Source organism: Scyliorhinus torazame, chromosome 24, assembly GCF_047496885.1.
Source record: "Scyliorhinus torazame isolate Kashiwa2021f chromosome 24, sScyTor2.1, whole genome shotgun sequence".
Classification (NCBI taxonomy): domain Eukaryota; kingdom Metazoa; phylum Chordata; class Chondrichthyes; order Carcharhiniformes; family Scyliorhinidae; genus Scyliorhinus; species Scyliorhinus torazame.
The window spans coordinates 35,361,550-35,428,645 of record NC_092730.1 but is presented as its reverse complement, the minus strand read 5'-3'; the positions used below and the strand labels follow the sequence as shown (position 1 = coordinate 35,428,645).

The window sequence follows — 67,096 nt, the reverse complement described above, 5'->3', positions numbered from 1 at the left end:
ACGCACGGAGAGCCCAATGGATTATCAACCCGTCCCCTTAACCACTCGGCCACCTCATCCCGCAAGCGCGTTTGTCAAATCAAAGGTTTATCAGGTACAAATAACCATTGTATTCAGCCAGCTGCGCGGATGCACAAGCTTGCGTCTGTTTTTACTTGAGGATCAATTCAGAATCCCACACCATGATCAAACGACCTTTAAATACCCTGTCCGTTTCTTCACGTGTTCTGCACTGATATATTCGCTGCAATAACTTCCCGGGAGCTCAAACCTCCTCCCGATTTCAGTCAATGACACCATAAGGCTCGTCCGGATTTTTGAACCCGGGACCTCTGGCATTTTATCGCAGCTGAGAATCAATGGCAATGTCAGGAGTGGGATTGAACCCTCGTCTCCAGAGGAGACTGACACCTGACGTATCCAAACGGTTCGGAGACGATTGGGCCGTGTTGGGGTGCTCTTTCCGAGGGTCAGTGCAGACTGGATGGGCCGAATGGTCTCCTTCTGCACTGGAGGGATTCTATGATTACTTAACCAGGGTGCAAACGGCAGCACCAGGACACAAGGACAAGGTGAGGTCTCAGGCCAGAGCAAGAGTCCCATGTAATGGCACACAGAACATCAGAAATAAATACTTTTATTGTGGACTGGTGCCATCTCTTGGCTGACCGGGAGCCGTGCGACACGGACACTTTCATTCAGGAGCATTTTAAATTGGAGTGAAATAACACAAACATAGTGAGACGTTGTTTACGAAACAATTTATCAAACTAATGCAAAGCATCAAAATGACTCAACATTCGGCAGTAAGTGATGGGGGGATACTGGGGAGCATCGCTGCCTTCCAAGCAGTTGATCCGGGTACGATTCCCGGCCATCGCAATAATAATTTGATTGGAGGCGTTTGCGTCATTCCGTGTGTTTCGAGCTGAGGAAGAGAGCTGGAGAAAGTGAGGTGGCTGGAGGCAGGAATCTCCGCTTGTTCTAAATAGTCTGGCTGGATTGTTCACATCCGTCCGAGTGGCGAAACTGTGATCTCGGTTTCTATAGTGGTTTATTATTGGATATTGTTATATATGCTTATTGCCCCTCTGTGGGGTATTCCTGGAAGTTATTATATAAACTTTTCACGTTCTCGCTGTTATAGGGTTTGAAAACACTGAAAAACTCCCGGTTCGATCTTTACCAAATGACATGACTGTGTTAACAAAACATAATTCATTCCAGTCAGTGGAGATGTGATATTGGCACCAATAATACTCACACAACACAGCAGATGTTGTCTGTTTTCCTCAGTGAGAGTGAATTGAAGAGCTTCCCTATTTTGTTACTTTGGGCTTCACAGTGATGTAATGCTGTCTGCTTCATTCCTGGCGCAAATGTCCGGATCATACTGGATGCAACACTTTGATACTAATCTACTGAAAAGAAAAGGCGGATGTGCCGCAGGGTGATAGCGTCATGTTTAATTTTGGGGTGACTGAGAATATCAATAGCAGATGATGGTTTCGATCCATTGACCTCTGGGTTATGGGACCAGCACGCTTCCGCTGCGCCACTCTGCTTTTTAGATCCGCCGTGTTCGCAATTGCTGTTCTGCGGCAGCCACGTAACTATTTTTTTCTTAAACGAGAACCACGTGTTGTGAAGCTCACCTTGGCTGGACAATAACACAGAACATCAGCACGGCTGTGACAGACAGAGAAAGGCACACAGTAAAGCAGGAAGAGACTATCAGGACACACACACACAATGACACACAGAAAAGGTGCCGAGCAAACCAGCAAGATACTGAGATGGAAAAACTGGTTATTTAGCAAAAAGGGATTTTCGGTTCCACAAAGATAGGCAATTAAATGTTTTCCTGCTGTGTAACTGAGCTCTCTGCTGTGTAACTGAGCTCTCTGCTGTGTAACTGAGCTCTCTGCTGTGTAACTGTTCTCTCTGTTGGAACTGTGACTCTGCCGGTGACAGAACTTCACTGTGGTTGTGCTAATCATTCCCTGTTGTGGAAATGTGTTCCCAGTTGTGGAAATATGATCCGTCTGCAGCAGAACCTTCCTGCGCCATTACTGAGATGAAATTTCAATTCCAGATTAATTAAATCTTGTCACGAAAGATTAGTTCAGGCCTCTGGATTCCCAGTCCAGGAACATAACCTTGTGTTCCTGTTATCAAATCAGTTCGTTCAGCTCAACACTCTCAGATTACAATATGGAAGCGCCCAACGTGGGTCTGGAACACACGACCCTGGGATTAAGAGTCCCAAGCATGAGGGCAGCACGGTACCATTGTGGCTAGCACAATTGCTTCACAGCTCCAGGGTCCCAGGTTCGATTCCGGCTTGGGTCACTGTCTGTGCGGAGTCTGCACATCCTCCCCGTGTGTGCGTGGGTTACCTCCGGGTGCTCCGGTTTCCTCCCACAGTCCAAAGATGTGCAGGTTAGGTGGATTGGCCATGGTAAATTGCCCTTAGTCTCCAAAATTGCCCTTAGTGTTGGGTGGGGTTACTGGGTCATGGGAATAGGACGGAGGTGTTGACCTTGGGTAGGGTGCTCTTTCCAAGAGCCGGTACAGACTCGATGCAATTCTATGATGCTCTACCGACTAAACTAGCCGGGCTGATGTCCAAAATACTATTAACCCTCTTCCTGAGGATATTAGAATTTGCTAAGTAGCGAACGTTGTGTCAAACCGTTGACTAAAAATCGATTAATTCTTCAGTCACAGTCGTTGGGAGCAGGGCTCGAACCTCCTGGGGAAATTCAAACACCTTAACCACTCGACCATCGCAGCTGTGTTCAATAAGTCATTCATTAAACATTATAAAACCGGCCTGGAATCACTCCAGGAAGTTCTTGCATTCCTGCGATGAACGGTGCCCCGGTGTTTATGTGAGGAGCGGTTGAATCTACCTTAAAATGACCAATGGATTTGGAGAAAAGCCTTGAGAGACTCGAAAATCCCAGCTCCCGAAACGCACAATTTCACTGATTCAATTGTTTGCGGAAGAAAAACAGTTACATTGGAAATATCCTCGAAGTTCATTTTTGCTTTACATAGAACAGCACCGAACGTCCCAGTCTAGATCCAAATTAAAGCATGAGTGGGGTGCAGGATTGGAGGGTCGGTGCAGAGTCGATGGGCCGAATGGCCTCCTTCTGCATTGTACTGGTTTCTAGGGAAACAGAGAGAATCACAGTATTTATTCACATGCGATAAACATCGGCTCGTATGTCCCATGCAGTGGTCGCGTGGCCTAATGGCTAAGGCGTCTGATTTCGGTGAACATAATGAAGATATCAGAAGATTGGAAGCTCGAGTCCCACCGCGATCGTTTGATATAGAAATCCGGTGGAGCTTGCTGTAAGCTGTGTTTTCCTTCCTCCGCTCAAAGTTTCACCTTTCCATCCAAACGTTGCAGGGCTCTTTTTGGAATATAATTTTTGGGAACATTGTTCATTCAATTCGCTCTCATCCTAGTATTTTCTTTATCCCCTGATGAATCCACAGTACCTGTTTGACTTGGATAAAACATAGAATAAAATATTATGTATCAATCGGTTCAATACAATTCTGTGGAGGAAATTCTAATATCATCAGGAAGACAGACAGAGTCAAAGAGTCGTGGATGTTGGCAGCATGGAAACAGCCATTCGTCCCAGCTTGTCAATGCCGCCCAGTTTCTATCACTAAGCTCGTCCCACTTGCCCGCATTTGACCCATATCCATCTCCACCCACCCTGCGCATGTAACTGTCTAACTGATTATTAAAAGACAAAATGATAACTGCCTCTACCACTGCCTCTGGCAGCCCGTTCCAGATGCTCCTCATTACCTTATTTATGCTCATCATTATTTCATAGACCTCTATGACATCACCCATAAGCCTCCTACGCTCCAGGAAAAAAAAGTCCCAGCCTATCCAGCCTCGAATTTTCACTCACACCATCAAGTCCTGGTAGCATCCTTGTAAATCACTTATGCACCCTTTCTAGTTTAACAATATCCTTCCGAAAATAGGGTGACCAGAATTGAACACAGTATTTCCCGTGTGGTCTTACCAGCATGTCTTGTACAACTTGAACAAGACATCACAACTCTTGGATTCAATATTTTGACCTTAAAACCGAGCATGCTGAATACCTTCTTCACCACCCTGTCCACCTGCGACATCACCTTCAAGGATGTGTGAACCTGTTCTCCTCGATCTGTTTGTTCTGTAATTCTCCCCAACTCCCTACCATTAACTGAGTAGGTCAATCACTGATTTGAGCTACCAAAATGCCTCACCTCACATTTATCCAAATTAAACTCCATCTGCCATTCATCGGCCCACTGGCCCAAGATATTTAATAATGAGCCGAATCAACTGTTGTTCAGAGGGATGAAAGATTATGTCACTAGATTGGGAATCCAGAGGCCTGAACTAATCTTTGGGACAGGGTATAATTCTCACCATTCAAATTCACTGATTTAATAGATTTTCAGGGGGGTTGACAGGGTGGATGCTGAGAGGTTGTTTCTCCATGTGGGAGAGTCTGGGACCTGAGGGATTAATCTCAGGGTAAGGGACCGCCCAGTTAAGCCAGAAATATCGGTATAGAGATTGGTGCAAGAAGATTCACTCCTCAGGCCTGTTGAACTCCGAATCTAAACTCCATCCTAGTTCCGGACACACTGAATGAATCATCAGGTCACCCTCAATAAGTGGCCCAACGCGGAGACGCAGGAAATGGATCATCGACGAAGATGGATTCAGACCCGCAGATGCAAAGCACAATGGATTAGCAGGGCATCGCCATCACCCCTCGGCCAACTCGCCATATGACCTGACTTCACCAAACCCCCTCATGGATGTTTAATATCCACAATAACTAACGGAAGAAGGTCGTCTTTGTGCATTGGTCCAGATGTGCAGCCAGATGTGAAGTGATGGGAATGTTGTTTCTGTCAGCAAATTACATTTCCATCATATCAGCTGAAGGATTGTTCTGAATGAACTGATGGGAAACATTCAACACCATGTTAAACATGTTTCTACACATTGTAAATAAAACACCGCGGAAAGACTGAAAGATACAAACATTTGATCGCATCATGATGAAGATCAGTCAGACGCCTTAAACATCCCGTCAATGTCGGAGTTCTGACGATTCTAATTTGTTATCCAGAGAATCCCTGCAGGACATTCGGCCTCTTGAGTCTGCACCGAACGTCCGAAAGAAACCGGAGGCACCCGGAGGAAACCCACGCAGACACCGGGTGAACGCGCAGACTCCGCACACGCAGCTCCCTGGAGCTGTGAAACAACTGTGCTAACCACTGTGCTACCGTGCTGCCTACAGTGCGAGTAGGTTTCGAAACTGTGCGGGGGAACCCCATTTGACTGCAAGTACCAAGCCACAGCCACTCCGCTAACTGAACTACGTTTAACAAGACATTCATTGACAATTTATGCGATATAAACCCGACCTGGAATCACTCCAGGAAGTTATTGCTTTCATGCGATGGCGGGTCTCCCAGTCTGTCTGTGAGAAGGGATAGAATATCCGTGGAAAAAGACCATTGGATTTGGAGTCTGTCATAATATCCACTCATGTATATAATGAGATGCAGACAGTCAGTGATGGACACACAGGATGACCAGTAAAGACAACACAGTGCAGCCAATCACCAAACAGGACACTACCACTATCAAGCCAGAGGGCACTAGGTTTCCCGCTCTCTCTGGACCCAGCCACTGAGACAGTCAGAGTCCACGAGCTAGCAAGTGCAAACATCATGCGGTAGCTAGTAAGTCTGATCAGGCTACTACAAGGTCTCCTGTCAGTTCAGTATAAAGTCGACCCACAGCTGCATATGTGTATCAGTTCTATCGTTGAATAAAACAGTGTTGGATTTTCTCCAGTGTTCGACGTCTGTTTTTAGCTTCCCTGCATCGAGTGCAGTCCACATTGAGCCTACCTGCCTAACACATCATGGTACCAGAGTGATACTGATCTTGACGGACCTATCTCGAGTGAATCAGCATTGACCAGGAAGCAGCCATCCGGTGAAATGGAAAACACCAGCCTCCTCCGCAGCTCCGCATCTCCGGCAACCTTGGCACCAATTGGAAAATCTTCAAGCAAAAGTTCCTCCTGTACATCGAGGCCTCCGACATCGAAGCAGCATCGGATGCCAGGAAGATCACATTATTTCTCTCCACCGCGGGGGACCATGTCATCCACATCTACAACTCCCTTACGTTCGCTGCCGGCGAAGACAAAACAAAATTCAAAACAGTCCTGCTGAAGTTTGACAGCCACTGCGACACTGAGGTGAATGAGAGCTTTGAATGGTACTTTTTCCAGCAGAGGCATCAGGGTAAGAATGAACCTTTTCAGTCCTTCGTGACCCATCTCCGCATCCTAGCGCAGTCATGTAACTATGACTCGACGGTTGATTCCATGATCCGGGATCAGATCGTTTTCGGGGTCCACTCCGACTCCCTTCAGCAGCAGCTCCTGAAATTCAAACAGTTGATCCTCTCAGTTGCTATCGAGACATGCGTTATCCATGAGCATGCTAAGAATCGTTACTCCCACATCAGGGCGGCAGAAACTGCAAAACTGGCCTCCCACGAGAGGAACGGGTGCAGGCCATTGTTCAAATGCAGGGCCTGAGCATCGAGGAGACATGTCGCTTTGTGCGCTTTTCCCAGGTCCCTGCGCATGTGCGCCATGTTCGAGTGGACGACGAGGCCGAAAACACGACTGCACAGGTGCGTACGTCGACCGACTGTACTGCGCATGCACGATGGCGCACGGAATGCCCTGTCGTCGGCGTCATGACATCTCCGAATTGTGGCTCCACCCACTTAAAGCAGAAATGTCCGGCAAAAGGACGCCGGTGTCTGCAGTGTGGCAAGCTTGGCCACTATGCAGCCCTTTGCAGATCTGCTCCACCGCTCAGCAGCCAGCGATCCCAGTTGCGGCGCAGAAGTGTCCGCTCAATACAACAAGGCATGCCAGATTCCGATCCCGACAGCCCAACAGACCCTGATGCTGAGTGCGTCAGGTCCCCATACCGGGTGGGCATCATAACTACACATGCGCTGCCTTCCACCACAACGGCGAAAGGCCTTTCGATCCTCGGTGTGGATCGACGAGTGCTGTGCTGTCCGCACAATTAATGAAATGAAAACGAAATGAAATGAAATGAGACAAGGCTTGTATCCGATTTAAACTTCACACCGGCACATCAGCGAACCTCATCTCAAAATCCGGCCTCGACACCATCCGCAGCATTCTTCCACCGGCCTGCCAGTTCCTTGACTACAATGGCAATGCCATAGCTGCCAGTGGTTCCTGTCAACTAGGGGTATCCAACAAGGCGATCAAGGCAACACTGTGGTTTGAAATCGTCGGGCCTGACAGAGCGTCCCTGCTCGGTGCTCGAGCCTGCAAGCTCCTGAACCTGGTTCAGCGAGTCCACACCACGTCATCATCACCGGCGGCGGCCTCGCCTGATGGAAACTTGCAAGCCTATTTCTATTCTCACTCACACCAAACGGAAACAAGTCGCTATTTGTGAGCAGCACACCTGCCTTCTTCTTTATTCGTAGCAAAGTTTTGCTTTCTGTCTGATCCGCTCCTTGTTTTTCAGCTAACCACAGTACAGTCTGTGAACTTGTCTGTGAGAGCAGCACGGGAAGCAACTGTGGAGAAAGATGGCAGTCGCCAGAATGCAACTCTCCAAATGGATACATCACGTCGTTCAGATCTTAGACTTTCAAAACTTTCGTGTGAGGAACAGGTCGAGCGGGAATTCGGAACTTGTTGGTTAGAGCAAACTGCTCAATGCAGCAATGAGAAGCTCCTTAACCACCAGCGGTTTGGACAAGGATGGCACTCAGACACAGGGCTCTGGGGTTCAAAAGTAGGAAAAGCATATCTTGTTTGAAATGAAATAAAGATGAAGACAGACTTTAAGTCGATTTGTGCACGGATATTAGCTTTGGTGTCAACGCATCAGGATGGCCGAGTCGTCAAAGGCGCTGCGTTCAGGTCGCAGTCTCTTCTGGAGGCGTGAGTTCGAATCACACTCCTGATATTGCCTTTTACTCCACGAGGTTAAATTTCTCCAGCAAGATTTTCAACCTCAGGAAGATCCAATACCTCCCTTTCAGTGGAAAAGCGCTGGTCCCAGGACCTGAGATTCCTGCTTAAATATGCACAGCAAGACACCACCGGCAGAAGCTCAGTTCATGACTCGATAATCTGCTTCAGTGACTCTGGTTGAGGAATTAATATTGATCCCAAGAGAAGGGTAAAATTCGTCTTCTCTTGTAAATAGTCTGGCAGGTTGGATTGTTCACATCCGTCCAAGAGGGGAAGTTGGGAACTCGGTTTCTATTGTGATTCATTGCTCGATAAAGCTTTATTTCCTTATTGTCCCCCTGTGAGTTATTACTGGATATCGTTATATATCTATATTGCCCCTCAGTGGGGTACTGCTGGATAACGTTTCCCGAGCAGCTTTGACTAAGGGTCACCTGGACACGAAACGTCAGCTCATTTCTCTCCCTCCAGATGCTGTCAGATCTGCTGAGACCTTAAAGCATTTTATCTGTGGTTCCTATGTGTGAGCTTTACAATGTTGTAATGTGTCATGCTGTCTCTTTCATTCTTGGGACTAATGTCGGGATGAGACTGCAAGGAAGTTTCTGATAGGTATTTGCTGCAAAGCAAACAGGAACGTGTGTTATGTTTACTTTTGGCGTGAGGGAGAATGTAAATAGCAGAGAATACCCTCGATTCCTCGACCTCGGGCTAATAGCCCTGCACGCTTCCGCTGCGCACTCTGCTCCTTAAACCAGGAGCTACAACATTACTGCTCTGCGGTAACCACACAATTATTCACTTCTTCATTTTTTTCTTTCAACCAGAACAGACGTTTGAGCACACTGATACTGGTCAGCATAGTTTAGATACTTTACTTTCGTGCTGAATGGTTGTTCTGTGAAGGTGATGTGATTTCTTCTCTGACGTTGTTCTGATGGGAAAGTGTGGAGTGTCTGGAATCATCTTTATAAAATGAAGTTCGGGGCGGCAGTTTCATCTCTCTGGGAACATTGATCACGCTGTTACAGACTTCCTCAAACTTTGCCTCAAGTCCGACCACAAAAATAATGAGCTACGAGTAGAGTGGCGCAGCGGAAGCGTGCTGGGCCCATAACCCAGAGGTCGATGGATCGAAACCATCCTCTGCTATCCATATTCTCAATCACACCAAACGAAAACGAGTTCGCTATTTGTCAGCATCACATCTGCCTTTCTCTTTATTAGGATCAAAGTTTTGCTTTCAGTCTGATCCGCTCTTTGACACCTGTTATTCAGGTTATTCAGGTTATTCACCGTACAGTCGAAGTGACTCAGTTGACTTCTCCCAGAACACTCTTCTGCCGCCTCTACTGGATGAACGTTCACCTGATTGGACAGTGCAGGGGTTCTTCGGCTACTTGTCTGTGAAAGCATCACCGGAAGCAGCTGTGGAAAGAGATTGCAGTTTCCAGAATGCAACTCTCCAATTGGATACTTCACGTCGCTCAGTTCGTAGACTTTCAATACCTTCGTCTGATGAACATGGAGAGCGGGAAATCGGACCTTGTTGATTAGAGCATACTGTTCAATGCAGCAATGAAAAGCTCATTAACCACCAGCGGTTTGGCCAAGAATGGCACTCAGATACAGGACTCATGCTGGGGTTCTAAAGGAGGAAAAGCATATCTTGTTTGAAATGAAATAAAGATGAAGACAGACTCTAAGTCGATTTGTGCACGGATCTTGGCTTCGCCGTCAACGCATCAGAATGGCCGAGTGGTCTGAGGCGCTGCGTTCAGGTTGCAGACTCTTCTGGAGGCATGTATTCGAATCCCACTCCTGATATTGCCTTTTCCTCCATGAGGTTAAATTTCTCCAGGAAGATTTTCAACTTCAGGAAGATCCAATACCTCCCTTTCAATGGAAAAGCGTTGGTCTCAGGACATGGGATTCCCGCTTAAATACGCACAGGAAGAGCCCACCGGCAAAAGCCCAGCTCATGACTCGACAATCTGCTTCGGTGAGTCTGGTTGAGGAATTAATATTGATCCCAAGAGAAGGGTAAAATTCGTCTTCTCTTGTAAATAGTCTGGCAGGTTGGATTGTTCACATCCGTCCAAGAGGGGAAGTTGGGACTCGGTTTCTATTGTGATTCATTGCTCGATAAAGCTTTATTTCCTTATTGCAACCTGTGAGTTATTACTGGATATCGTTCTATATCTATATTGCCCCTCTGTGGAGTACTGCTGGATAACGTTTCCCGAGCAGTTTTGACTAAGGGTCATCTGGACACGAAACGTCAGCTCATTTCTCTCCCTCCAGATGCTGTCAGGTCTGCTGAGACTTTAAAGCATTTTCTCTGTGGTTCCCTATGTGTGAGCTTTACAATGTTGTAATGTGTCATGCTGTCTCTTTCATTCTTGGGACTAATGTCGGGATGAGACTGCAAGAAGGTTTCTGATAGCTATTTGCTGCAAAGCAAACAGGAACGTGCGTTATGTTTACTTTTGGTGTGAGGGAGAATGTAATTAGCAGAGAATACCCTCGATTCCTCGACCCCGGGCTAATAGCCCAGCACGCTTCCGCTGCGGCACTCTGCTCCTTAAACCAGGAGCTACAACATTACTGCCCTGCGGTAGCCACACAACTATTCACTTCCTCATTTTTTTCATTCAACAAGAACACACGTTTGAGCACACTGATTCTGGTCAGCATAGTTCAGATACTTTACTTTCCTGCGGAATGGTTGTTCTGTGAAGGTGATGTGATTTCTTCTGTGACGTTGTTCTGATGGGAAAGTGGGGAGTGACTGGAATAATCTTCATAGAATGAAGTTCGGGGCGGCAGTTTCACCTCTCTGGGAACATTGATCACGCTGTTAGAGATTTCTTCAAACTTTGCCTCGAGTCCGACCACGGAAAGAATGAGCCACGATCCGTGTGGAGAAGCGGGAGTGTTCTGTGACCATAACCCAGAGATCGATGGATCGAAACTTATCCTCTGCTATTCATATTCTCAATCACACCAAACGGAAACAAGTTGCTATTTGTCAGCAGCACATCTGCCTTTTTCTTTATTAGTATCAAAGTTTTGCTTTCAGTCTGATCCGCTCTTTCACACCTGTTCTTCAGCGACCCACAGTGCAGTCGAGGTGACTAAGTTGATTTCTTCCAGAACACTCTTCTGCCGCCTCTACTGGATGAACGTTCACCTGATTGGACACTGGAGGGGTTCTTCGGCTACTTGTCTGTGAAAGCAGCACCGGAAGCAGCTGTGGAGAGAGATTGCAGTTGCCAGAATGCAACTCTCCAATTGGATAATTCACGTCCTCAGATCTTAGACTTTCAATACCTTCGTCTGAGGAACAGGTAGAGCGGTATATCGGACCTTGCTGATTAGAGCAAACTGATCAATGCAGCAATGAGAAGCTCCTTAACCACCAGTGTTTTGGACAAGGATGTCACTCAGATACAGGACTCTGGCTGGGGTTCAAAAGTAGGGAAAGCATGTCTTGTTTTAAATGTAATAAAGATGAAGACAGACTTTAAGTCGATTTGTGCACGGATCTTAGTTTTTGAGTCAACGCGTCAGGATGGCCGAGCGGACTAAGGCGCTGCGTTCAGGTCGCAGTCTCTTCTGGAGGCGTGGGTTCGAATCCCACTCCTGATATTGTCTTTCCCTCCACGAGGTTAAATTTCTCCAGCAAGATTTTCAACCTCAGGAAGTCCAATACCTCCCATTCAATGGAAAAGTGTTGGTCTCAGGACATGCGATTCCTGCTTAAGTCCGCTCAGCAATACCCTTCAGGCAGAAGCCCATGTAACGACTCGATAATCTGCTTCATGACTCTGGTTGAGGAATTCAAATGGATCACAGGACTCCGGCTAAAATTAATCTTCTTTTGTTGTACATCGGTCTGGCTGGTTGGGTTGTTCACATCCGTCCGAGACGGGAAGTTGGGAACAAGGTTTCTATTGTGATTTATTTCTAGTTAATGCTTTCTTAACGTTTTGCCCCAGCTGTGAGGTATTACTGGATATCGTTATATCTCTATATTGCCCCTCTGTGTGGTACTACTGGATGACGTTCGCAGTCCAGCTTTGACAAAGGGTCTCCTGGACTCGAAACATTAGCTCTTTTCTCTCCCTACAGATGCTGGGAGACTTGCTGAGATTTTAAAGCATTTTCTCTGTGGTTCCCTATTTGTGACATTTACAATGTTGTAATTTGTCATGCTGTCTCCTTCATTCCTGGGACTAATGTCGGGATGAGACTACAATAGAGATTCTGACTACAATAGAAATTTGCTGCAAAGCAAACAGGATCGTGCGTTATGTTTACCTTTGGCGTGAGGAAGAATGTATATTTTGCTTTCGTGCTGCATGGTTGTTCTGTGAAGGTAATGTGATTTCTTCTGTGACGTTGTTCTGATGGGAAAGTGGGGAGTGACTGGCATCACTTTTACAGAAAGAAGTTCGGGGCGGAAGTTTCACCTCCCTGGGAACGTTGATCAAGCTGTTACCGAATACTTCAAACTTTGCTTTAAGTCCGACCGCGAATAGCTCAACCACGAGCGGACTGGCGCAGCGGGAGCGTGGTGGGCCCATAGCCCAGCAGTCGATGGACCAAAACCATCGTCTGCTATTTGTATTCTCACTCACACCAAAAGCAAACTAGTCGTTATCACCCAGCAGCACATCTGCCTTTTTCTTTATTAGTATCAACATTTTCCTTTCAGTATGATCTGCTCCTTGACACCTGTTCTTCAGCTACCCACAGTATAGTCGAGGTGACTAAGTTGACTTCTCCCAGAATTCCCTTCTGCCGCCTCTACTGGATTATCTTTCACCTGTTTGGACACTGGAGGGGTTCTTCGGCTGTGAAAGCAGCACCGGAAGCAGCTGTGGAGAGAGATTCCAGTCGCCAGGATGCATCTCTCCGATTGGATACTTCACGTCGCTCAGATCTTCGTCTCTCAATACCTTCGTGTGAGGAACAGTTTATAATGAAAAAATATATCATTTGAACCATGAATGTGAACCTGGAAAAGACTGAGATTTGAAATGAAAGGGAAAGGTCCCACAAAGGGTTAACAGTCGCAGCTTGTTTAAAACACAGATAGCTTCGCAGGCGTTAAAGAAAACAGATATGGACAAATCAACCTGGTTTTAAAGTTAAAAGACATTCAATCAATTTAAAATCTTAAGTTATATAAACGGGAACAGTATTTCACACTTCCTGAGAGGTGCATTATTTTACTGAGCAATTAAAAAAGGAACAACCAGGATCTTCGGTTTAAATTGGGGGAGAAGGTTAAGCGGGAAACCTTGCTGACGCCACTTAAATATGAGACAACTGTTTTCCAGCTAAGAAACACATGAGGTGCACGTTAATCCCATAATTTACACATTTTTGACGTTAAAAATCTTTTAGCAAATAATCAGGTCATAGGGTATAGGTCCAAGCCAGATAAGCTTAGAAATATAGGGGGCGACCTGCCGTTGACACCAGCTGACCAGTGGAAGTGCAGAGGCGAACTGCTTCGTTGGACACGAGTTCATATCCAGTATTTAGACTGAGAAAAAACATCACGAAAGACAGATATCAGGAAAGTTGCTGTCGAAGCAACAAATAAATGTATTACCTGCCAAACAAAAGTATTACATGTCAAGCAGAATAAGCTAGTTCAACGACAGGGAGCTTGCATTAGCTACAGTCGGCAAGCAACAGTTACATTTCAATAAATGCCATGTAGAAACTAAGGCTGCGCAAAGGGCTATATAATACCTAATAATTCAGCAGCCAGCTCTCATAGCTGCCCTCGGTCATGGGAAGGACTGAACACGGAAGCCGAGCAGAACAGCGAATCCATCAGGAAAAAACCAAAAGTTACAGGAGAAAATTGTCAAGGCAGACTTGAAGGTCTAACAACTGACCAAGAAGATGCAAAGAAAAGATCTTATTACTTTTCTGTAAAAACAGTGATTACATCTTTTAATTTGAAATTAAAACTAACTTAAATTGATAACCTGAAAGAGTGTTTATTAGAAAGTTTTCTTCATCTACTTAGAAAAGCCGGACCCGTGAGTGAAGCACCTGAGTGGAAAGTAAACAGAATCTTCTCTGAAGACATGGGTTATGCCGTGGGATAACATGAAACACTGGTTTGACCCGAATAGCGCCCACCTAAGTCTGCATAGGAGTCAGGGAGTGAGAATCCCTGTTCATCATTTAGAATATCTTGACCCTTTTCTGGTACAGGGGGAATTCTAAGAATAGTGGTGAGGTTTTAACTTCATGGCGCGCAAATTGGAGGCCTAGAATATTAGAAGTTTCTGGGTAAAGCGAGGCTAGAATATTAGAAGTTTCTAGTTAAGCAGGTGGAGTTTTGAATATTAGAAGTTTCTAACCTAAAAGGGAATGGAATATTAGACGTTTCTAGTTCCCAAATAATTGTTAGAATATTAAAAGTTTCTAACCGACACAAAGGCTAGAATATTAGAAGTTTCTAGTCTATGTGTGAGGCGAACTTTACCTGCCGAGTTTAATGCGGAAAGTCATGTGTGATTGACTTTTGGAAGGATATTCTGTGCATGGGGGGGGGGCGGGGGGGGGGGGGGGGGCGGACGACGACACATAAAACTCAGTTGGGTGCGAGCGTCAGAAGACTAGAAGATACTGACCCTGAGTAAAAGTCTGCAAGACATCTTAGTAAAGGTACTGGGATTCTTGCATCCATTACTGGTAGAAGGAGGACAAACATAAATCTTCCTTGGAGTCAAGCAGATTGTGAGGGAAAGCCGAGAGAAATAGGGACGCCGAGAAAACTTTAGAGACCAAGATCAATCGACCTTTAACTAAAACAAGAAGATAGTGCCTCAGTACCCCTGGCTAGGTCCCAGATAGGGTGCATATCCTGAATGTCGGAGTGCACCTGAAAGGGACAACCAGGAACAGAAATTTAGAAGTCGAGCAAATGGCAATTAGGGTAATCCTCTTGCTCTGAAACACGGTCAAGAGAGATGAAGCAACGGGGCGAGAGTACGGGGCGAGAGTGGAAGAGATTAAAATACGCAAAAAAAAACTCCTGGATAAGAGAGGCTTATCAGAACGGAGGGTTCTCAATTTTTGTTAGAGTACCTAAAACCCGATTGAATAGACATCCAAGGTCTCGGTGGATAAATGAGTGTGTGTGTGTGTTTAATAAGGATTTGTGAATTTCCCTTTGGTGTTTCAAGTTTTTTAAATGTTGTATTTTGCAAAACCGAGTTTCACATCAATTAGAAGTTATAAACGGCAGGTAGAAATGTGACCAATATTATGAGGTAGTAAATCAGTATGTTCAGAACTAAATTGGTCACAGCATAAACACAAAATAAGTTTTACTCGGGAGCAGACAGAGCTCTGTGCAGGAAAGTACTTTGAAACTAACCCGTTGAAATTGACACGGCACAGCTCCAGCAGGTTCCTAGTGCCCGAAGACTCAAAAGATAGTCAGGAGCAGGAAAAATGATATTTAGAATGTTAAATACATGGTAGAAGGAGCTTTAGGGAATAAAGATATTAGACCAGAAGTTAGATTAGGAGAAGTACTTTCAGTATCAGGAAATGAGAATCTGATGGCAGGGAAATATTTAATAAAATTCGATGCAGGAAAAATTGCGATATTATATACCAATCGATAGCACAGAGGCAGTTTGGGTGAAGCTACCAACTAAAACCAGGTAAAAGGTAAAGAAAAGATCGTTCAGAATTTGGGTGAACATATAGTTGAATTAGAGAAGCATGGCGTCTGGAGCAAAAAGAATTGTATCAGAACTAAAACATCTGACCCAGCTAAATAATAACCAAGGGATTATGATAATCCTTAGGCAACATTTCGGCAGTTACGAAGAAACGTAATCAGCAAGGATTGTATGTGGGATGGTATGATAATGACAAAATGGCATGACTGCAGAGAAAACCTAGCTAACGACGATGTAATTCTGAAAGGATGTGCAGGATTGTGGAGAAGTGACAAACTAATTGTCCCAATTAGTGAGGGATTATATAGTTCAAAAGATGTTGGGATGACCCGGGGACATAAAATTAGCATAACAGTGTTCAGAGACTGTATCACCGCAATGGTGCCATGCCAGTAGGCAGACCATACCCCCCAAACCGGTTGGACAAGGAAAAAAGGAATGTTGTACGAAATTAATGATTGACCCGGGCTATGGATTTGGAAAAAATATGAACCAAAACTTTCCCGATACAGTGAAGGGAGTTCTGTGGATAAATTGAAAACCCCAGACAATGGACAGGCTTTAGAGGAAAGGAATGTTTGGTTATGAGTGTCAGGGAATTACTGCACTCACTAGTATTATGTGATGAAGTAGAGTGGGATGACAGTGAACCTGTTAGCAGCATTGATAGGACAGATGATGAAGTTAAAATGTCATGTTCAGAACTTACCTTTCATAAAACTCCTGTCATAATCAGAAATAAAGAAATTGAAATGAAGGCAGTAGCAATATCCGAAATGTATCAGGGTAAGTTTCAACCAGATTGGACCACTGAGCGAGCAAAAGAGGAGGAGTTTGAGATGCTTCGAATCTCTCTCAGGGATGCAATGATAGAAGGAGAAGGCTTAACCGGCCTTAATTGTATGATGTACATATATGAGCAAAAACCCAGCCAGCAAAAAAAACAAAAAGAAACTTATGGTAGCAAAGGACATCCGAAAGTCCTGGAGAGGGCACTTCTGGAGTATCCGAACAAGAATAGAAGATACAAATGAACAAATAGGGCCCTCTCCAACCTTGGCCTGTTCGTTTGATTTTTCAGATGGATAGAATGATACAGACACATTTGTTTGGAAGGAGAAATAGGACTACAATCAAGAGGAAAATAAGGATCAGGTTCAAAGAAGGAATGGAAGAAGCTAGGATTAGGAGTAAGCTAGATTGCTTAAAATGGGGGGCAACAATGTTAATGGGGATGACCGTGATTAGTTTCGGAATATTAGTATTCTAATTGCATGAGGGAAATCAGGTGAAGTAATGGGACATGGAAAAATAGATACCAGCTTCAATCAGATAAAACACAGAATAAAAATAAGAATAAGCAAATGTTTAAATATAACAGAAGAAATCATTAATTTCCAAGACATCCAGGAGATAGGGCTCAACAGCAGTATTTTAGAATCAAGCAACAGTGTCAGTAACAAAATGTTCAGTAGAATGTTGGGAGCACTTCCAAGCAGCCTGGAATACGTACTAAAATTATCAGATCTGTGAAAGATTTTTAGACAGTATTCGGGAAAACTAATGATACTAACGGGGACCCCGAGAAAGGGCAAGTTAAGATAAGTAATGCGTTGCAAAACAAAACCACAAGTAGGAATAATTTGGGAAACGATTTCATAGACGTGGGCTTAAAAATTAAAGAAACATTTAAAACAGCAATTAAAATTATAGCAAGTCCATTTAAATGGTTTTGGACTATGTTAACCTTTGTTCAAAACAATTGGTACTTGTTTCTATCAATTGCGGGAGGGGTAATTGCCGCAGCAGTGCTGTGGAAATTGGGAAATTTTAAATTATGTCAAAACCTATGTTGCAAATGTTGAAATAAAATTGCTCAACGGAAAGAGAGAAAAATGATACAATTGGTTACATATTTGAGGAACGTAAATGCCAAAGCCAGGAAGAAATCTTTTCGAGTTAGGAATAAACCGAAGTATCAAATGATTACTGAGCAGTGAAACCTTCGGTCACACATCTCTGACTGGACATGTGGCCTGGAGACCAGCTGATGGATGATCTGAGTTCTCCACGGGACGTGTACTACATGATGGATTTTTTAAGGGTCGCGACAGACAGCAGCGACTGACGAGGAACCCCCACAGTTTACGAGACAATAGCATTAAGACATTTTTGTTTGTTTGAGCTTGATGTTGCGGTGGGAAATTTACAACCAATGTATTAAACGAAGTTCCCTTGAGGCATTATGATAGTTATTAAAAAGAAATGTCGTGCATCTTATTAAGAATTGTTATGTATGTATGAAAAATAATTTGACATGGCTTGAGATAACAGATGCCAAATGACAAGGAACAAATGCTGGACTTTGGTAGTTGATTTTAGTTAGAGGGAGACTAACAGCACTAAACTGCAACAGGCGGCAGATAGCTGGGCAATAGAAGAATTGGAACTAGGATAGCATTGGATGCTGTCAAAAGCATGAATTATTCTAAAGAACAAGTGACATCTACAGATACAATTGACATGCTTAGAACTAAACGCAACAGCACAGAATCTGACAGAGTTAATTTGAACTTGAGACAGGAGCACAACTTGACACACAGAACATCGGAATTCAATTGCATAAATATATTTATTGCGGACTCGGCAATTCTTCTGGCTGAGCGGGAGCCGTGCGACAAGGACACTTTCATTCAGAAGCATATTAAATTGGAGTAAAATAACAGAAGCTCAGTACGACTTTTTTTACAAACAGTTTATCAAACAAATGCCAGGTACCAAAAGGATTCAGGCAGTGAGCGGCGGTGGTACAGTGGTGAGCATAGCTGCCTTCTAAGCAGTTCAACCGAGATTGAATGCCGGCCATCGCAGTAAAAATGTAATCGTAAGCTTTTGCGCGACATTGTGGGTTTCAAAGTGAAGAAGAGAAACAGTTTCTAACTGTGGCGTTTTACGCTGATATCTACTTGAGGTGTATAAATTGCAAAACGGTCAGGATCAAGTATATGTGGCGATAATGCTTCCTCTTTTGCGGCATTCTCAAACCAGAGTTCTTAAGCTTAGAATAAGAGATAGCAAATTTAAAAAACATTTGAGGAAAAACTACATGTCCGATCGCAGTAATAGTTGTAACGGATGTGTTTGCGCGACATTGTGAGTTTCAAACTGAGGAAGACTGGCCAACAGTTTCTCATTCAGAATTGATGCGCAATTCTGTAATTGAGGTGTATAAGATGTCAAACGGTATGGATAAAGTAAACGTGGAGTTGGTGCTTCCTCTTGTGGGGCATTCTAAATTGCGAGGTCATAATCTTACAATAAGAGATCTCAAATTTAAAAAAGATTTGAGGAAAAATATGCTTTTCCCAAAACATAGAACAATACAGCACAGAACAGGACCTTCGGCCCACGATGTTGTACCGAACCTTTGTCCTAAATTAATCATAGAATTTACAGCGTAGAAGGAGGCCATTCGGCCCATTGAGTCTGCACCGGCTCTTGGAAAGAGCACCCTACCCAAAGTCACACCTCCACCCAACATTAAGGGCAATTTTGGACACTAAGTGCAATTTACCATGGCCAATCCACCTAGCCTGCACATCTTTGGACTGTGGGAGGAAACCGGAACACCCGGAGGAAACCCACGCACACACCGGGAGGATGTGTAGACTCCACACAAACAGTAAACGAAGCCGGAATCGAACCTGGAACCCTGGAGCTGTGAAGCAATTGCGCTCTCCACAATGCTACCGTGCTGCCCTTAAGAACAAATAAATCTACACTATATCATTTTACCGTAATCCATGTACCTATCCAATAGCTGCTTGAAGGTCCCTAATGTTTCCGACTCAACTACTTCCACAGGCACTGCATTCCATGCCCCCACTACTCTCTGGGTAAAGAACCTACCTCTGACATCCCCCCCCCCCCCATATCTTCCACCATTCACCTGAAATTTATGTCCCCTTGTAATGGTTTGTTCCACCCGGGAAAACTATCTCTGACGGTCTACTCTATCTATTCCCCTGATCATCTTATAAACCTCTATCAAGTTGCCCCTCATCCTTCTCCGTTCTCATGAGAAAAGGCCTAGCACCCTCAAACTTTCCTCGTAAGACCGACTCTCTATTCCAGGCAACATCCTGGTAAATCTCCTTTGCACCTTTTCCAAAGCTTCCACATCCTTCCTAAAATGAGGCGACCAGAACTGTACACAGCACTCCCAATGTGGCCTTACCAAAGTTCTGTACAGCTGCATCATCACCTCACGGCTTTAAATTCAATCCCTCTGGTAATGAACGCTAGCGCACAATAGACCTTCTTCACAGCTCTATCCACTTGAGTGGCAACTTTCAAAGATGTATGAACATAGACCCCAAGATCTCTCTGCTCCTCCACATTGCCAAGAACTCTACCGTTAACCCTGTATTCCGCATTCATATTTGTCCTTCCAAAATGGACAACCTCACACTTTTCAGGATTAAGCTCCATCTGCCACTTCTCAGCCCAGCTCTGCATCCTATCTATGTCTCGTTGCAGCCGACAACAGCCCTCCTCACTATCCACAACTCCACGAACCTTCGTATCGTCGGCAAGTTTACTGACCCACCCTTCAACTCCCTCATCCAAGTCATTAATGAAAATCGCCAGCAGCAGAGGACCCAGAACTGATCCCTGCGGTACGCCACTGGTAACTGGGGTCCAGGCTGAATATGTGCCATCGACCACCACTCTCTGACTTCTATCGCTTAGCCAGTTTGTTATCCAACTGGCCAAATTTCCCACTATCCCATGCCTCCTTACTTTCTGCATACGCCTACCATGGGGAACCTTATCAAATGCCTTCCTCAAATCCACGTACACTACATCCACTGCTTTACCTTCATGGACATGATTGGTCACCTCCTCAAAGAATTCAATAAGACTTTTAAGGCAAGACCTACAAATCCGTGATGACTATCGCTAATCAAGCAGTGTCTTTCCAGGTGCTCAGAAATCCTATCCTTCAGTACCCTTTCCATGACTTTGCCTAACACCAAAGTAAGACTAACTGGCCTGTAATTCAAAGGGCTTTCCCTAGTACCTTTTTTGAACAGGGGCACGACATTCGGCACTCTCCAATCCCCTGGTACCATCCCTGTTGACAGTGAGGACGAAAAGATCATTGCCAACGGCTCTGCAATTTCATCTCTTGCTTCCCATAGAATCCTTGGATATATTCCGTCAGGCCCGGGGGACTTGTCTATCCTCAAGTTTTTCAAAATGCCCAACACATCTTCCTTCTTAACAAGCATTTCCTCGAGCTTCCCAGTCTGTTTCACACTGTCCTCTCCAACAATATGGCCCCTCTCATTTGTAAAGACAGAAGAAAAGTACTCGTTCAAGACCTCTCCTATCTCTTCAGACTCAATACACAATCTCCCGCTCCTGTCCTTGATCGGACCTACCCTCGCTCTAGTCATTCTCATATTTCTCACATATGTGTAAAAGGCCTTGGGGTTTTCCTTGATCCTACCCACCAAAGATTGTTCATGCCCTCTCTTAGCTCTCCTAATCCCTTTCTTCGGTTCCCTCCTGGCTATCTTGTATCCCTCCAACGCCCTGTCTGTACCATGTTTCCTCAGCCTTACATAAGTCTCCTTTTTCCTCTTAACAAGACATTCAATCTCTCTTGTCAACCATGGTTCCCTCACTCGACCATCTCTTCCCTGTCTGACATGGACATACATATCAAGGACACGTAATACCTGTTCCTTGAACAAGTTCCACATTTCACTTGTGTCCTTCCCTACCAGCCTATGTTCCCAACTTATGCACTTCAATTCTTGTCTGACAACATCGTATTTACCCTTCCCCCAATTGTAAACCTTGCCCTGTTGCACGCACCTATCCCTCTCCATTACTAAAGTGAAAGTCACAGAATTGTGGCCACTATCTCCAAAATTCTCCCCCACTAACAAATCTATCACTTGCCCTGGTTCATTACCAAGTACTAAATCCAATATTGCCCCTCCTCTGATCGGACGATCTACATACTGTGTTAGAAAAGCTTCCTGGACACGCTGCACAAACACCACCCCATCCAAACTATTTTGATCTAAAGAGTTTCCACTCAATGTTTGGGAAGTTAAAGTCACCCATGACTTCTACCCTGTGACTTCTGCACCTTTCCAAAATCTGTTTCCCAATCTGTTCCTCCACATATCTGCGACTATTGGAGGGGCCTATAGAAAACTCCTAACAAGGTGACTGCTCCTTTCCTATTTCTGACTTCAACCCATACTACCTCAGTAGGCTGATACTCCTCGGACTGCCTTTCTGCAGCTGTTATACTATCTCTAATTGACAATGCCCCCACCCCCCCCCCCCCACCTCTTTTACCACCCTCCCTAATCTTATTGAAACATCTATAACCAGGGACCTCCAACAACCATTTCTGTCCCTGTTCTATCCAAGTCTCCGTGATGGCCACCACATCGTAGTCCCAAGTTCCGATCCATGCCATATGTTCACCCGCCTTATTCCTGATGCTTCTTGCGTTGAAGTATACACACTTCAAGCCATCTCCATGCCTGCAAGTAATCTCCTTTGTCAGTGTTCCCTTCCCCACTGTCTCATTACACGCTTTGGCGTCCTGAATATCGGCTACTTTATTTGCTGGACTACAAATCCAGTTCCCATTCCCCTGCCAAATTAGTTTAAACCCTCCCGAAGAGTACTAGAAAACCTCCCTCCCAGGATATTGGTGCCCCTCTGGTTCAGATGCAACCCGTCCTGCTTGTACAGGTCCCACCTTCCCCAGAATGCACTCCAATTATCCATGTACCTGAAGCCCTCCCTCCTACAGCATTCCTGCAGCCACATGTTCAGCTGCACTCTCTCCCTATTCCTAGCCTCGCTATCATGTGGCACCGGCAACAAACCCGAGATGGCAACTCTGTCTGTCCTGGTTTTTAACTTCCAGCCTATCTCCCTAAACTCATTTATTACCTCCACACCCCTTTTCCTACCTACGTCGTTGGTACCAATGTTTACCACGACTTCTGGCTGCTCCCCCTCCCCCTTAAGGATCCTGAAGACACGATCCGAGACATCCTTGCCCCTGTCACCCGGGAGGCAACATACCTTCCGGGAGTCTCGCTCGCGACCTCAGAATCTCCTATCTATTCCCCTAACCATTGAATTTCCTACAACTATTGCTTTTCTATTCTCCCCCCTTCCCTTCTGAGCCCCAGAGCTAGACTCAGTGCCAGAGACCTGGCCGCTAGGGCCTTCCCCCGGTAGGTCATCCCCCCCAACAGCGTCGAAAACGGGATACGTATTTTGAAGGGGAACGGCCACGAGGGATCCCTGCACTGTCTGCCTCCTCCCCCCCCCCCTCCCCGCACCTGACTCTAACCCAGCTATTCTTGTCTTGTACCTTGGGTGTGGTTACCTCCCTGTAACTCTGCTTTATCGCCCCCTCTGCCTCCCGGATGATCCGAAGTTCATCCAGCTTCATTTCCAGTTCCCTAACACGGTCTTTGAGGAGCTGGAGTTGGGTGCACTTCCCGCTGGTCTAGTCAGCGCGGACATCGGTGGTATCCCTCACCACCCACATCCTACAGGAGGAGCATGCAACTGGCCTAGCCTCCATCCCCTCTTACCTTGCAGAATATAGCTGCCCTGTGGACCAACTGGATCTCCGCCCTCCGACACTGCTCCCAGTCAGCTGCACTCTCTGTAAACTCCTGGCTCTCTTCTCACTCTTTGCGGAAATGGAGGAAACAAAATGCAAGCAGCACCTTACTCCCTCCTCACTTTACTCTGTCAGTCACCAAACTCTCACTATAGCACTCAAATGCAGGAAATTCAGCACTCTCTCAGTCACCAAGCTCTCACTATAGCACTCAAATGCACCAAATTCAGCACTCAGTGCAAACACAGCCTGCACTGTAGGGGATCACTTTTATACTGTGAATCTAGCCTCTAAAGACTTGTGATTCGGGCAGCACGGTAGTATAGTGGTTAGCATAATTGCTCCACAGCTCCAGGGTCCCAGGTTTGATTCCCGGCTTGGCTCACTGTCTGTGCGGAGTCTGCACGTTCTCCCCGTGTGTGCGTGGGATTCCTCCGGGTGCTCCGGTTTCCTCCCACAGTCCAAACATGTGCAGGTTAGACGGGTTGTCCATGTTAAATTGCCCTTAGTGTCCAAAAATTGGCCTTAGGGTTGGTTGAATGGGGTTACTGGGTTATGGGGATTGGGTGGTGTGGGCCTCGGTAGGGTGCTCTTTCCAAGAGCCGGTGCAGAGTCGATGGGCCGAATGGCCTCCTTCTGCACTGTAAATTCTATGATCTATGATTCTGTGGAATTCGCTACCCCAGATTGCGATGGATGCAGGGACAGTGAATACATTTAAGGAGGAGTTCGAGAGATTTTTGTTGGTAATGAGTGGAAGGGTTATGGAGAACGGGTGGAGTTGAGGCCAGTATGGGATCAGCCAAGATCTCATGGAACGTGTTATGCTCAGGAGGCTAAATTGTCTTCTCGAGCTCCTAGGTCATGTGTTATAGTGAGGGCGTATTCTTGCTGAGATCAATCGCCCTCTTCATCTGTAACATTGCAGGTAACAGATGAGGAACACATCACCCGTGATAGAATGGCGGGGCAGACTCGATGGGTCTAATGGCTTAATTCTGCTCCTATATTTTATGAACTTATATTTTGTGCGACTTCGTGAGTTTCAAATTGAGGGGAAGGAACATTTTCCAACTCAGAATCTATGCGCAATTAGGGCAGGGAGTGAAAAGTAACTTTCTCAGCTTTTTATTATTTGGCTTCACCATGGACAGTGTTCGACTATTCACCGCCCGCCAATCCCTTAAACAAAAGCTAAAACTCACAGCCTTTTTTCTATATCCTCATGAAGTGGTCGAAACAGAGATACAACAGACACGTTAGAGACAAGAATGGGATTTGAAACCACGTGTGCAGAGTACAATGGATTATTGTGCCTGACCTTAACCACGTGATACAACCCCTTTACTTCATGGAACTTTAATATCTGATCTTGTCACAGACAAGTAGCCGAAGCACCCCACCAATGTACAATCAGGAGGACGTTCATCCACGAGAGGTGGCAGAAGTTAATAATGGGAGAAGTGAACCCGGTAACCTCGATGGCACAGTAGCTAGCCGAAGAAGAAGTGGTGGCAATGTGGGGTTAAGCCCCAAACACGTCTGCCTCCGTTCGTCCCTCCTGTAACCCAACTCGATGCAAGTGGCCTGACAACTTGGAATAGTTTGTCACATCAGTGATTGCAGATCCATCGTGGAAAAATGAATCCCACTTCCGTGAAACAATGGGCGAAAAATCGACGGGGATGGGATTCGAACCCACGTGTGCAGAGCACAATGGATTAGCAGTCCATCGCCTTAACCACTCGGCCACCTCGTCGCACAAATCTTTGCGTCAATACGTCTTAATTCGTTTTGCATCCATGAACTGATGGAAATTATTTGCCTCTTTCTATTCAACCAGGTATTCGATGGGGAAAATTCAGCGATGGTGGTATAGTGGTGAGCATCGCTGCTTTTGAAACCGTTGACTCTGGTTCGATTCCCGGCCATCGCAGTAATAGTTGAATCGGATGTTTTTGCGCGACATCCTGAGTTTCAAACTGAGGAAGACTGGTCAACTGTTTCTCATTCAGAATTTATGCGGATTATCTAAGTGAGGTGTTTAAGATGCGAAAAGGTGTAGATACTGTAGTCGTGGAGTTGATGTTACCTGTTGTGGGTCAGTCTAAAACGAGAGGTCATCATCTTAGGATATGAGGAGGCAAATTTAAAAAAGAAAAACTACTTCTCCCAAAGGGTTGTAATTCTGTGGAATTCACTTCCTGAGAGTGTGGTGGATGCAGGGACAGTGAGAAAGTTAAGGAGGACTTGGAGAGACTTTTATTGGTAATGAGTTGAAGGGTTCTGGAGAACGGGCAGGACGGTGGTGTTGAGGCCATTATGTTTGATCAGGCAAGATCACATGGAAGGTTTTACGCCCAAGAGGCTAAATTGCATATCCCAGCTCCAATGTTATGTGTTCTCGGGAGGAGGTGTTCTGGCTGATATCTCAATTGATCTCTTGTTCCGTAACATTTCAGGTAGCAGACGATGAACATTTCAGTCATGATCGAATGGCGGGCAGACTCGATGGGTCGAATGGCGTAATACTGCTCATATATCTGATGAATCTATCGTTTGCGCGGCTTCATGACTTTCAAACTGAGGGAAAGAAATAGTTTCCAACTCAGAATGTGTGCGCAATTATGGGGGGGGGGGAGTGAATTAAGTAACTTTCTCGTCATTTTCTAAAGTGGTTTCAATATGGAAAGTTTTCGATTATTCACAACCCCAAGCCCCAAACACTAAAAATCACAGCATTTTTCCGTGACCCTCATGAAGTGGATCAAACAGAGACACAACAGATACGTTACAGACGAGGATTGGATTCGAACGCAAGTGCGCAGAGCACAAAGGTTTCTTGTGCATCCCCTTAACCACGTGGTACAACTCCTTCACTTCATGGAACTTTAATATCTGACCTTCTCACAGACAAGTGACCGAAGCAACCCTCCAGTGCACAAACAGGAGGATGTTCATCCAGGAGAGGTGGCAGAAGGTAATTATGGGAGAAGTCAACCCGGTATCCTCGACTGTACTGTGGGTAGCCGAAGAAGAACTGGTGTCAAAGAGCGGTTAAGCCCCAAACCCGTCTGCCTCTGTTCCACCGTCCTCTAACCCAACTCGATGCAATCTGGCCTGACAACTTGGAATAGATTGTCACATCAGTGATTGCATATCCATCTTGGAAAAAGGAGGCCTACTTCCGAGAAAAGTGGATTTAAAATCAACGAGCATGGAATTCGAACACACATGTGTAGAGCACAATGGATTAGCAGCACAGCGCCATAACCACTCGGCCACTTCGTCCCACAAGTGCACATATCAATATGTCTTAATTCGTTTTGCATCCATGAACTGATTAAATGTATCAGCCTCCTTCTATTCCACCTGGTGTTCAAAATTGGAAATGCAGCGATGGTGGGAGAGTGGTGAGCAAAGTTTTCTTCCAAGCAGTTGTCCCGGTTCGATTCCCGGCCATTGAATCGGATGTTTTTGCGCGACATCGTGAGTTTCAAACTGAGGAAGACTGGCCAACAGTTTCTCACTCAGAATGTGTGCGTCATTATCTAATTGAGGTGTATCAGGTGCCAAAAGGTATGGAAAAAGTTGACGTGGAGCTGTTGCTTCCTCTTGTGGGGCATTCTAAAAGGAGAGGTCATGCTCTTAGAATAATAGATTTAGTCACGAGCTCAATGGCGCAAGGGAAGCGTACTGGTCCCGTAACCCAAAGGTCGATGGATCGAAACCATCTTCGGCTATTCATATTCTCATTCATACCAAACGGTAACAAGTTGCTATTTGTTAGCAGCACATCCGCCTTTTAGAGCAGCACAGTAGCATTGTGGATAGCACAATTGCTTCGCAGCTCCAAGGTCCCAGGTTCGATTCCGGTTGGGGTCACTGTCTGTGCAGAGTTTGCACATCCTCCCCGTGTGTGCGTGGATTTCCTCTGGGTGCTCCGGTTTCCTCCCACAGTCCAAAGATGTGCAGGTTAGGTGGATTGGCTATGATAAATTGCCCTTCGTGTCCAGAATTGCCCTTAGTGTAGGGTTGGGTTATGGGGGTAGGGTGGAGGTGTGGACCTTGGGGAGGGTGCTCTTTCCAAGAGCCGGTGCAGACTCGATGTGCCGAATGGCCTCCTTCGGCACTGTAAATTTTTTAAAATTTGAGGAAGAACTACTTATCCCAAAGGGTTTATGACTCTGTGGAATTCTGTACCCCAGATTGCGTTGGATGCAGGGAGAGTGAGTAAGTTTAAGGAGAAGGGAGAGAGATTCTTATTGGTAAGGAGTTGAAGGGATACGGAGAACGGGAAGACGGTGGAGTTGAGGCCAGGATGGGATCAGCCAAGATCTCATGGAATGTGTTAGGCTCAGGAGGCTAAATTGCCTTCTCCCGCTCCTAGGGTCATGTGTTATAGTGAGGACGTATTCTAGCTGAGATCAATCGCCCTCTTCATCTGTAACATTGTAGGTAACAGACGAGGAACACATCATCCGTGATAGAATGGCGGGGCAGACTCGATGGGTCTAATGGCTTAATTCTGCTCCTATATTTTATGAACTTATCTTTTGCGCGACTTCGTGAGTTTCAAACTGAGGAGAAGGAACAGTTTCCAACTCAGAATTTATGCGCAATTAGGGCAGGGAGTGAAAAGTAACTTTCTCAGCTTTTTATTATTTGGTTTCACCATGGACAGTGTTCGACTATTCACCGCCCGCCAAGCCCTTAAACAAAAGCTAAAAATCACAGCTTTTTTCTATATCCTCATGAAGTGGACGAAACAGAGATACAACAGACACGTTACAGACAAGAATGGGATTTGAATCCACGTGTGCAGAGTACAATGGATTATTGTGCCTCACCTTAACCACGTGGTATAACCCCTTTAGTTCATGGAACTTTAATATCTGATCTTGTCACAGACAAGTAGCCGAAGCACCCCACCAATGTACAATCAGGAGGACGTTCATCCACGAGAGGTGGCAGAAGTTAATAATGGGAGAAGTGAACCCGGTAACCTCGATGGCACAGTAGCTAGCCGAAGAAGAAGTGGTGGCAATGTGGGGTTAAGCCCCAAACACGTCTGCCTCCGTTCGTCCCTCCTGTAACCCAACTCGATGCAAGTGGCCTGACAACTTGGAATAGTTTGTCACATCAGTGATTGCAGATCCATCGTGGAAAAATGAATCCCACTTCCGTGAAACAATGGGCGAAAAATCGACGGGGATGGGATTCGAACCCACGTGTGCAGAGCACAATGGATTAGCAGTCCATCGCCTTAACCACTCGGCCACCTCGTCGCACAAATCTTTGCGTCAATACGTCTTAATTCGTTTTGCATCCATGAACTGATGGAAATTATTTGCCTCTTTCTATTCAACCAGGTATTCGATGGGGAAAATTCAGCGATGGTGGTATAGTGGTGAGCATCGCTGCTTTTGAAACCGTTGACTCTGGTTCGATTCCCGGCCATCGCAGTAATAGTTGAATCGGATGTTTTTGCGCGACATCCTGAGTTTCAAACTGAGGAAGACTGGTCAACTGTTTCTCATTCAGAATTTATGCGGATTATCTAAGTGAGGTGTTTAAGATGCGAAAAGGTGTAGATACTGTAGTCGTGGAGTTGATGTTACCTGTTGTGGGTCAGTCTAAAACGAGAGGTCATCATCTTAGGATATGAGGAGGCAAATTTAAAAAAGAAAAACTACTTCTCCCAAAGGGTTGTAATTCTGTGGAATTCACTTCCTGAGAGTGTGGTGGATGCAGGGACAGTGAGAAAGTTAAGGAGGACTTGGAGAGACTTTTATTGGTAATGAGTTGAAGGGTTCTGGAGAACGGGCAGGACGGTGGTGTTGAGGCCATTATGTTTGATCAGGCAAGATCACATGGAAGGTTTTACGCCCAAGAGGCTAAATTGCATATCCCAGCTCCAATGTTATGTGTTCTCGGGAGGAGGTGTTCTGGCTGATATCTCAATTGATCTCTTGTTCCGTAACATTTCAGGTAGCAGACGATGAACATTTCAGTCATGATCGAATGGCGGGCAGACTCGATGGGTCGAATGGCGTAATACTGCTCATATATCTGATGAATCTATCGTTTGCGCGGCTTCATGACTTTCAAACTGAGGGAAAGAAATAGTTTCCAACTCAGAATGTGTGCGCAATTATGGGGGGGGGGGAGTGAATTAAGTAACTTTCTCGTCATTTTCTAAAGTGGTTTCAATATGGAAAGTTTTCGATTATTCACAACCCCAAGCCCCAAACACTAAAAATCACAGCATTTTTCCGTGACCCTCATGAAGTGGATCAAACAGAGACACAACAGATACGTTACAGACGAGGATTGGATTCGAACGCAAGTGCGCAGAGCACAAAGGTTTCTTGTGCATCCCCTTAACCACGTGGTACAACTCCTTCACTTCATGGAACTTTAATATCTGACCTTCTCACAGACAAGTGACCGAAGCAACCCTCCAGTGCACAAACAGGAGGATGTTCATCCAGGAGAGGTGGCAGAAGGTAATTATGGGAGAAGTCAACCCGGTATCCTCGACTGTACTGTGGGTAGCCGAAGAAGAACTGGTGTCAAAGAGCGGTTAAGCCCCAAACCCGTCTGCCTCTGTTCCACCGTCCTCTAACCCAACTCGATGCAATCTGGCCTGACAACTTGGAATAGATTGTCACATCAGTGATTGCATATCCATCTTGGAAAAAGGAGGCCTACTTCCGAGAAAAGTGGATTTAAAATCAACGAGCATGGAATTCGAACACACATGTGTAGAGCACAATGGATTAGCAGCACAGCGCCATAACCACTCGGCCACTTCGTCCCACAAGTGCACATATCAATATGTCTTAATTCGTTTTGCATCCATGAACTGATTAAATGTATCAGCCTCCTTCTATTCCACCTGGTGTTCAAAATTGGAAATGCAGCGATGGTGGGAGAGTGGTGAGCAAAGTTTTCTTCCAAGCAGTTGTCCCGGTTCGATTCCCGGCCATTGAATCGGATGTTTTTGCGCGACATCGTGAGTTTCAAACTGAGGAAGACTGGCCAACAGTTTCTCACTCAGAATGTGTGCGTCATTATCTAATTGAGGTGTATCAGGTGCCAAAAGGTATGGAAAAAGTTGACGTGGAGCTGTTGCTTCCTCTTGTGGGGCATTCTAAAAGGAGAGGTCATGCTCTTAGAATAATAGATTTAGTCACGAGCTCAATGGCGCAAGGGAAGCGTACTGGTCCCGTAACCCAAAGGTCGATGGATCGAAACCATCTTCGGCTATTCATATTCTCATTCATACCAAACGGTAACAAGTTGCTATTTGTTAGCAGCACATCCGCCTTTTAGAGCAGCACAGTAGCATTGTGGATAGCACAATTGCTTCGCAGCTCCAAGGTCCCAGGTTCGATTCCGGTTGGGGTCACTGTCTGTGCAGAGTTTGCACATCCTCCCCGTGTGTGCGTGGATTTCCTCTGGGTGCTCCGGTTTCCTCCCACAGTCCAAAGATGTGCAGGTTAGGTGGATTGGCTATGATAAATTGCCCTTCGTGTCCAGAATTGCCCTTAGTGTAGGGTTGGGTTATGGGGGTAGGGTGGAGGTGTGGACCTTGGGGAGGGTGCTCTTTCCAAGAGCCGGTGCAGACTCGATGTGCCGAATGGCCTCCTTCGGCACTGTAAATTTTTTAAAATTTGAGGAAGAACTACTTATCCCAAAGGGTTTATGACTCTGTGGAATTCTGTACCCCAGATTGCGTTGGATGCAGGGAGAGTGAGTAAGTTTAAGGAGAAGGGAGAGAGATTCTTATTGGTAAGGAGTTGAAGGGATACGGAGAACGGGAAGACGGTGGAGTTGAGGCCAGGATGGGATCAGCCAAGATCTCATGGAATGTGTTAGGCTCAGGAGGCTAAATTGCCTTCTCCCGCTCCTAGGGTCATGTGTTATAGTGAGGACGTATTCTAGCTGAGATCAATCGCCCTCTTCATCTGTAACATTGTAGGTAACAGACGAGGAACACATCATCCGTGATAGAATGGCGGGGCAGACTCGATGGGTCTAATGGCTTAATTCTGCTCCTATATTTTATGAACTTATCTTTTGCGCGACTTCGTGAGTTTCAAACTGAGGGGAAGGAACAGTTTCCAACTCAGAATTTATGCGCAATTAGGGCAGGGAGTGAAAAGTAACTTTCTCAGCTTTTTATTATTTGGTTTCACCATGGACAGTGTTCGACTATTCACCGCCCGCCAAGCCCTTAAACAAAAGCTAAAAATCACAGCTTTTTTCTATATCCTCATGAAGTGGACGAAACAGAGATACAACAGACACGTTACAGACAAGAATGGGATTTGAATCCACGTGTGCAGAGTACAATGGATTATTGTGCCTCACCTTAACCACGTGGTATAACCCCTTTAGTTCATGGAACTTTAATATCTGATCTTGTCACAGACAAGTAGCCGAAGCACCCCACCAATGTACAATCAGGAGGACGTTCATCCACGAGAGGTGGCAGAAGGTAATAATGGGAGAAGTGAACCCGGTAACCTCGATTGCACAGTGGGTAGCCGAAGAAGAAGTGGTGGCAATGTGGGGTTAAGCACGTCTGCCTCCGTTCGTGTCTCCATTCGTCCCTCCTCTAACCCAACTCGATGCAAGTGGCCTGACAACTTGGAATAGTTTGTCACATCAGTGATTGCAGATCCATCGTGAAAATGAATCCCACTTCCGAGAAACAATGGGCGAAAAATCGACCAGGATGGGATTCGAACCCACGTGTGCAGAGCACAATGGATTAGCAGTCCATCGCCTTAACCACTCGGCCACCTCGTCGCACAAATATTCGCGTCAATACGTCTTAATTCGTTTTGCATCCATGAACTGATGGAAATTATTTGCCTCTTTCTATTCAACCAGGTGTTCGACGGGGGAAATGCAGCGTTGGTGGTATAGTGGTGAGCATCGCTGCTTTTGAAACCGTTGACTCCGGTTCGATTCCCGGCCATCGCAGTAATAGTTGAATCGGATGTTTTTGCGGGACATCCTGAGTTTCAAACTGAGGAAGACTGGTCAACTGTTTCTCACTCAGAATTTATACGGATTATCTAAGTGAGGTGTTTAAGATGCGAAAAGGTGTAGATACTGTAGTCGTGGAGTTGATGTTACCTGTTGTGGGGCAGTTTAAAACGAGAGGTCATCATCTTAGAATATGAGGAGGCAAATTTAAAAAAGAAAAACTACTTCTCCCAAAGGGTTGTAATTCTGTGGAATTCACTTCCTCAGAGTGTGGTGGATGCAGGGACAGTGAGAAAGTTAAGGAGGACTTAGAGAGACTTTTATTGGTAATGAGTTGAAGGGTTCTGGAGAACGGGCAGGACGGTGGTGTTGAGGCCATTATGTTTGATCAGGCAAGATCACATGGAAGGTTTTACGCCCAAGAGGCTAAATTGCATATCCCAGCTCCAATGTTATGAGTTCTCGGGAGTAGGTGTTCTGGCTGATATCTCAATCGATCTCTTGTTCCGTAACATTTCAGGTAGCAGATGATGAACATTTCAGTCATGATCGAATGGCGGGCAGACTCGATGGGTCGAATGGCGTAATACTGCTCATATATCTGATGAATCTATCGTTTGCGCCGCTTCATGACTTTCTAACTGAGGGAAAGAAATAGTTTCCAACTCAGAATGTGTGCGCAATTATGGGGGGGGGGGGGGAGTGAATTAAGTAACTTTCTCGTCATTTTCTAAAGTGGTTTCAATATGGAAAGTGTTCGATTATTCACAACCCCAAGCCCCAAACACTAAAAATCACAGCATTTTTCCGTCACCCTCATGAAGTGGATCAAACAGAGACACAACAGATACGGTACAGACGAGGATTGGATTCGAACGCAAGTGCGCAGAGCACAAAGGTTTCTTGTGCATCCCCTTAACCACGTGGTACAACTCCTTTACTTCATGGAACTTTAATATCTGACCTTCTCACAGACAAGTGACCGAAGCAACCCTCCAGTGCACAAACAGGAGGATGTTCATCCAGGAGAGGTGGCAGAAGGTAATTATGGGAGAAGTCAACCCGGTATCCTCGACTGTACTGTGGGTAGCCGAAGAAGAACTGGTGTCAAAGAGCGGTTAAACCCCAAACACGTCTGTCTCCGTTCCACCGTCCTCTAACCCAACTCGATGCAATCTGGCCTGACAACTTGGAATAGATTGTCACATCAGTGATTGCATATCCATCTTGGAAAAAGGAGGCCTACTTCCGAGAAAAGTGGATTTAAAATCAATGAGCATGGAATTCGAACACACATGCGTAGAGCACAATGGATTAGCAGCACAGCGCCTTAACCACTCGGCCACTTCGTCCCACAAGTCCACACGTCAATATGCCTTAATTCGTTTTGCATCCATGAACTGATTGAATGTATCAGCCTCCTTCTATTCCACTTGGTGTTCAAAATTGGAAATGCAGCGATGATGGGAGAGTGGTGAGCAAAGTTTTCTTCCAATCAGTTGTCCCAGTTCGATTCCCGGTCATCGATCTAATAGTTGAATCGGATGTTATTGTGCGACATCGTGAGTTTCAAACTGAGGAAGACTGGTCCACAGCTTCTCACTCAGAAAGTATGCGTCATTATCTAATTGAGGTGTATCAGATGCCAAAAGGTATGGAAAAAGTTGGCGTGGAGCTGTTGCTTCCTCTTGTGGGGCATTCTAAAAGGAGAGGTCATGCTCTTAGAATAATAGATTTAGTCACGAGTTGAATGTCGCAAGGGATGCGTGCTGGACCCGGAACCCAAAGGTCGATGGGTCGCAACCATCTTCGGCTATTCATATTCTCATTCACACCAAACGGGAACAAGTTGCTATTTGTTAGCAACACATCTGCCTTTTAGGGCAGCACAGTAGCATTGTGGATAGCGCAATTGCTTCGCAGCTCCAGAATCCCAGGTTCGATTCCGGTTTGGGTCACTGTCAGTGCTGAGTTTTGCACATCCTCCCCGTGTGTGCGTGGATTTCCTCCGGGTGCTCCGGTTTCCTCCCACAGTCCAAAGATGTGCAGGTTAGGTGGATTGGCCATGATAAAATTGCCCTTAGTGTCCAAAATTGCCCTTCGTGTCCAGAATTGCCCTTTGTGTTGGGTGGGGTACTGGGTTATGGGGATAGTGTGGACCTTGGGTAGGGTGCTCTTTCCAAAAGCCGGTACAGAGTCGATGGGCCGAATTGGCTCCTTCTGCACTGTAATTTTTTTTAAATTGAGGAAAAACTACTTATCCCAAAGGGTTTATGATTCCGTGGAATTCGGTACCCCAGATTGCGTTGGATGCAGGGAGAGTGAGTAAGTTTAAGGAGGAGATAGAGAGATTCTTATTGGTAAGGAGTTGAAGTGATACGGAGAACGGGAAGACGGTGGAGTTATCGCCAGGATGGGATCAGCCAACATCACATGGAAGGTGTTAGGCTCAGGAGGCTAAATTGCCTACTCCTGCTTCGAGGTCATGCGTTCTAGGGAGAAGGTGTTCCTGCTGATAACGCAATCGACCTCTTTGTCTGTAACATCGTAGTTCGCAGATGGGGAAGATATCAGCCATGATAGAATGGCGGGCAGACTCGATGGGTTTAATGGCTGAATTATGTTTCTTTATTTTATGAACTTATCTTTTGCGCGACTTTGTGAGTTTCAAAATGCGAGGAAGAAACAGTTTCTAACTCAGAATTTATACGCAATTAGGTCAGGGAGTGAAATAAGTAACTTTCTCACCTTTTTATAATGTGGTTTCAACATGGACAGTGTTCGCCGAATTCACCACCCGCCAAGCCCGTGGCCAAAGCAAAAAATCACAGCATTTGTACTTCATGCTCATGATGTGGACCAAACAGAGACACAACAGACACATTACAGACGAGGATGGGATTTGAATCCACGTGTGCAGAGTACAATGGATTATTGTGCGTCTCCTTAACCACATGATACAACTCATTTACTTCAATGGAATTTTAATACGCGATCTTATTCCAGGCAAGTAGCCAAAGAACCCCTCCAGTCTACAAACAGGAGGAAGTTCATCCTGGAGAGGTGGCTGAAGAGAATTATGGGAGACGTCATCCCGGTAACCTCAACTGTACTGTGGGTAGCCGAAGAACTTGTGTCGCGGTGCGGTTCCACTGACAACGTATCCACCGGCACATATAGTGACGAAGACTGACAGGTTCAGAATGTCTCTTACACTCTCACACTTTACCTGAGAGTAACAGGAATCCCCCGTCTACAAACGGGACCAGAGAATGGCAGAGAGAATGCACCTCACTCCCACATACAACATGTTGACGGATTCAACACAACCAAAATATAAGAAAAGATCATCACCACATATTATCTTCTTCGAAATCCCGACGTCCCAACTTCAATATAATAAAAACAATTTTTATCAGTTGTGTCTCACTCTAATCTGTGAACCTGTCTCTACCACAGTGTGTTGACATCTATTGGCCACGACACAGAACCGCAACAGAGCGCGGGAGATTCACATGAACTGTCGGTGATAGAATGTGATCTGGTGGACGGAGAGGTGTTAGAAGTATGTAAAATTTAAACAATCTATATTCATGCATTTCCCAATGGAATTGGTGTAATTTGGAAGTGTTTATCTTGAGGATCAATTGAGCAGAGACTTTAAAGCATTTTATCTGTGGTTCCCTCTGTGTGAGCTATGCAATGTTGTACTGTGTCATGCTGTCTCCTTCATTCCTGGGACGAGACTGCAAGAAGGATTCTGAAAGGTATTTGCTGCAAAGCAAACAGGAACGTGCGTCATGTTTACTTTTGCTGTGAGGTAGAATGTAAATAGCAGAGAATAGCCTCGATTCCTCGTCCTCGGGCTAATGGCCCAGCACACTTCCGCTGCGGCACTGCTCCTTAAACCAGGAGCTACAACATTACTGCCTGGCTGTAGCCACACAACTATTCACTTCCGCATTTGTTCTTTCAACAAGAACACACGTTTGAGCACACTGATTCTGGTCAGCATAGTTCTGATAATTTACTTTCGCGCTGAACGGTTGTTCTGTGAAGGGGATGTGATTTATTCTGTGACGTTGTTCTGATGAGAAAGTGGGGAATGAGTGGGATCACCTTCATAGAAGGAAGTTCGGGACGGCAGTTTCACCTCTCTGGGAACATTGATCACGCTCTTACTGATTTCTTCAAGCTTTGCTTCAAGTCCGACCCCAGAGAAGATCAACTCCGAGCAAAGTGGCGCAGCGGACGTGTGCTGGACCCCTAGCCCAGAGGTCTATGGATCTCAACCATCCTCTGCTATTTATATTCTCACTCACACGAAACGGAAACAGGTTGCTATTTGTCAGCAGCACATCTGCCTTTTTCTTTATTAGTATCAAAGTTTTGCTTTCAGTCTGATCCGCCCGTTGGCACCGGTTCTTCAGCTACCCACAGTACAGTCGAGGAGACTAAGTTGACTTCTCCCAGAACATTCTTCTGGATCCTCTAGTGGATGAACGGTCACCTGTTTGGACACTGGAGGGGTTCTTCGGCTACTTGTCCGTGAAAGCAGCACCGGAAGCAGCTGTGGAGAGATATTGCAGTCGCCAGAATGCAACTCTCCAATTGTATACTTCACGTCGCTCAGATCTTAGACTCTCAATATCTTCGTGTGAGGAACAGGTAGAGCGGGAATTCGGTTCTTGTTGATTGGAGCAAACTGATCAATGCAGCAATGAGAAGCTCCTTAATCCCCAGCGGGTTGGATAAGGATGGCACTCAGATGCAGGACTCTGGCTCGGGATCAAAAGTAGGGAAAGCATCTATTGTTTGAAATGAAGTGACGATGAAGATAGAATTTATGTCGATTTGTGCATGGATTTCAGTTTGGACGACAGCCGAGTGGTCTAAGCTGCTGCGTTCAGATCGAAGTCTTTCCTAGAGGCGTGGGATCGACTCACACTCCTGATATTGCCTTTTTCTCCATGAGGTTAAATTTCTCCAGCAAGATTTTCAACATCAGGAAGATCCAATACCTCCCTTTGAGTGGAAAAGCGTTGGTCTCAGGGCATGAGATTCCTGTTTAAATATGCACAGCAAGACCCCACCGGCAAAAGCGCAGTTAATGGCTCGATAATCTGCTTCAGTGACTCTGGTTGATGAATTAATATTGAGCACAGGACTCCGGGTACAATTCGTCTTATCTTCTTGTAAATAGTCTGGCTGGTTAGAATGTTCACATCCGTCCGAGAGGGGAAGTTGGAAACTCGGTTTCTATTGTGATTTACTGCTGGTTAAAACTTTATTTCCTTATTGGCCCCCTGTGAGGTATTACTGGATATCGTTATTTCTCTATATTGCCCCTCTGTTGGGTACTATTGGATAACGTTTCCAGTCCAGCTTTGACAAATGGTTACCTGGACTTTAAAGCCTTTTCTCTGTGGTTCCCTATGTGTGAGCTTTACAATGTTGTAATGTGTCATGCTGTCTCCTTCATTCTTGGGACTAATGTCGGGATGAGACTGCAAGAATGTTTCTGATAGGTATTTGCTGCAAAGCAAACAGGAACGTGCGTTATGTTTTCTTTTTGTGACAGGGAGAATGTAAATAGCAGAGAATAGCCACGATTCCCTGACGTCGGGCTAATGCCCCAACACGCCTCCGCTGCGGCACTCTGCTCCTTAAACCAGGAGCTACGATTTTATTGCCCTGCGGTAGCCAGACAGCTATTCACTTCCTCATTTTTTCTTTCAACTAGAACACACGTTTGAGCACAGTAATTCTGGTCAGCAAATTTCAGATAATTTACTTGCGTTCTGAATGTTGTTCTGTGAAGGTGATGTGATTTCTTGTGTGACGTTGTTCTGATTATAAAGTGGGGAGTGACTGGAATCATCTTCATAGAATGAAGTTCGGGGCGGCAGTTTCACCTCTCTGGGAACGTTGATCACGCTGTTAGAGATTTCTTCAAACTTTGACTCAAGTCCGACCCCGGACAGGGTCAAGCACGAGCAGCGTGGAGCAGCGGCCCATAACCCAGAGGTCGATGGATCGAAACCATCTTCTGCTATTCATATTCTCACTCACACCAAACGGAAACAAGTCGCTATTTGTCAGCAGCACATCTACCTTTTTCTTTATTAGTATCAACGTTTTACTTACAGTCTGATCCGCTCTTTGACACCTGTTCTTCAGTTACCCACAGTATAGTCGAGGTGACAAAGTTGACTTCTCCCAGAATACTCTTCTGGCGCCTCTCCTGGATGAACGTTCTCCTGTTTGGACACAGGAGGGATTCTTCGGCTACTTGTCTGTGAAAGCAGCACCGGGAGCAGCTGTGGAGAGATTGCAGTCGCCAGGATGCAACTCTCCAATTGGATACTTCACGTCGCTCAGATCTTAGGCTCTCAATATCTTCGAGTGAGGAACAGGTAGAGCGGGAATTCGTCCCTGGTTGATTGGAGAAAACTGATCAATGCAGCAATGAGGAGCTCCTTAACCCTCAGCGGCCTGGACAAGGATGACACTCAGATACAGGACTCTGGCTGGTGTTCAAAAGTAGGATAAGCATATCTTGTTTGAAATGGAATGATGATGAAGATAGAATTTGAGTCGATTTGTGCACGGATCTTAGTTTCGGCGACAACGCATCAGGGTGACCGAGCGGTCAAAGGTTCAGGTCGCAGTCTCTTTTGGAAGCGTGGGTGCGAATCCCACTCCTGACATTGACCTTTCCCCCACGAGGTTAAATTTCTCCAGCGAGATTTTCAACCTCACGAATGTCCAATACCTTCCTTTCAATGGAAAAGCGTTGGTCTCAGGACATGAGATTCCTGCTTAAATACGCACAGCAAGACCACACAGGCAAAAGCGCAGTTAATGACTCGATAAGCTGCTTCAGTGACTTTGGTTGAGGAATTAATATTGATCCCTGGACTCCGGGTAAAATTCGTCTTCTCTTGTAAATAGTCCGGCAGGTTCGATTGTTCACATCCGTCTGAGAGGGGAAGATGGGAACTTGGTTTCTATTGTGATTTGTTGCTCGATAAAGCTTTATTTCCTTATATGCCCCCTGTGAGTTATTACTGGATATCGTTATATACCTATATTGCCCCTTTGTGGGGTACTACTGGATATCATATCCGGTCCAGCTTTGACAAAGTGTCATCTGGACTCGAAACGTTAACTCTTTTCTCTCCCTACAGATCTGGTCAGACCTGCTGAGACTTTAAAGCATTTTCTCTGTGGTTCCCTATGTGTGAGCATTACAATGTTGTAATGTGTCATGCTGTCTCTTTCATTCTTGGGTTTAATGTCGGGATGAGACTGCAAGAAAGTTTCTGATAGCTATTTGCTGCAAAGCAAACAGGAACGTGCGTTATTTTTACTTTTCGTGTCAGGGAGGATGTAAATAGCAGAGAATACCCTCGATTCCTCGACCTCGGGCTAATGACCCAACACGCTTCCGCTGCGGCACTCTGCTCCTTAAACCAGGAGCTACAACATTACTGCCCTGCGGTAGCCACACAACTATTCACTTCCTCATTTTTTCTTTCAACAAGAACACATGTTTGAGCACACTGATTCTGGTCAGCATAGTTCAGATAATTTACTTTCGTGCTGAATGGTTGTTCTGTGAAGGTGATGTGATTTCTTCTGTGACGTTGTTCTGATGGGAAAGTGGGGAGTGACTGGAATCACCTTTATAAAATGAAGTTCGGGGCGGCAGTTTCACCTCTTCCGGGTACATTGATCACTCTGTTACTGATTTCTTCAAACTTTGCCTGTATTTATAGAACGAATACACAAACAATGAAGCGGGAGAATGTATTAAATCAGAGATTGGATATTCTTGTAACCAATATGGCTGTAATGGGAATCCTTCATTTTCCGATAGATCGGGATGAGCTGGATCGCTCAGGCAGAAATCAGATATCTGGGGATTTAAATGTGATTACTACAATGATAATATTTAACCATGTTAATATTATTTTGCTCCAATTGAAACGTGTCACGAATACATCGTTACCTTGCTGCACAACTTGCTTTCAGCCAGGAGATGGCAGCAGTGCGCAATAGTTTGGGTCTCCTGATTGTGTCCACAGATCTCGACAGGAATGGAGCTGCTGCTTCCCGGGGAGCTGCCAAGCAAGAGGCACAGATACTGACCAACTGCACCCGCTCCAAATAGATTCCCCAAATTACTGAACAAAACAAAAACCAGCACAAATCATATTTTAAGAAACTATGACAGTGACTCTGAAAACAACACACCAACACCTCTGAAAGAATCGATTTGCAGTAATTAATTAAAGATGAACCGTTTCAATATGAGCCGTAATTCCTTACCAGTTCTCAGACAGGCACCGACTGGTTAGAAGTTTGCTTCACTTTTCAAGGTCCGGCTCAATAAAATCAATCACAGGCCCATGATCTGCTTTCCTCCTGTTCTCAGACACATCCACTTTCTACAAGGGCGCACTAACTGGTTTTCAGAGTAAGAGTCAGACTGCAGTCACCTCGTTCTCTCTCGATCCCTTTATCTCAGAGCCACCTCACAACCAGGAATGGAACTTCTCACAGAGCCAAGAATGGAATAGTTTGTCGATTCTTCCACTGATTCAGGACCATCCATCACCAGGACGTATTCGTTCAAAAGAGTTGGGGTGAGATGGGGCTGAGTTTCACTGTATCCAATCAGTCCCCGGAGAAGCACAAAAACAGTGAGTGAGGGAGAGGGAAGGAAATAAAGAAACAGATAGAGAGATAAAATATGTTCCATTTCTGCCACGATCTTTTTAACCAGAAATACATTCAGCTGAATGAAATCGAACCACGTTTCCATTCGCTGCCGTTGCTGCTTCTCCTTCCAAACGTTGCAGGAAACGTTATTATTTATTGATTGTTGTTTTGAGTGCGAGCTTCTTTATATGTCGTTCAGTTTCCAAAACAAATGCTGACTGAATCAGATATAGGTTCAAACCGTTCATTTACAAACATTCCGATTCAGTTGCTTGCGCGGGGAGTTCAGCAAACACTTCGAATCACAGTCGCTGCGAGCAAGGCTCGAACCAGCGCGGGGAAACCCCACTGGATTTCAAATCCAACGCCTTAACCAGTCTGCCATCGCAGCTGTGTCCAGTGTGTCATTCACTAGTAATTTGGTCGATAGAATAAATTCTAAAACCAGCCTGGAATCACTCCAGGAAGTTATTGCATTCAAACGATCAACGGGGCCCCGGTGTTTATGTGAGGAGGGGTTGAATCTTCGTGGAAAATGACCATTGGATTTGGAGAGACGCCTTGAGAGACTCGAAAACCTCAGCTCCCTAAACGCACAATTCCACCGATTAAATAGATTGTGGAACAACATCAGTTACATTGGAAATATATTAGAAATTCAAATGGAACAGGACCACACTTTCCTGTCTGGAAGAAAATTTAAATGATGAAATCTAGAAATTACAGCACAGAAGGAGACCTGTGCAGGCCGAACGGTCATCTGATGACCTGATGACGCAACTAAAATGGTCACGTGTCGGGATTCCGGCAGTTCCCCGGATCGCGGTCAGAGCACAAGCCAGGAGGAGCTGCTCAATTATTAAGTCAGTTATTTTTTATTACATGTCCTTGGTCGCCAGTCATTGAGAGAGCAGCATTTCTACATGGTGTCAGGCGTGGGCAGTATGGCAGAAGGACTTCACCGCATCAACATGCTTGTATCACAGAATCGTAGAATATCCAGCTCAGAAGTAGGCCATTCGGCCCAACAAGTCAGCACTGACCCTCCGAATGAGCACCGCAGCAACTCTCTTCAAGAAGCGGTTTAATAAATAGCGCATCAGCAGCCCGGCTCGCTCAGTCGGTAGAGCATGGGACTCTTAATCCCAGGGTCGTGGGTTCGAGCCCCACGTTGGGCGCTTTCTTGTTATTATCTGAAAATGTTGATGCTGAATGAACTGTCTTCATAACAGGAACACAAGGTTATGTCCCTTGACTGGGAATCCAGAGGTCGAAACGAACCTTGTGACAAAATTTAATAAATATGGAATTAAAATTGCTTCTCAGTAACGGCGTAGAAAGGTTCTGCTTCCGACGGATCTTACTTCCACAACTGGGAACACATTGCACAACAGATAATGATTTGACACAACTACAGTGAAGATCTGTCACCGGCAGTGTCACGGTTCCATGGCAGAGAGCACGGTTACACAGCAGAGAGCTCAGTTACACAGCAAGATATAATTTTACAAACAGGGCCTCTCTGTGTGCAGCAGAAAACACATTTTCCTAAAAAAACAGTTTCTCCATCTCGGTACCTTTTCTGTGTGTCATTGTATGTGTGTCCTGATAGTCTCTTCCTGATTTTTTGTGTATCTTTCTCTGTCTGTTACAGCAGTGCTGCTGTTCTGTATTAATCTCACTTTTCCCAAACAGTAATTGTGATTGATAGATACAGAAACATTTCCAAACTGACATTCAGTACCAATGTCTGATAGAGACTGAAACCCACCCTCACATACAGTACCAGACATTGACTCATCATGAAGGAATCCTGCTCTCACAAACTGTTGAGACTGAGGTGCAGAGTGTTCCCTCCACTCGCGAATACTACCTGTGATTTACAGATACAGAACACATCTCAGTCAGGTGAGTAGCGGAGTGTGATGGGTACGACATGTATTCCACAATCACCTTCTCTGCGCCAGATAATCAGATGCAGACGACATGCGGCGTCTGTGTTGGTTTAACAAGGGTTTTACCCAAGAACAGGAACAGATTTACACAATATCAGGGTATAAGACGTAGGAGCAGAAGTAGGCCATTCAGCCCATCGAATATGCTCCGCATTTCAATGAGATCATGCTTGATCTGATATATGACGTGTTATGGCCTTATACGGTGGCACGTTGTCACAGTGGTTACCTCACAGCGCCCGCGATCTGGGTTCAATTCCAGCCTTTGGTCACTGACTGTGTGGAGTTTGCACTTTCTCTCCGTGTCTGTGTGGGTTCCCTCCGGGTGCTCCGATTTCCTCGCACAGTCCAAATATGTGCGGGTTAGGTGGACTGTCCATGCTAAATTGACCCTTAGTGTTCAGAAAGTTGGGTGTTGTTACAGGGATGTGATGGGGACACAGAGGCTCTTTCAGAATATCGTTGCAGAGTCCATTGGCAGAATGGCCTCCTTTTACATTTTCATGATCTCATGATAATGCTCATGTCCACTTTCCCGGCATTTTATCTCTAGATTTCATGATGAACCTTTAAAACCAGCAATCCAACCAAGCCCCAGGTAGCGGTAACTCCTCAATGGTCGTTAATTTCCCGGCTGTCAGTCATTTGGCCAGTCTTGAGTGAAGTCAAATCCTGGAAATGTCATACATTGATCCAGTTCTAAAGTAAATTAAGTCACTCTAGTCCCTGATGACCATAGGCCCTTTGAGGGTAAGATCTGACTGGTGGTGATTTAACCTGAGGATCACCATACCTCAGGCGAGGAGCAATAATAATAATACTAATAATCTCCTATTGTCACAAGTAGGCTTCAATCGAGGTTCTGTGAAAAGCCCCGAGTCGCCACATCCCGGCGCCGGTTCGGGGAGGCTGGAACGGGAATTGTGAGATGGCGGGGTTTTCATGTTTCAGGTCTAGTATAACCGTGTGATCTGAATCTAATTAATTTGGTTTTCCTTCTGCTAATCTTGTCTCACAGTGAGGCAAACCTCACTGATTGGATAGACGAGTGATCGTTCTTCAGTCTTCTCATGGACGGACCCGCTGAATATGGAGGCATATCCTGTGTGGTAGGATTTAGCTCCAACTCAATCTATAAGTTTGTGGATGATACCACTGCGGTAGGTCGTATCGCAAACAATGACGAATCAGATACAGGACGTAGATAAATCACATGGTTGCATAGTGCACTGTCATGTGATTGTACCTTTAAGACCTAGCTGTTTAAGCAATGTACATTTAAGAAAACAGTGAGGTCAGAGAGTGGGTGGAGCTCGGCTTTAGGTCAGCCATTTTGCAGATTTTTACTTTCAGTTTAAAAAGCACCTTGTGTGTGTCTGTGTGTTTCCAGAGAGCTGCACGTTTGAAAAGAGATTGGGAGTGTCTTCGTTTGCAGGGAGCTGGATCTCTGACATAAAAGACCATCTCTGGATCATTTGGGTGATTTAAACTGATAATTATAAAACCTTTAACCTGATGTGATTCTGTTTAAAGGTGTTAAGTCTCTTGGAAGTTTGAAGGAACATTTTAAGGAATTATTTACTGTTGCAATATTTTCTGAGTTATCTTTGAAGTAAGGGGTGTTAAGAGATCCTATGTTTATTTAAGATGTGAAGTTGAGTTCATGGAATAAACAGTGTTTTGTGTTTAAAAGCCCACGTGTCCATAATTGGAGAATAACAATACACCTAGGGAAAAAGCCGTGTGCTAGGAAAAGCAACAAATCCATTAAAGGGAGAGGTTGGTTGAACTCCATGATACATTTTGGGGTACTGAAAACGCCTCACCCATAAAAATTGGGGGCTCATCCGGGATAAAAGTCTATCTATTGGATTGGCTTTTGTGAACTTAAAGACAGTGAAGGATTGTTGCTTTTCCGGTGTGGTATTTTAGTTTACGTGGGGAGAGTGTTGTGAACAATGTCTCTTTCAGAGGCTCAGAAGTTTTTGGGGGTGGAGAATGTCACACGTAGTACTTTACGGGCAGAAACGAAAAGCAGACTGTTAGATTTGGCAAGAACATTGCAGTTAACCTGACCTGACAAAATGCGAAAAGATGAAGTAATTATGGCGGTGGTTAAGCATTTAAAGTTGCATGCGATAGAGTTTGACTCATTGGAAATGGCAAAAATTCAGTTGCAAATTAAACAAATGGAACATGAGAAAGAATTAAAGCGGCTTGAATACGAGAGGGAGAGAGAGGAAAAAGAAAGAGAAAGAGAGAGAGAGGAAAAAGAAAAGGAGAGAGCAGAAAGGAGAAAAGAAAGAATAGTCCTAGCAGAAAAAAAGAAAGGGAAACACAGATTAGGGAAAAAGATAAAGAGAGCGAGTTTGAACTTCAGAAAATGGCCATGAAACATGACAATCAGTTAAAATTGGCAGACGTAAAGGGTTACGTACAGTTGGATGACAGTGATGAGGATAGTGAGAAAGCGCGTCATAGTCGAAGGCTTGGTGGGAATCTATTTAAATATGTCCAAGCATTGCCACGGTTTGACGAGAAGGAAGTGGAAGCCTTTTTCATTTCATTTCAGAAGGTAGCTAAACAAATGAAATGGCACAGGACTTGTGGGTGTTACAGATTCAAACAAAGCTGGTAGGTAGGGCTAGAGAAGTGTTTGCATCACGACCGGAGGTGGAATCTGGAACGTATGAGGAGGTGAAGAAATCCATCTGAAGTGAATATGAGCGAGTGCCTGAAGCTTACAGACTAAGGTTTAGAAATTTAAGGAAATAATTTAGTCAAACATACATGGAGTTTGAAAGGCTGAAACAGAGTAATTTTGATAGGTGGATAAGGGCTTTGAAAATAGACCAAACGTATGAAGTTCTCAGAAAATTATACTTTTGGAGGAGTTTTAAAATTCATTTCCTGATGTAGTGTGAACTCATAGAATCATAGAATCATAGAAGTTTACAGCATGGAAACAGGCCCTTCGGCCCAACCAGTCCATGCCGCCCAGTTTTTACCATTAAGCTAGTCCCAGTTGCCCGCACTTGGCCCATAACCCTCTATACCCATCTTACCCATGTAACTATCCAAATGCTTTTTAAAAGACACAATTGTACCCGCCTCTACTACTACCTCTGGCAGCCCATTCCAGACATTCACTACCCTCTGAGTGAAGAAATTGCCCCTCTGGGCCCTTCTGAATCTCTCCCCTCTCACCTTAAACCTATGCCCTCTAGTTTTAGACTCCCCTACCTTTGGGAAAAGATGTTGACTATCTACCTTATCTATGCCCCTCATTATTTTATATACCTCTATAAGATCACCCATAAGCCTCCTACGCTCCAGGGAAAAAAGTCCCAGTCTATCCAGCCTCTCCTTATAACTCAAACCATCAAGTCCCGGCAACATCCTAGTAAATCTTTTCTGCACTCTTTCTAGTTTAATAATATCCTTTCTATAATAGGGTGACCAGAACTGCACACAGTATTCCAAGTGTGGCCGTACCAATGTCTTGTACAACTTCAACAAGGCGTCCCAACTCCTGTATTCAATGTTCTGACCAATGAAACCAAGCATGCCGAATGCCTTCTTCACCACCCTGTCCACCTGCGACTCCACCTTCAAGGAGCTATGAATCTGTACTCCTAGATCTCTTTGTTCTATAACTCTCCCCAACGCCATACCATTAACTGAGTAGGTCCTGGCCTGATTCGATCTGCCAAAAGGCCATTCGTCGGCCCACTGGCCTAATTGATCAAGATCCCGTTGCAATCCTAGATAACCTTCTTCACTATCCACTGTGCCACCAATCTTGGTGTCATCTGCAAACTTACTAACCATGCCTCCTAAATTCTCATCCAAATCATTAATATAAATCACAAATAACAGTGGACCCAGCACCGATCCCTGAGGCACACCACTGGTCACAGGCCTCCAGTTTGAAAAACAACCTTCTACAACCACTCTCTGCCTTCTGTCGTCCAGCCAATTTTGAATCCAATTGGCAACCTCACCCTGGATCCCGTGAGCTTTAACCTTCTGCAACAACCTACCATGCGGTACCTTGTCAAAGGCTTTGCTAAAGTCCATGTAGACAACGTCTACTGCACTGCCCTCATCTACCTTCTTGGTCACCCCCTCAAAAAACTCAATCAAATTTGTGAGACATGATTTTCCACGCACAAAGCCATGCTGACTGCCCCGAATCAGTCCTTGCCTCTCTAAATGCGTGTAGATCCTGTCTCTCAGAATACCTTCTAGCAACTTACCTACTACAGACGTTAGGCTCACCGGTCTGTAGTTCCCAGGCTTTTCCCTGCTGCCCTTCTTAAACAAAGGCACAACATTCGCCACTCTCCAATCTTCAGGCACCTCACCTGTGGCTGCCGATGATTCAAATATCTCTGTTAGGGGACCCGCAATTTCCTTCCTAGCCTCCCACAACATCCTGGGATACATTTCATCAGGTCCCGGGGATTTATCTACCTTGATGCGCTTTAAGACTTCCAGCACCTCCTCCTCTGTAATATGCACACTTCTCAAGACATCACTATTTATTTCCCTTAGTTTCCTAACATCCATGCCTTTCTCCACCGTGAATACCGATGAGAAATATTCATTCAGGATCTCACCCAACTCTTGTGGCTCTGCACATAGATGTCCTTGTTGATCCGGAAGAGGCCCTACTCTGTCCCTAGTTACTCTTTTCCCCTTTATGTATCTGTAGAATCTCTTTGGATTCTCCCTTGCATTATTTGCCAAAGCAATTTCATGTCCCCTTTTTGATCTCCTGATTTCCCTCTTAACTATATTTCGACAATCTCTATACTCTTCAAGGGATCCACTTGATCCCAGTTGCTTATGTACGTCATATGCCTCCTTCTTCTTTTTGACCAGAGTCTCAATATCTCGAGTCATCCAGGGTTCCCTACTTCTACCAGCCTTGCCCTTCACTCTAAAGGGAATGTGTGTACCCTGCACCCTGGTTAACACATTTTTAAAAGCCTCCCATTTACCAGCCGTCCCTTTGCCTGCCAACAGTCTCCCCCAATCTACCTCTGCAAGTTCCTGTCTGATACCATCAAAATTGGCCTTGCCCCAATTAAGAATTTTAACTCTTGGGCCAGACCTATCATTCTCCATAGCTATCTTAAAACTAATGGAGTTATGGTCACTTGTCCCAAAGTGATCCCTCACTAGCACTTCTGTCACTTGCCCTTCCTTATTTCCCAAGACGAGGTCAAGTTTTGCCCCCTCTCTAGTCGGTCCATCCACATACTGAATGAGAAATTCCTCCTGAATACACTCAACGAATTTCCCTCCATCCAAGCCCCTAATGCTATGGCTGTCCCAGTCAATGTTGGGAAACTTAAAGTCCCCTACTACTACCACCCTATTATTCTTGCAGCTATCTGTAATCGCCTTACATACTTGCTCCTCAATTTCCCGCTGACTATTTGGGGGCCTGTAGTACAGTCCTACCAAGGTGATCTCTCCATTCTTATTTTTCAGTTCCACCCATATAGACTCAGTGGGCGAACCCTCGGACATATCCCCAGTCCTGCCCCTCCCTTAGCCATGTTTCAGTCATAGCTATAATATCCCAGTCCCATGTGCCCATCCATGCCCTGAGTTCATTCGCTTTGCCCGTCAGGCCCCTTGCATTGAAATAAATGCAGTTTAATGTAGACCTTCCTTGCTCTCTGCCCTGCTTTCTCTGGTCATGCTTTACACACTCTCCCTTCCTGCCTTTTGTTTCTGTCCCCACTGACTTCCTACATCGGTTCCCATCCCCCTGCCACATTAGTTTAAACCCTCCCCAACTGCACTAGCAAACACCCCCCCCCCCCCGAGAACATTGGTTCCGGTCCCACCCAGATGCAGACCGTCCGATTTGTACAGGTCCCACCTCCCCCAGAACCTGTCCCAATGTCCCAGGAATTTGAAACCCTCCCTCTTGCACCATCTCTCAAGCCACGTATTCATCCTAGCTATCCTGTCATTCCTACTCTGACTATCACGTGGCACTGGTAACAATCCTGAGATTACTACCTTTGAGGTCCTACTTTTTAGTTTAACTCCTAACTCCCTAAATTCAGCTTGTAGGACCTCATCCCGTTTTTTACCTATATCGTTGGTGCCTATATGCACCACGACAGCTGGCTGTTCACCCTCCCCCTCCAGAATGCCCTGCAGCCGCTCCGAGACATTCTTGATCCTTGCACCAGGGAGGCAACATACCAACCTGGATTCTCGTTTGCGTCCGCAGAAACGCCTGTCTATTCCCCTTACAATTGAATCCCCTATCACTATAGCTCTGCCACTCTTTTTCCCGTCCTTCTGTGCAGCAGAGCCAGCCACGGTGCCATGAACCTGGCTGCTGCCACCTTCCCCTGGTGAGCCATCTCCCCCAACAGTTTCCAAAACGGTAAATCTGTTTTGGAGGGAGATGACCGTAGGGGATCCCTGCACTGCCTTCCTACTCTTCCTCTGTCTGTTGGTCACCCATTCCCTATCTGCCTCAGTAATTTTAATCTGCGGTGTGACCAACTCACTGAATGTGCTATCCACAACTTCCTCAGCATCGCGGATGCTCCAAAGTGAGTCCATCCGCAGCTCCAGAGCCGTCAAGCGGTCTAACAGGAGCTGCAGTTGGACACACTTCTTGCAGATGAAGGAGTCAGGGACACCAGAAGGGTCCCTGACTTGCCACATCTCACAAGAGGAGCATGACACAGGTCTGAGCTCTCCTGCCATGACTTAAACCTGAAGTTAAATTTGAACTACACTACACAGCTAAGAGAAAGTCAAAGAGAGAGAAATCACTTACCAGTCACAAGCCAATCACTTACCTGCTGGCTGTGATGTAATTGCTCGCGAGACTCCCTCACAGGTCTGCTTCTCTGCACCTCCTTAAGATGAGCACCAAATTCCCTTAACTAGTTAATTAATTTACTTAATTAATTGGATTTTTTTTTTTTTTGAAACTCAACCCCAAACACCAAACTCCAAAAAAACACAGCCCTCACTCACCTCTTACCCGAACTCAGCCTTACCCAAACTCAGATACACTCTGTTTGCCTCCAGCACTCTGTTTCTATAGGCACTTCAGCCACACGCTTTGTATCCTTCCTGATATACAGTCGGCCAATAGGCCTGCTCCCGAAACTGATTTCCCGAAACTAACAGCTGACCTGCAAGGTAAGGAAGTTGTTAAGCAGTACTTACCAAATTCTCACTCGGTCTGTATCTCTCTCACTCAGGCTGTGTCTCCTTGACCTGCGCAATGCTTACTAATGTGCGCTTTCTGTCTGTCTTTTATACAGACTTTAGGATGACTCACACTAAAACTTCAAAGAGAGGAATGTGTACCTTTGTGCCCCTCAACAGGCCTCAGGTGACTGCCAGATAACTGCCTCTCAGCAATTAGGGTGGGGGCAGCTTCAGCCAATCAGACACTAATCTACACTGCACTTTTAACTGAAAAACAGCAAAATTAGATGAACCACTTACTTTTCCTGGTTACCTCACTGCACCAAATTACCAAATTCTCACTCGGTCTGTATCTCTCTCACTCAGGCTGTGTCTCCTTGACCTGCGCAATGCTTACTAATGTGCGCTTTCTGTCTGACTTTTATACAGACTTTAGGATGACTCACACTAAAACTGTATCTCATGTGGAAGAACAGGGGGTTAAAACTGCGAGATTAGTAGCAGAAATGGCAGATGATTATGAATTAGTTCATAATTCAAAGATTGTTTTCCGACATCAGTTTCAGCCGATGAGGGATAGAAACTGGGGACATGAGAAATACTCAAGTGGTAAAGGTAAAGGTGATATGATGGGAGACAATAAAGGGAGTGTACCTCTGATTGAAAAAGAAATCCAGGAGGGTGGAAAAGAAATGAAAAGTTTCAAATGTTTTCACTGTAATAAACTAGGCCATGTAAAGTCACAGTGTTGGTGGTTGAAGACAAGCACTGAGAAGGGTGATGTGGTAAAACAGGATAAGACGGTGGGATTTGTAAGAGTGGTAAAGAAAATCCCAAGGGACGCGAAGGAGGTGCAAACAATTGTACAACCTGTTCAAGAAGCAATTGTTAAGAAGGTGCCAGATGTATTTAAAGAATTTACTTGTGTGGGTAAAATTTACTTATGTGTATTAGGAGGCGCAGGTGAAGAAGTCACAATGTTTTGAGATACAGTGGCTAGTCAATCTTTAATGGTAAGAGATGAGGAATTATGTAGTTTGGGAAGAATGTTGCCAGAAAAGGTGGTGATATGTGGAATTCAGGATGAAAGGAGTCGCGTTCCCTTGTATAAGGTGAGGTTGGAAAGTCCAGTGAAGAATGGTGAAGAGGTAGTAGGAGTAATAGATAAACTATCTTGTCCAGGAATACAGTTTATCTTGGGTAATGATATAGCTGCATCGCAGGTGGGAGTGATGCCTACTGTGGTTGATAAGACAGTGGAAAATCAGTCAACTGAAGTGTTGAAGGACGAATATCCTGGGATTTGTCCGGATTTTGTAGTAACAAGGTCGCAAAGTTACAGGTTAAGGCAAGAGGAGAAATCAAAGAGTAAAGATGAAGTTGAAGTGCAATTATCAGCAACAATGTTTGATCAGATGGTTGAAAAAGAACAGGAACAGGTGGAGGATGAGGCGGATATTTTTAGTTCAGGAAAATTGGCGGAGTTATAACAGAAAGATGTAGAAATAAAACGGATATATCAGAAAGCAGATACAGAAGAGGAATCTGAGAGTATACCAGTGTGTTATTACCGTAAAAATGATGTCCTGATGAGAAAATGGAGACCTGTACATATGCAGGCAGATGAAAAGTGGGCAGAAGATCATCAAGTAGTATTGCCGGTAGGGTATAGAAAGGAGGTGTTGCGAGTTGCACATGAGGTACCAGTGGGAGGTCATTTGGGAATAGGGAAAACACCAGCTAAAATACAGAATTTTTTTATTGGCCTGGACTACATTCAGATGTAGTTAAATTTTGTAAATCATGTCGCACATGTCAAGTGATAGGGAACTCTCAAGCAGTGACAAAACCAGCGCCCTTAATACCCATTCCAGCATTTAAGGAACCTTTTACAAGGATCCTAATCCATTGTGTAGGACCTCTTCCTAAACAAAAAGTGGGAATCAATATCTTTTGACTGTAATGGATGTGTCTACTAGGTTTCCAGAGGCCATTCCAGTACGTAATATTACAGCTAAAAGGATTGTGGAGGAGTTACTTCAATTCTTTACTAGATATAGACTACCACCAGAAATTCAATCCGATCAAAGAACTAATTTTACTTCAAAGTTATTCAAAGAAGTTATGGATAGCTTAGGAATAAAGCAATTTAAATCAACTGCGTCCCATCCAGAATCGCAGAGAGCGTCAGAAAGGTTGCAACAGACATTAACGCCAATGTTGAGGCCGTACTGTCAAGGTTATCCAGAGGATTGGGATAAATGAATCCCATTCGTATTGTTTGCAATTAGGGATGCACCTAATGAGTCTACCAAATTTAGTCCTTTTGAACTAGTTTTTGGTCATGAGGTAAGAGGACCGCTTAAATTGATTAAGGAAAAATTGGTGGGTGCGAAATCGGAAGTTACACTATTGGATTACGTGTCAAATTTTAGGAAACGATTAAATAGAGCAGGTGAATTGGCTAGACAACATTTGAAAGTTGCACAAAATGGAATGAAACGGGTAGCGGACAAGAAATCCAAAGTTCGTAGTTTTGCCAGTGGGGATAAAGTTGTTACCAGTGGCAGGGGAGCCTTTAAAAGCTAGGTTTTGTAGGCCGTATCAGATTGAAAGGAAATTAAATGAGGTGAATTAAGTGGTAAAAGCACCAGATAGAAGGAAGACTCACCGAGTGTGTCATGTGAATATGCTTAAAAGGTACTTTGAAAGGGAAGGAGAGAAAAATGAGATTTTAATGATTCTAACTCAAAGTGACGAACCAAATCCAGATGACTGTGAACTTGACATACCTCAAATTAAATTGGAAAATGAGGATGTTCTTAAAAATTGGTATGAATTGTTAAGTTATCTTCCAGAGGAAAAACGAACTGACCAGAAAGAGTTATTGAAATCACATGGGCAAGTTTGTAGAGATAAATTGGGTAGTATTAAAATGGCTATACATGATGTAGATGTAGGAAATGCTGTTCCTATCAAACAACATCCATATAGACTTCATCCGTTAAAATTGGCACAGGTTAGCAAAGAGATTGAGAGTATGCTTAAAAATGGCATAATTGAAGTGGGTCGCAGCCAATGGAGCTCACCCATATTGATGGTACCTAAACCAGACGGTACCCAACGGTTGTATGTGGACTATAGAAAGGTGAATGCAGTTACAAGAACTGACTCTTATCCTATCCCACGTTTGAATGATTGCATTGAGAAAGTGGAACAATCTGCTTTTATTTCCAACTTCCAGATATGGAAAGAACATTTAAAACATCGTATGGAGTTCTTCGATCGACTTCAGGTGGCGGGTTTGGTGATGAACCTAGCCGAAAGTGAATTTGGAGAAGCCCGAATCACTTTCCTTGAGGAGTTTCTGATACCCTCAAGAGGAAGGGAAATAATGTGATTTCTTAGCATGAGTGGATTTAATCGAACGTTAGTGCAAACGTTTTGTGGCGTGATTACTCCACTGATGGAATTGCAGAAGAAACGTTAAAATATTCAATGGACTGCGGACTTTCAACAGGCATTTGACTGCCTGAAAGCTGTGATCACCAATGTTCCTGTATTGGAGAATTGCAAGGGACTCTGTGGTCAGATTGAACTAAAGTATCTGATTCTAAAGAGAAATGCCGAGGAGTAGAGGAATGGATGGATCGTGCAGAGACTTTTTTCAAAGAGACTGTCAATCGAGAAGGATTTCGGTCGGAGGAAGAAGAACAAAGAAAAATGGACTATATTATTATACCTGTTTGCATGTGTTGTTATTTTTTTTAAACGAAAGTGTATTTTACTGTGTATATTTCTTAGTGAATGGTGCAAAAGTGAAAAATGAAACCATCTTGAAGTTGAAGGTTTTTTTTTGCTTGGGTGGAGGTATCATGGAAGAGATCCTTTAAGACATGGATGTTTGAGCGATGTACCTTTAAGAAAACAGTAATGCCAGAGTGTGGGTGGAGCTGGGCTTTAGGTCAGCCATTTTTCAAATTTTTAGTTTCAGTTTAAAAAGCAGCTTGTTTGTGTCTGTGTGTTTCCAGAGAGCTGCAAGTTTGAAAAGAGCTTGGGAGTGCCTGTGTTAGCAGGGAGCTGGATCTCTGATATAAAAGACAATCTCTGGATCATTTGGGTGATTTAAACTGATAATTGTAAAGCCTTTAACCGGATGTGATTCTGTTTCAAGATGTTAAGTCTCTTGGAAGTTTGAAGGAACAGTTTAAGGAATTATTTACTGTTGCAATATTTTCTGAGTTATCTTTGAAGTAAGAGGTGGTAAGAGATCCAATGTTTATTTAAGATCTTCAGTTGAGTTCATGGAATAAACAGTGTTTTGTGTTTAAAAACCCACGTGCCCATAATTGTAATCCCACATCTAGGGAAAATGCCATGTGCTAGGAAAAGCAACAAATCCATTAAAGGGAGAGATTGGTTGAACTCTCTGATACATGTTGGGGTTCGGAAAACGCCTCGCTCATAACAGTACCTAAAACAGCCTGTTTATAAATATCGGAAAGACCAAGGAACTGATCATCGACGCCAGGAAGCGTTGCACAACACACACACCCGTCTGCATCAATGGGTGCGAAGTGGAGATGGTCGATAGATTTACATCTCTGGGGGTCACCATCATCAACAGTCTGTCCTGGTCCACTCACGTTGATGCAACAATCTAGAAGCCCAACATCGTTTCTACCTCCTAAGGAAGGACAAGAAATTCGTCATGTCTGCTTCGACTCTCACAAACGTCTACAGATGCGCCATAGAGAGCATCCTATCGGGCTGCATCACAGCTTGGTATGGCAACTGCTCGGTCCAACTTCGCAAAAAACTGCAATGTGGTGAACTCAGCCCAACCCATCACACAAGATTGCCACCCGCACAGTGATTCTGTCTACAACTCCCGCTGCCGCAGGACAGCAGACAACATTATCAGAGACCCTCCCACCCAGGTTCTGACTTTTTACAGACGATTTCATCAGGCAGAAGGCACAGACGTCTGAAGACCCGCACATCCAGACATAGGAACAGCTTCTTCCCCACAGCTACTAGACTCCTCAACAACTCTCCCTCGGACTGATCTGTTCCCTGTAAGAACACTATTCACGACGCCCTATGCTGCTCTTGCTCATGGATTTACTTTGTTTGTCCACTTGTTCCGCACGTAACCAATCACTGTTTGTCGATGTACCATTTGGCAATGCACTGTGTCGATTATTCTTTCTTTGCCCACTCTGTATGTAATTTGTATGTGCCTTGGTAGCAGAAAAATACTTTTCACTGTACTTCAGTACATGTGACAGTAAGCCAAATCAAAGTGGTTCCTCTCTCACGACCCGATCAATTCATCTCAATCAGAACAAGACTGAATTTTGAATTCTCGCTTTTCCAACACAGCTCGATGCAATCCGGCCTCACAACTTGGAATAGATTTGCACGTCAGTGATTGCAGATCCATCATCGAAACATGAGTCCCACTTCCGAGAAAACAGCATATGAAAAATCGACGAGGATGGGATTCGAACGCCGTTACAGAGCGCAATGGACTAGCAGTACATCGCCTTCACCACTCGGCCACCTCAACCCACAGATGCATGCGTCAAAAAGTCTTAATTCGTTTTGCATTCATGAACTGATGGAAAATATCCGCCTCTTTGTCTTCAGCCCCGTGTTCAATGTTGGGAATGCAGTTTTTTTCAGTAAAATGAATTCCCATCACATTCAGGGACTTTTATGAATGGACTGATGTGAAACACTTCAATATCATGTCCAAGATGTTTCCACACAGTGTGAAAGGCCCCCGCTGAAAGACTGCAATGAACCATCATTTGACAGCAAAAACAAACGCTCCCGGCTTCACCGAGGAATCCGTCGATCATCGGAACACACATTTCACGATGGACATTTTCTGATCATTCAGTTGCAGGTTTCTACACCTGCCTGGCTTCATTCCCCAGGAAATAGGGATTATATTCTTTCAGCGAGTCGTGAAAGTATACTTGGAGCAGATTAATGATAAATTATTGTGGTACGATGAGACTATTCCTGGTTGAAAGGTAAACTGTCCAGAAAGTGCCTTCATATGAAATGAAAAATGAAAATCGCTTATTGTCACGAGTAGGCTTCAATGAAGTTACTGTGAAAAGCCCTTAGTCGCCGCATTCCGGCGCCTGTTCGTGGAGGCTGGTACGGGAATTGAACCGTGCTGCTTGCCTGCCTTAAAAGCCAGCGATTTAGCCCAGTGAGCTCGGATTCGTCCATGACAAGACTGAAGAACGATCACTCGTCTATCCAATCGGTGAGGTTTGCCTCAGCGTGAGACAATATTAACAGAGTGAGAACCAGGTTATTTAGATTCAGATTACACGGTTACAATAGAACTGAATCAGGAAAACCCCGCCTTCACAGCCTTGCCACTCGCCTGAGGTATCGTGATCCTGAGGTTAAATCACCATCAGTCAGATCTCACCGTCAACGGGGAAAGCAGCCTATGGTTTTCAGGGACGAAAGCAACTTAATTTATTTTGGAACTGGATCAATGTATGATGTTTCCAGGATGTGACTTCCCTCAGACTGATCAAATGATTGGCAGCCGGAAAATTAACGCCCATTGAGGAGTTACTGGTACCTGAGGCTTGGTTGGAGTATTGGTTTTAAAGGTTAATCATGAAATCTAGAGATGAAAAGCCGGGAAAGTGGGCACGAGGATTATCATGCAATCATTAAAATGTAAAAGGTGTCCATTCGGCCCATCGACTCTGCACCGAACTCTGAAAGAGACCCTATGCCCCAACCACATCCCTGTAACGCACTACCCAACTTTATAAACACAAAGGGGCAATTTAGCATGGGCATTCCACCTAACCCGCACACATTTGGACGTGCGTGGAAATCGCAGCACCCGGAGGAAACCCATACAGACACAGAGAAAAAGTGCAAACTCCATACAGTCAGTGACCAAAGGCTGGAATTGAACCCGGATCGCGGGCGCTGTGAGGTAGGCATTGTGACAACGTGCCACCATACCAGATCATAGCACGTCGTATCATATCAGATGAATCATGATCTCATTGAAATACAGAGCACATTCGATAGGCTGAATGGTCTACTTCTGCTCCTCCGTCTTATACCCTGATATTGTGTAAATGTGGTCCGGTTCTTGTGTAAAACTCTTGTTAAAACAACACAGACACCGTATGTCGACTGCGTCTGATTATCTGGCGCAGAGAAGGCGATTGTGGAATCCATGTCGTACCCATCAAACTCTGCTACTCACCAGACTGAGATTTGTTCTGTATCTGTAAATCACAGGTAGTGTTCGCGAGTGGAGGGAACACTGCACCTCAGTCTCTGGAACAGGTTGTGAGAGCAGGATTCCTTCATTATGTGTCAATGTCTGGTACTGTATGTGAGGGTGGGTTTCAGTCTCTATCAGACATTGGTACTGAATGTCAGTGTGAAAATCTTTCTGTATCTGTCAATCACAATTACCGTTTGGGAAAAGTGAGATTAATCCGTAACATCATCACGGTTGTGACAGACAGAGAAAGACACACAGAAATGCAGGTAGAGACTATCAGGACACACACACAATGCCACACAGAAAAGGTGCCGAGATGGTGAAACTGTTTTTTTCGGAAAATGTGTTTTCTGCTGCACACAGAGAGGCCCTGTTTGTAAATGTATACCCTGCTGTGTAACTGTGCTCTCTGCTGTGGAACTGAGCTCTCTGCTGTGTAACCGTGCTCTCTGCTGTGTAACCGTGCTCTCTGCTGTGTAACTGACCTCTCTGCTGTGTAACTGTGCTCTCTGCTGTGTAACTGTGCTCTCTGCTGTTTAACTGAGCTCTCTGCTGTGTAACTGAGCTCTCTGCTGTGTAACTGTGCTCTCTGCTGTGTAACTGTGCTCTCTGCTGTGTAACTGTGCTCTCTGCTGTGTAACCGTGCTGTCTGCTGTGTAACTGTGCTCTCTGCTGTGTAACTGAGCTTTCTGCTGTCTGCTGTGTAACTGTGCTCTCTGCTGTGTAACTGCGCTCTCTGCTGTCTGCTGTGTAACTGAGCTCTCTGCTGTGTAACTGTTCTCTCTGTTGGAACCGTGACTCTGCCGGGGACAGATCTTCACTGTGGTTGTGTCAAATCATTCCCTGTTGTGTAAATGTGTTCCAGGTTGTGGAAATATGATCCGTCTGAAGCAGAACCTTTCTCCGCCGTTACTGAGACGAAATTTCAATTCCAGATTTATCAAATCTTGTCACGAAAGGTGAGTTCAGGCCTCTGGATTCCCAGTCCAGCGACATAATCTTGTGTTCCTGTTATCAAAACAGTTCGTTCCTCTTAACATTCTCAATACTGTGAAGGTTCATCTAATGGTTTTTTCCCCACGCAGATTCAATCCCTACTCAAAGAAAGACTGGGACACCGTTCATCGCATGACTGCAATCCCGCGTGTCTGATTTTACAATGCTTTCTATAGAACGAATTGGCTATGCAGCTGTCAGCTGCGATGGCCGATTGGTTAAGGCGTTCGACTCGAAATCCATTTCCCCGCGAAGGTTCGAACCGCACTCGCAGCGAAATAACGGCCATGTTGGAGCCATTTGTTCAAAAAATGCAGTTTTGTGTCATCATTCAATGTATTCTGATGAAATGTCATTACATTAGAATCTTCTTGTGCCCTGAAGCTGTTTTTCTTATTCTGCTTTCGCTCTGAATTTTCTTATTTGTCAGGACAAGATCACCACCTCAGTAACGTTCATGTTAACTTCATCAGGAACCAGAATTGTGAAAATGTCTGATCACAAAGCAATGTGAAATTTATTTTTGTCACATCTTTTGCCAGAATTCATCATATGTCAGAATTTTTAATGTCTCTCATTTTGAAACTGACCAGCCGAACTGAAAGTTCTAAATAAAGCAGCGCAACAAATTGAAGGCTGGTCAACAGCCGGGAAGGCAGCAATTCTCCCCATATACCGACTTACCGACTTACTGCCGACTTACCATGGCCCAACGATTGTTTATCTTCACTTTGCATTTGCTTGAGAGACTGTTTTTAATCATTCTTACAATGTTTATGCTATTTCACTCCAATTTAAAAATGTTCCTGAAAGTGTCAGGAACCATCCAGGAGATGGCACCAGTCCACAATACATTTATTTATGCAATTTATTTCTGATGTTCTGTGTGTAATAACAATCGCTTATTGTCACAAGTAGGCTTCAATGAACTTACTGTGAAAAGCCACATTCCGGCGCCTGTTCAGGGAGGCCGTACGGTACCATTACATAGGACTCTTACTCCGGCCTGAGACCTCAACTTGTCCTTGTGTCCCGATGCTGCCGTTTGTAACCTGCTTTGTAACCATCACTTTTATGAATTAGTCATCATTTTGTAAGTAACTTAGGTGCTAATTTCACCAGGTACCAGGTGTATCCATAACACAGTTTGTAAACTGAAATGTATTTGTCTCATTTTTCTGGCCCGGATAACCCAGCTGTTTACTATTGTTTCTAACTGAGAACTCATGTGTTCAAAAAACATTTGTACTGAAAAAGAATGAAGCTGGATTTTAAGAAAGAAGCGCACGAATGAAGGTTATTTTGTTTATTGAATTTGAGGAGTGTCCAAATTTAAAATGCTCATGAATGAAAGTGTCTTTGCCGAACGCCTCCCGTTCAGCCAGGAGATGGCACCAGTGCACAATAAATGTATTTATGCAGTTTATTTCCAATGTTAGGAATCATTACATAGGGCTCTTACTCTGGCCTGAGAGCTTACCTTGTCTCTGTGTCCTGAGGCTGCTATTTTCGCCCTGTTTCAGCAATCATAGAATACTTCTTGTGCAGAAGGAGGACATTCGGCCCATCGAGTCTGCACTGATCATCCGAAGGAGCACCCAACCTACGGCCCATACCCACGTAAACGTTTGGACTCTAAGGGCTAATTTAACACGGCCAATCCACCTAAACTGGACATCTTTGGACAGTGGAGGAAACTCACGCAGACACGGGAAGAACGTGCAAGACTGTAACCCAAGGCTGGAATTGACCCCGGGTCCCTGAGTGTTAACCACGGTGACACCCAAAAGCCGACTCTGGTGGGATTTGAACCTACTGCCTCATGGCCACGAATTGCATGTTTTTGTATTAGTCGTCATAATGTAAGCCATGATGTGGGGATGCCGGTGTTGGACTTGGGTGGGCTCAGTAAGAAGTCTTACAGCACCAGGTTTAAGTCCGACAGGTTTCTTTCGATTCACCTGAGGAAGGAGCTGCGCTCCAAAAGCTAGTGATTCGAAAGAAACCTGTTGGACTTTAACCTAGTGTTGTAAGACTTCTTATCACAATGCAAATACATCAGTTGCTGATCTCATCAGCCTCCAGGAGTGTCCGTAAACTGAATGTTGCTTGTGTCATTTTACTGACGCGATTAACCCAACTTTTCACTCTTGTCTCTATTTACTATTTGTTATTGTTTACTAATATTACTTACATTTATTATTACTGTTATTATTATTTACATTGTGTATTTATGCATGTCTTATGTTTTACATGTATGAACCGATCTGTCTGGGCTGTATGTAGAACAATACTTTTCACTGTACCTCGGTCCACGTATTATGGGCCAGGGTTTAGAGAACCCCAAAGTATATCACGGAGTTCACCTGACCCACAACTTTAAATACATTTTGGTTATGGGGAGCACAAGGGCCCATTTTACAGGTGTGATGCAACAGAGATCTAAAGTATGTTTAAAACAAAAGTATTTTAATTACATGAATCCAGTTAACATTTTATAAACACACAGTAAACAGTATATCAACTACAAATCCTGACCACTCCCCAAAAGATACAGGACTCTATAGACAACCCTTGATAACTTTCCAAACACCATCTGGCCTTTGCTTGCGAAATCCGACCAACTGTCCTGGCTTGAAACAATTCACACCTCTTTAACCTGGGGTTACCCCTCTCTCTGGCTCTGTAAAGACTTAATTACCTGCAAATGCTCGCATTTAAAGTCTTGCATCTTTGACTTTGTCTATATAAATGTTTCTGGAACCTACCTCTCCATTCAGCTGGGGAAGGAGCAACGCTCCGAGAGCTAGTGATTTGAAACAAACCTGTTGGGATTTAATTTGGTGTTGTAAGACTTCTTGCTGTATGTGAGAAGGGATAGAATCTCTGTGAAAAAAGACCATTGGATTTGGAGTCCAACCCTTGAACTATTCGAAAATCTCAGCTCCCTAAACGCACTGTTCGACTGATTAAATTGTTAGTGTAACAATATCAGTTACAGATATTCCAGAAATTAATGTTTTTTTAAAAAACATTGCGGTCAGTTGGGCGCAGTTGGTGAAGAAGTGCAGTATTGACTGCGGTGCATTATCTAACCAATCAGAAAAGGTATCAGCTTACACCTGACTAAAGTTAACCAGCTCCGATGCCTTTCAATTCCAGATTTATTAAATCAGTGAATGTAACTGTCACCAGAGGCCGTGTTGGGATTTATTCTCTGTCCCAAAGATTAGTTCGGGCCGCTGGTTTCCCAATCCAGTGTCATAACCTTTCACCCCAGTTAACAAAAACCGTCCATTCAGCTCATTACTAAACATCTTCCTGAGGAGATTAGAATTCCCGCCACAGAATCTTATTGAACCGATTGACACAAAACATTTTGTTCTGGATGGAGCTTCGATTGTTTATCCAGATCAAACAGAAATTGTGGATTTCTTAGGATCTAAGCAGAGTACCAAGATGAGAGACAATTGAATGAACAAAATAGCAAGAAAATAGATTCTGAGACAAGTCGGGAAATGTTTAGACGGAAACGCGGAACTTTGAGCTGAGGAAGGAAAACCAGCAATGTGATTTCTGTATGAAACGGCCGCGGCAGGACTCGAACCTGCAGTTTTCTGATATTGTCACTAGATTCACCTTATCCGTTAGGCCACGCAGCCACCTGCTGCGCTGAGATAACTGATGTTAACATCATGTGAGAAAATACTGTGACTAGACGTGTTTCATTTCTGTGTTTTGATGATCCGCTGATTCCCAGATTCCATAAAATACAAGGGAAAGCTCCAGCTGCCGGACATGGTCATTTTCGACGTCGAAAACTCCTTTCACCCTGTGAGCCGTGAAGATTCATGGAGCAACATCCACAAACTCGGCTGCTTCCGGACATGTGTCACATCCTCTGCCTGCTCCACAATCACATACAGTCAGTGATCCTCACCAAGTGAACGAACACAAACTCCCCTCAATAAAAACTGCAGAGAAAGAAAGGGAGCGTCATTGCACCAATTCACTTTTCCATTTTCCTCACTTCAATATTGTACCTGTCACCCAGCAACTTCCCCACAGGCCTGGAGAAAATCAAACGAAGGACAGGAAATTGTTCACACTCCAACCATCTTCATTGGAAAGACAAACTCGATCTTCAGTCATTGAGCTCTAGGCTGTAGGTAATGCTTGTGTGGGTGCTGACTCAGAAACTTAGCCCAGGTCACTGCAGTTATGGATTTGATATAGTTTGCGCTGGGAGTTTCTGATAGTGCATCGTGTGTCAGGATGGCCGAGCGGGTCTAAGGCCAGTTCGTAGTTCAGGTCGCAGTCTCCTCTGGAGGCGAGGATTGAAATCCCACCCCTGACATTGACTGTTCCTCCGCGAGGGTCCATCCAACCCCGCGGGATCTCTCACCTGGAAACACAAGGGGAGCAGATACAGAGAAACAGCGACCACCTGCAAGTTCCACTCCGAGACACACACCATCCTGGGAAATATGTCACCCTTTCTGTGGCCGGCTCACAATCCCGGAACTCCCTCCCTAACGGCACTGTGTGTGTACATACACCACATGGACTTGCAGCGGCTCAAGAATCACGTCACCGCCAAATTCTCAAGGGTAATACATTTTGGACAATAATTGTTGACGGATTCAGCGACACTCACATCCCGTCAAATATTTTAAAAAATATTTTGGAAACCGAGTCCCCTGAACTCAGCTCAGAAAGTTCACAAATCACAAAGCAAATTACTTCAAATGTTGATCATCATAAATAATAAACACAGGAAATGCTGGAAATGCTCAGAATTAAACAGCATCTGTGGGGAGAAAACGAGAAGCAGCGTTCCAGCTCTGTGATTGGATCATTTCCTTCTCTCTCAATGTGAAATCCTGGACTCAGCTGATAAACAGCAAGATGCCAATCACCAGTCATCAGTATCAGTAACAATGAACCTTTAGGATAGCGAGGCCGAGCGGTCTGAGGAGATGGGTTTAGGTTTCAGTCTCTTCGAGGATGCGGGTGGAAATCCAACCGCTGCCAACATTTGTAGGAAAAGCGGCTAAGGTGGGAAATGGAAATAAAAGTGAACGATGTTGCAAAACTCTCGCTCTTATCCCAAAAGATCTTTCCGTTACTGACATTGTTGTGTCCTGTGTAAGTCGAGCTGAACTGATTTGGTGCCGCTTGTTCTCACCTTGCAACCCGTCAGTCTCCGTATTCCAGGGACCATTTATGACATCATCAAAAACGCCCTCCCCTGCTCTCCCCATTCACCAGACTGAAGGGACAATCCCCTCCGCGACCGCTGCTCCACCGCCAATATCCGCTCACTTTCTATCTGCACCTTTCTTTGCAAGTGCAGGAGATGCAACTCCTGCCTTTTTACCCCCTCCCTCCTCATTATCCAAGGGTCCAAAACACTCATCCCAAGTGAACCAGTGAGACACTTGTGCTTTTCAGTTTAATCTCCTGTATCATAGATTATGATCGAATTTACAGTGCAGAAGGAGGCCATTCGCCCCCAACGGTATTTGCTGCCACAATTTGGTCTCATCTACTTCAACAGGTCAGATAACAGACTGTGACCGCTTTGATAAATCTCTGTTCAATCCACAATCATGACTTTGAGTTTCCTGCCACTTGTCATTTCAATTCTCCACCTCTCCCACTCTGACCTTTCTGTCGTTGGTCATCCGTGTTCCAATGGAGATTAACGGAAACTCGAGTAAAACCACCTCAACATTTAAGTAGCCACCCACAGAACTCCGTCCTCAACATCGAGCTCAGTAATTTTAGATTATGTTTTGTTTGGTGTGTTTCTTGCCCGTCCCCGTTTTTTTGCTTCTAATTGCATTCATTCATTTTGCACTTGGACGGCGGAGAGACAGCTGGAGATTTTTCTAGAATGAATTGTAGAGCTCAAGGCTCAGACAGCTGAAGACGCGGCCGCCATTGATGGAACAATGAAAAGTGCAAATGACAAGAGGACAAGGAAAGAGAAAGGTCTGGGAATGGAACCGGAACTCCAGTGAGAAATCTCCCCCTGAACCGCTAATGTTCACACGGCCGCTCATTCCACGTGTCCAGTCGGAAACCTGTCTGAAGGACCATGCAGTCTGACAGAGCGCCTGTGATAATCCTCCACTGTCTGATCTAAAGCTGCAACATGAGCTGTTCATCACAGCTGTGATAAACGTGTTGGTGTTAGATTCACATCATCCATCATTCAGTGGTGTCGATTCACATCATCCTTGTTTGGAGCTGCCTGTGAGGAACAAACTGCCCGCTGATATATCTGCCCAGTTTGCCATCTGTCTGAGGAGGGAACAGACTGACTCTGGTCAGCAGCTTTCAAAGATTTTATTTATGGGATTTCTTCTGTGACGTTGTTCTGATGGGAAAGCGGAGAGTGACTGGAGTCGCCTTTCAGAAGGAAGTTCGGTGCGGCAGTTTCACTTACCTGGAGACATTGATAAACCTGTTGCTGATTTATTCAAACCTTGCCCAAAAACCGACTCTGGTGGGACTCGAACCCACAACCTTTGAATGTCTCATCACGACAGCGACTAGAAGTCCAACGCGCTATCCGTTGCGCCACAGAGCCACACCTGCAACGCTTTCCCATCCCCATATGAGGATTTCTGTAGTTGTCCAACAGGCAGTTCAAAAGTTCAGTAATTCGCACAGTGACGACATTTCAAAAGTACTTCATTGCCTGGAAATGTTTTGGGCCGTCCTGTGGTTGTAAAAAAGCGCGACAGAAATTCTAGTAAAACTCCGGAAGGACACAGCCAGGTTGGTGCAATGGGAGGACATGTAGCAGACAAGGAATGAAGTGATTTATTTTTGTAGGAAGAACAGAAGAGAACAATATAAAATAAAGTGTCTATTTACAAGAAAGAGTGCAGGAACAGCGGGACATGTGTACAAATCATTGAAGGTGACAGGGCAGGCTGTAAGAGTCGTTTATAAATCAAACAGTGTCATGACTTTATTAATAGCGGCACAGAGTACAAGATGACAGAGGGGTCATCTCTCCCTTTTCAGCTCCTGACTGCAGAGGCTTTTCTTGTGAAACCGTTTATTGGAAAACCTCTTTCCCTGGAGGGAGGCGGGAGTTTGGAACTCGCTGCCTGAAAGGTTGGTGGAGCAGAGCCCCTCATAATATCTAAGAAGTGTTTAGATGGGCATTTGCGATCCCAGGGTACACGAGGCGATGATCCAAGTGCTGGGAAATGGGATGAGAATGGTTCGGTGGTTGTTTCTGACCGGCACAGATGCGATGGGCTGAAGGGCCATTTCTCTGCTGTCTGATTCGATGACTTTATGAATGAAATGCAACATGTGTTTGCAGCTGTCTCTGTTTATATCCTGTTGTATTCACAGGAACAAACAAACTGGGCTGGCCGTTGAGCACCTCGAGACTGTTCTGCCCTACATTTAGATTGAGTAAGGGCTCCGTGTATTTTAACTCCAGCTCCCTGACAGGATTTCAGAAACCCTCCACAAACGGCAGTCTTATTGAATAATACAGATCCCAGAGATGGATAATCAGCGATAATCACAGCCAGAGAGACCTGCAATAACCCTCAGAGCAGGAAAGACAACTCATTGTCCTTTGGCCCAACAGCAAAATACTGCGGATGCCGCAAATCTGAAACAAAGACAGAAAATGCTGCAAATATTCAGCTGACCCGGCAGCTTCTGTGGAGAGAGGAACAGGTCGTTCCAATGAAGGGTCAGGATCTGAAATGTTAACTATTTCTCTTGTCAGTGATACCACAGATTCGTAAAATATTTCAAGCATTCCGGTTTGTTCAGCTAAACATCCTCACACTCTGTAGCTTAGATCAATCCCAGCAGGGTGTCACTGCGTTTGACCTGATCTGTGTGATTGAACACTTCCTCCATAAAGTCACAGAGTCATAGATGTTTACAGCATGGAAACAGGTCCTTCGGCCCAGCTTGTCCATGTTGCCCAGTTTCTATCACCAAGTTAGTCCCACTTGCCCACATTTGATCCATGTCCCTCTATATTCAACCTGCCCAGGTAAATTTGATTTGATCAAATTAGCATTTGATAAGGTTCCCCATGGTAGGCTTATGCAGAAAGTAAGGAGGCATGGGATAGTGGGAAATTTGGCCAGTTGGATAACGAACTGGCGAACTGATAGAAGTCAGAGAGTGCTGGTGGATGGCAGATATTCAGCCTGGATCCCAGTTACCAGTGGCGTACCGCTGGGTCCTCTGCTGTTTGTGATTTTCATTAATGACTTGGATGAGGGAGTTGAAGGGTGGGTCAGTAAATTTGCAGACGATACGAAGATTGGTGGAGTTGTGGATAGTGAGGAGGGCTGTTGTCGGCTGCAAAGAGACATAGATAGGATGCAGAGCTGGGCTGAGAAGTGGCAGATGGAGTT

The 67,096-nt window shown here is 44.9% G+C and overlaps 8 non-coding genes across 8 annotated transcripts; 3 read left to right on the top strand and 5 right to left on the bottom strand.

Annotated features, from left to right (window-relative positions):
* Nucleotides 1–9,185: 9,185 nt before the first annotated feature.
* Nucleotides 9,186–9,257, top strand: trnam-cau (transfer RNA methionine (anticodon CAU)). The gene has a single exon. It is a non-coding gene; the product is annotated as a tRNA-Met (tRNA).
* Nucleotides 9,258–11,673: 2,416 nt separating this feature from the next.
* trnal-cag (transfer RNA leucine (anticodon CAG)) lies at nucleotides 11,674–11,756 on the top strand. The gene has a single exon. It is a non-coding gene; the product is annotated as a tRNA-Leu (tRNA).
* A 13,431-nt stretch (nucleotides 11,757–25,187) lies between these two features.
* trnas-gcu (transfer RNA serine (anticodon GCU)) lies at nucleotides 25,188–25,269 on the bottom strand. The gene has a single exon. It is a non-coding gene; the product is annotated as a tRNA-Ser (tRNA).
* A 3,447-nt stretch (nucleotides 25,270–28,716) lies between these two features.
* Nucleotides 28,717–28,798, bottom strand: trnas-gcu (transfer RNA serine (anticodon GCU)). The gene has a single exon. It is a non-coding gene; the product is annotated as a tRNA-Ser (tRNA).
* A 3,450-nt stretch (nucleotides 28,799–32,248) lies between these two features.
* Nucleotides 32,249–32,330, bottom strand: trnas-gcu (transfer RNA serine (anticodon GCU)). The gene has a single exon. It is a non-coding gene; the product is annotated as a tRNA-Ser (tRNA).
* A 9,219-nt stretch (nucleotides 32,331–41,549) lies between these two features.
* On the bottom strand, nucleotides 41,550–41,631 carry trnas-uga (transfer RNA serine (anticodon UGA)). The gene has a single exon. It is a non-coding gene; the product is annotated as a tRNA-Ser (tRNA).
* Nucleotides 41,632–42,345: 714 nt separating this feature from the next.
* Nucleotides 42,346–42,418, top strand: trnak-cuu (transfer RNA lysine (anticodon CUU)). The gene has a single exon. It is a non-coding gene; the product is annotated as a tRNA-Lys (tRNA).
* Nucleotides 42,419–65,188: 22,770 nt separating this feature from the next.
* Nucleotides 65,189–65,280, bottom strand: trnar-ucu (transfer RNA arginine (anticodon UCU)). Its single transcript is given in 2 exon segments — nucleotides 65,189–65,224; nucleotides 65,244–65,280. It is a non-coding gene; the product is annotated as a tRNA-Arg (tRNA).
* Between the last annotated feature and the right edge of the window lie 1,816 nt (nucleotides 65,281–67,096).